General features: G+C 42.1%; 1 protein-coding gene across 1 annotated transcript; it reads left to right on the top strand.

The window, feature by feature from the left end:
• Positions 1 to 14,232: 14,232 nt before the first annotated feature.
• On the top strand, positions 14,233 to 58,722 carry LOC123764669 (cell adhesion molecule 1). The gene is made up of 7 exons (XM_069302612.1): positions 14,233 to 14,352; positions 21,278 to 21,486; positions 39,816 to 39,883; positions 40,032 to 40,099; positions 45,300 to 45,436; positions 51,815 to 52,061; positions 55,633 to 58,722. Exons 1-7 carry the CDS (start codon positions 14,289 to 14,291, stop codon positions 55,707 to 55,709), a joined length of 870 nt encoding a protein of 289 aa, XP_069158713.1. The 5' UTR covers positions 14,233 to 14,288; the 3' UTR covers positions 55,710 to 58,722.
• Positions 58,723 to 70,074: the final 11,352 nt, after the last annotated feature.

Raw genomic sequence — 70,074 nt, 5'->3', positions numbered from 1 at the left:
CCCAGCAAGAAGCAAGGCCGTCAATCAACAGACCAAATGAGGAGAGAGTGAGGAAAAATAAGCAAGCTAAAGAAATTAGAATGAGATAAAAACAAGATGAGAGGCAACAAGCAAGGGAGAAGACAGGGGAATAGGAGAAAATGAAAAAAAAAATCGATGAATATGAGAAGGTGAAGGAAAGGGGCTGTGGGCGAACTGTCGAAAGGATAATAGATAAAGCAGAGAGGAGAGAGAAGAGAGAGAGAAGAGAGAGAGAAGAGAGAGAGAAGGGTGAGAAGGGTCAAACGTCAGGCCTCCATCTGAGGACAGATAGACAGATGACAGACAGACTGACAGACAGACAGACATTAACTTACACCATATATATATATATATATATATATATATATATATATATATATATATATATATATATATATATATATATATATATATATATATATATATATCATAAAATAAACAAACATTTCACCAATCTCATTAAACGCCGACTACTATATTTGACAAAAATGATTGGAAATCTGAGCGCTTTCGGATTATTTCTAATCCTTTGTCAAAGACAAATAATTAACAATTTAACAGTTAGTGAATACTGTTGACAATTCAGCAGCTACTGGATAAATTGTGAGTTAGATTTTTGTTAACTTCTTTAGTAGCACACCGAAATAATAAGCTCACTATATATTGCACTTAATAACCTACGTTGCCAAGACACTGCAAAGTGCTGGAGAGTTTTGTTTGTCAGTAAACATTAAGTCAAGTGTTTCAGTGAGTGAATAATACATATTAATTGTGCTGAGTACTTCTGGATGTCGTGAGGTTTGTGATCATGTACTTCTAAGGTTATCTTGAGAATCGTGACCCCTGTACTCACAAGATTCTCCTTAGAGATATGATCCAACGTACACTGATGGAGCTGAACAGTGGAGAAGTCTTAGAGATTTTCTTAAAAGAGATAAGTCCGAAAAAGGCTTCTGGACGGTTCTGCCCTGAAAATCCCATAAGCTCATCCCTTCCTAGTTACTTGTTAAGGCTTCCTATGAGCACTCAGCGCCGAGCTGTGTGAACTGCGGTGACCAACAGCCTAATCGATCAGACCGTCAACTGCTATACAGCTTCAGAAACCGGGATGCGAAGACACTGACCCCCTGCACCACGCCAAGATGGGGTGATGATTCGCAGGTTTTCTTCCATGGGTTATTACCTTAAAGTCCTTCCCATGAATACCTTGCCTTCCCTATTCTCATCCAACACAGGAATGTCTGAGGCGGCGCCTCCCTGAACAAATCCACAAGGGCCGTGACGAGGATTCGAACCTGCGTCCGGGAGCATCCAAATTTGTTCATTTGATGCATCACGTTAGTGTGATCTCTGTGTGTGTGATGATGTAAGGGCCTCCCTGAACTTTAGTTCCGTCGGGAACGACGTATTCCTTCTGGTGGATCAGTAAGCCATCGTGGTGTCCATCATAGACCCCAGAGCTTGACAGACGAAGGCAAAACTAAAACCATTAATCTGTTTATACACTCACAGAGGTTAAAGTACACTTGCTGGTTGGTCTGTGAGCCTCTTGTGGTACCCTTAGCCTCCACAGAGGTTAACAGCTAACCAAACTCCAGAGACCAAAAACCCAACTCCGTTACAACATTTCTGATGGAGGTTGAGGTGCTTTCAGGGAGAGGAAACCATCAAATACAGAGTCCCTACACACCATTACGCCGTCCTCCCATGAAGTACGGGGGTCCCTCTCTTCCATGATTGCTTCAACGTTCTTTATTTCATAGCAGTTTAGTAAGACAGCAGTTTAATGGAATTATGTGTTCGGAGTTGTTTTTTAAGGGGGGGTAGGGGGGGGGTTAATTGTAGGAAGGGTGGGTTTGAGGGCCCCCGCCCCCCCCCCCCCTCCTCTACTTGGTTTATACCCCGGACATGAATTAGGTTGTCATGTGTGTGTGTGTGTGTGTGTGTGTGTGTGTGTGTGTGTGTGTGTGTGTGTGTGTGTGTGTGTGTGTGTGTGTGTGTGTGTGTGTGTGTGTGTGTGTAGTTTCGTGTTGTTGGTGTCACGGGGAGGCTGTGAGCTCATCACTACTCTCTTACACTAATGCTCTCTACATTTACTCTAACTCTCTTACACTTACACCTTCCCCATGATACACCACAGCTCCTGGCTGGTGTGTGTGTACTGGTCCTCCCACACACCTGGCTGCTGCTGGGGTCTATCAATGATCCCACACACCTGGGACTTGGACTTCAATTGTCAAGAACCGGGACTCCTGAAAACACTTTCTAAATCCCTCACTGCTCTCTCGATATACAAGTGTACCCCCCCCCCCCTAACTGAGCCTGGAGGGTCGGACTTTAGCTTCTAAACCCCGCCTTTCTTACTGCCAACATGCAACAGAAAACTCCTCACCCAAGTAGGATTCGAACCCAGACAGCCCAGGGGTAGGCTCCATGCAACTTGGAGTGTCCAGTACTTTCACCACTAGGCCACACTAATTGTTCAAAAGAATTCGAAGTGGTCAGACCCTTAACCCAATATTCTCAACAGCTCTCGGTGACCTTTTAGGGCGCAGATATTTCATCACATCCCCTCTCTCATGCTGGGGCCACGTGAGTAACACTTGTGTGAAGATACGCGATCCTGAAGGCACTATTTGTGCCTTCAGGATCGAGCTGTTAGCTTTTAAGCCCCGCCTTTCTAACCGTAGGTTGTCTAACGCTCTGGTTTCCGACCTACTGTCTTGTATCCTATTTGGTACATATATTTCTCTCTATCTTACACACACACACACACACACACACACACACACACACACACACACACACACACACACACACACACACACACACACACACACACACACACACACTTAAACCAGGTACCTATTAACTGATAGGTGAACAGGCATTTCAGGTGAATGAAATTGTACATTTCTTTCTACATCGGTTAGGAATCGATGTGTGTGAGTGTGTGAGTGTGTGAGTGTGTGAGTGTGTGTGTGTGTGTGTGTGTGTGTGTGTGTGTGTGTGTGTGTGTGTGTGTGTGTGTGTGTGTGTGTGTGTGTGTGTGTGTGTGTGTGTGTGCGTGTGTGAGGAAGCAAGGTATTTAAAAAGCGGGAGGGTAAGTTTTAATAAAACTTTACAGAATGGCGAGAGTTTAGAAAAATTCTATTAAAATTTAGTAAAAAATAATTACCTGTAAAATTAAAGTCTGCGAGACGAGGGGAGAGATTCATCTCCTGACGATGCTTAGAGCTCGGGAGAGCAACACGTCCCCCTCACCATGACGTGTCTTCTGAGGTAATCAGGCGCCCCAGCATCCCTTGCTCACCACGCATCTGTCATCTGCAATTTGCTATCTTCCGCCCGTCACCAGTCATTAGCCTACAGCCGCCTGTCACAAGTTTACAGTCATCTGGGGTTCGACATTCATCGTGCTATCGTGGGGTGGGGGGAATATGGCTGATGGCCAGAAACTGTGGAATTATGCAGTTATCAGTCGACTCCAGCGTGTATAGCAGGAGTTACAACTAGCATCATGTGTGGGGGTGTTGTGAGTGGGGTGTGTGGGGGTGTGGAGTGGGGGAGGGGGTGTGGGGGTGTTGAGAGTGGGGGTGTCGGGGTGTTCTCTTACGACTTCTGCCTCTGAGTACATAAGGCTTCTTCACCTTTAGCCATTTCGAGAGCTAATATGTACAAACATACAACAGCCCTCACCGATGTATGAAACACATGTATACCACCACAACTCTTTGTATACAAAGTATCACTATTATATGTGTAAGTCACTACCAGCTATATCTTCCAAATACACTGAAGGAATGTGTTTACAGTAATTATCACCTAAACCAATTTGTCTTCGGGTATCGATGATTTACATTAACACACAGTTCTAAAGTTCACTGGTTTGCTGATCAAGATCTCAGGGTTATTTACAGATCACAGTAATTCACAATATTTTACCAACCTATAGGACGATAGGGACGGACGAACGATGTCGGTGGCCAATAAGACGAAGACTCCACTGTCTTCGAACACAAAAGTTGACCGGACTTCTTTAGGGAGTTGATCGTGAGGTGGGTCTATACTGCTTAGTGAACCTCGCTGCTGGTGAAGTTAGATCACCAGGGAGTACAGGAACGTGTGGCACCACGCTAACATTCCCTTGGTGCTCGGGGCAGCATCTCACGGGCCAACCCATTCCACCTCGAGAGGTAGAAACGAGACTCTTGCAGGCGGGACGATACCCTTTGGCAGGTGGGACGATACCCTTTGGCAGGCGGGACGATACTTGCTTCCATCCCATGGGGGATCGGTGTCGCTGACTGGCGGTCGATTTCCCGCCATTTCAATGACTACTTGGAGTACTACACCACTTAGCGACCACCAAACTACCTTCAGATACGTTCGCGGTGATTTTATCCTGTAAGTCTCCCACGACCTTTCGTAAAAAACAGTTGTCTAAGAATACGTTGAACTAACCCTTGTACAGCCCCAGCGACTTCGTAACAGTCAGCCGATATTCCCTCCGGCCTTGTCTCTCTCACCTCTGGTCCCCACGCTGGTAGTGCCATTGTAAAGACCTGAAACCTTTTGTTTTACACAGTTTATTTCACAGACCTCCTTATTGTTTTCTGTGAGAATTCCACTTTTGTCTCTTTAACCAGATCACGTGATCTCTTACTATGCTTTTCCCCCCTCATTCGGCCGTAGAACGCCTTGAAAACGCCGTTTTCAAGAACGCCTTGAAAACGCCGTTTTCAAGAACGCCTTGAAAACGTGGACACTTTTGAACGCCTTGTGCTTGAGTGTCGGGTGTGGTAAAGTGCTTTGATGAAGAAAACAAATTTCATAAAACGCTACAGGTTCATCTAAACAAGGTTAAAGAATGACCCAATGAATTCTAGCACTGAAGCTGATCGCTGGAAACCTGAGGCAGGATAAAAGATATGACATGGGAGAGGAAACCTTCCAGGAGACAGTGAAAAATACTGGATGTTGGTATCACTCTGAACCTGCCTCCCGAAGCCAACATAAACAGGATATCATCAGCGGCGTGTGCAATATTATCAAATAAAAAGAACTGCTTTCATAAATCTGAGTAACGAGATGCTCAGGACCTTGTATACCACATATGTCAGACTACTGACGGAATATGCAGCACCAGGGTCGAATCCATATCGCCGTACGCTTAGAATGAAGTTGAAAAAAGTCGAGAGATATGCCACACGACCAGTCTCAGAGCTGAAAGATACGAGTTACGAGGAAAGATGGAAAGTTTTAAATCTCATGCATCGGAAGAGAAAACGTGTGAAGGACATGATCACCAAATACAAAATACTCAAGTGGATTACACAGGATAGACAAGGAGACACAGATGGATACAAAGTACCCAATGAGCTACCGAGATATATAGAATTTTCAGTATTAGAGTCTTGAACAAATTGAGTATATTGAGAAGTGGTGGAGGCATAAATTACCCAAAGGTTTAAATGTAGATATAACAGAGCCCAAAGTGTTCGGAAACCTAGATACCAGTCAACTGAAGATTGAAAGACGGGGGCTCAAGAACTTAAGCTGAACCCCAGCAAGGGCAACTAGATGAACACAACAACTATGTACCATATTCTCCTCACCAACAAATTGGGGTTTTGTATATTGGCTCCCCATTTTCTGTTGGGCGATATCCAGAAGATAAGTTGGCTTTACGCTCTTCTACAACATACAGTGTTTTAGGGTAGACTCACCTGAATATTGTGACGACCACTTTGTTCTTTTTGATTGAGAACACTCTCCCTGACCCCTAATGGCAATGCCCATCTAGCTGTATATTACCGACACATACATCGCAATGAGGAATTGAAATCGTCAGAAACACCAACAATATATATACGATATGCGATGAGAAATTCATGACACCGGATCTGTGATAATATCCCGCTTGTTGATGCTGACATTCAATCCGCTTACGGCGGATTCACTGCGAACGACGACCACAAAGCCTCGGATCTGCTTAGGTATATGACAGAGAGTTAGTATTCTGGGAAATGTAAGTTGAGTTGATCACAAAATGAGTCCTAACTTCTAAGACATGTTGATCTTGGGAACATATTCACCACAGGATTCCAAAACTACGCAGGCGTGATAAGCGGCATTATTAACAGGTTCATTAACATGAAAGCCGGCAGCTCTTGACCTCAAACTACACAACATAACAGCCTGGTACAGATCACTGAAGTGTGATGTTACGTAGATCATGTCAGCCAAGATTAGTTGAAGGCTGAGCTTCGTCTCTTGGGAGATTATTCATTTTATTTATTTATTTGTATACATACAAGAAGTATGTATACAAATAGAGTTAGCAAGTGAGTTGTAAGAGCGCATACGTTGGTGATTAAGTGGTAAGCTGTTTCCAAGCCACTAACACGCATACTTTCAGAGCCAGGTACTTGACCTCACCAATAAATATAATGATAGATATATTATAAAGAATTTGAATTCACGTAATTACTACCCCAGCGCAAAGTGATAACTTATATTTATATAATATCACTCGATAACAAAGTGATATTATGCCAATGACGTTACATGTCTAAAAGGTAATATAGTGTGTGAGTGGGTTATCTTGAGATGATTTCGGGGCTTAGCGTCCCCGCGGCCCAGTCCTCGACCAGGCCTCCTTTTTACTAACCCCCCCCCCAGGAAGCAGCCCGTAGCAGCTGTCTAACTCACAGGTACCTATTTACTGCTAGGTGAACAGGCTCATCAGGGGTGAAAGAAACTCTGCCCATTTGTTTCCGCCTCCACCGGGGTGGAGTTTTACTGAGCACCACAAGGTGGGATAACATGCAGATGAAATTGGTTTCACTTTAGAATAAACTATAGACTGTGCAATTTTGTAATTCATTAGGGAGTGAGTTCCATATATTTGGTCCTTCTATTTGCGTGGAGTGTTTGGATAGTTTGACTCTGGGAATATGAAAGAGATAATTATTTCAGGTATGATGTTCACACTGGTTTTATTACAGCAATCTAGGAAGAGTTTCAAATCAGGATTAGAATTTATTAATTCGGATTGGAAAGAGAATGTGTGGAGTCAGAGTATGATTAGCATATTCATAGATTTAAACAGTGGCTGTTATTTTGTTGTTGTTGTTGGGTGATGCTGGGCTTGAGCTAGTTAGCAGTGGTTGAACCCCATGCACAGATACCGTATGTTAGATACAGCTGGATAGAGTAGTATACTGGAGGAAGAGTAGAGTGGGGAACATAATATATAATTTTTGAGAGTATACTAACAGTTTTAGAGACCTTTATTTGGTTATGGGAGTACCGAGGTCTCTTGTCTATGTGTTGAACAAATGAACTTTCCCCTCAATGTTATTATTAATGTTTACATTGTCCACCTAAAGGTGTATATGGTTCGAAGATTTGTTTTCCAAATAAAATGAATTCGTAGGTTTGTTCTAACTCAGAAACAGCGGACCATTACCCAGGTAATTTTGCCGATACAGTTAGTTATTTGCAGTTATATTTGTCCATATATATTTTGTAAATACAGTTAGCAGTCATTTAATGATAACGACCCATATACCGCACGTCCAAACAACTCGTACCCTGTAGGTTATCTTGAGGTTATCTTGAGATGATTTAGGGGCTTAGCGTTCCCGCGGCTCGGTCCTCGACCAGGCCTCCTTTTTGTTCCACACCGCCCAGGAAGCAGCCCGTAGCAGCTGTCTAACTCCCAGGTACCTATTTACTGTTAGGTAACAGGTGCATCAGGGTGAATTAAGAAACATTTTGCCCATTTATCTCCGCCTCCACCGGGGATAGAACCCGGAACCTCAGGACTACGAATCCAAAGCGTTGTCCACTCAGCTGTCAAGCGCCTGTAAATGGAATTCACTAAAAGAGGAAGTTATAGAAGCCACCTCCATCCACAAATTGAAGACCAGATTCGAGAAAGATTTCAAACCTTATGATTGTTAAATTATAACGCAATAGTTACAACGAAGCTAGTTGATTTGGCACAAAGCCATCCTAATACTTCGTTATAGCATGTTGTCGTAATTAACGTACCAAATACGTTTTATGAAAAATAGTAGCTCACAAAAATCAACGTTTTCTATGCATTAGTAGGTTAGGGGTTAGGTTAGGTTAAATGGGTTGATCGAGTTATCTTGAGATGATTTCGGGGCTTTACTGTCCCCGCGGCCCGGTCCTCGACCAGGCCTCCACCCCCAGGAAGCAGCCCGTGACAGCTGACTAACACCCAGGTACCTATTTACTGCTAGGTAACAGGGGCATTCAGGGTGAAAGAAACTTTGCCCATTTGTTTTTGCCTCGTGCGGGAATCGAACCCGCGCCACAGAATTACGAGTCCTGGGCGCTATCCACCAGGCTACGAGGCCCCACATCTGGGTTTGTAGATTTCTGGTTCAGTTAGGACGTTGGATTAGGAACGTTGTGACAAACCAAGAAAAGGAGGATAATAGCATTAACCAATTACGAAACCTGTATATCTTTCACTAGACATTGTGGCTTTGTTTTTCACTTACTAATATAAAATATATGTTTATTCAGGTAAGGTATATACATACAAGTGATGTTACATTAATGGATTGATATATAGATAGAGCTAGTACATACAATGCCTAAAGCCACTATTACGCAATGCGTTTCGGGCACGAAACTAAACACTTTTATAACTTTTGAATCACTATAGCAATAACAACCTCGTGTTGTGAAGTTACAACTCTCGTAAACCACTTAACAACGTAAACACAACCACTCTGATTGTTCAAAGATGCAAATGTTTCGTAATGGGTTAATGCTTAATGAGCCTTTAACGAAAGTTAATAAAGTGATAATATTTGTTGAAACAAACAAGTGCAAACAAGCAACAACAACTTACCACAACTACCCTACCTCATTATCAATCAGATATGCCCCCTGACAATAGATTTTTCATCTCGGAACATTACTCGTAAGAGCAAAAAATATCTCGCAGGAATTTTAATGAAAAATAAGTACTTTGAGAGTTTTAAAAATATATGAAATGTTTCAATATGATTCTATTGTGAAGGAAACTTATGTTGGTAATTGAATGGAAATACATATTTTATGAAACATTGTAAAGTGTTGATGAAATTCTAAAATGTGTGTCTATGTCTGTGTCTGTTATTATGTGAGCTGCGACTCTATGTGTCTGTGTGTCTGTTAGTGTGTCTTGTTAGCGTGTGTCTTGTTAGTCTGTGTATTAACATGTCTGTGAGTTAATTAGTGTATTTGTCAGTCTGTGTATTAACATGTCTGTGAGTTAATTAGCATGTCTGTTAGTGTATCAGTTCGTGTGTTTTATCAGTCTGTTAGTCTACGTGTTTATTAGTCTGTGTCCGATTTCTATAGTTACTATAAATAAGGTTTCTATATAGTTATAATGTTTCTACGTCATTACTGTATAGGGTTCCTAAATAGTTTAATCAATGACTTCGTTATTGATACCATATAGTGTATGGCTTCTATATGGACACTATATGGTATCTGTATGAGAAGACGAGGAAATTTACATAAAAAGACTTAAGGGTGCAGATCGTCAGACGTTTATTAACACCGGAAAACAAGTTTTCAAATGAGAAAAGACTGAAAATAACTATGGTGAGGAGCAGGGTGGAGGTACAGGTGTGGAGGTTTCGCAGATGTGGAAGCTTCCCAGGTGTGGAGGCTTCCCAGGTGTGCAGGCTTCCCAGGTGTGGAGGCTTCCCAGGTGTGGAGGCTTCCCAGGTGTGGAGGCTTCCCAGGTGTGGAGGCTTCCCAGGTGTGGAGGCTTCCCAGGTGTGCAGGCTTCCCAGGTGTGGAGGCTTCCCAGGTGTACAGGCTTCCCAGGTGTGCAGACTTCCCAGGTGTGGAGGCTTCCCGTACTCTGGTGTCAGCGTCGTGAAGCCCCAACAGTGAGCTGCGTCTCTAGTGACCAGCACCACCACCAGCACCCCTCACATCCACACCCTCTCTCTCCCCTCTCTTGAGCTTGGGTCCTCTCCCTTCTCCCCTCTCATAAACTTGCGTCCTCTCCCCTTGTGGTCGAGCCCCGTCCCGGCCGCCCTCCCTCCCTCACTATTGAGACACTCACCATCACCTCACAATAACGTCTCTAATATATATGTTGTTGAATATGACCGAAAGGGTAAGATTAATAATTCTAACTCGAATCTTCTCAATATTTCTTATGTTCTTCTTCACTGTCGAGGGTAATTGATAAATTAACTCTCCAAAATTCATTCTTTATTCCCGGTCTGACGCGACGCCTGAACGCGTTTCGTAATGCTTATTACATTTTCAAAGACTTAGTTTACACATAACATACATTGATACGTATACTTGTTTTGGGTGAGGTGATATGGCACAAAAGTTTTGGGTGAGGTGATAAAGCTATGACAGAACACGAAACAATGGATATGAGAACATAAGAATGGAAGTAACTGCAGAAGGCCTATTGGCCCATACTTCCTCTTGCTGCTTCCATGTTGGTTCCATCTTCCCTACCCTTCACCACCTTCCCTACCCTTCACCACCTTCCCTACCCTTCACCACCTTCCCTACCCTTCACCACCTTCCCTACCCTTCACCACTTTCCCTACCTTTCACCACCTTCCCTACCCTTCACCACCTTCCCTACCCTTCACCACATTCCCTACCCTTCACCACTTTCCCTACCCTTCACCACCTTCCCTACCCTTCACCACCTTCCCTACCCTTCACCACCTTCCCTACCCTTCACCACCTTCCCTACCCTTCACCACTTTCCCTACCTTTCACCACCTTCCCTACCCTTCACCACCTTCCCTACCCTTCACCACATTCCCTACCCTTCACCACTTTCCCTACCCTTCACCACCTTCCCTACCCTTCACCACCTTCCCTACCTTTCACCACCTTCCCTACCCTTCACCACCTTCCCCTACCCTTCACTACATTCACCACATTCCTTACCCTTTGCCACTTTTCCTCATCATTTCAATCATCTTCACTAAGCATTAATAAAGGCTAGGCAAATTAGTATCAACTGCCATTTCATGCAATGGGGGGTTAACCCCGACCAACCTTGACAATCCACGAACCAGTCATCCTGCAAAGTTTGCCGTGGCTAGCGGCAAGCGTCTGGTCTCCACCCTCTACCATTCATTATCTTGATCGCAATCGACTTGAGAATGGTCCAGGACGGACCGAAAAGTCGTCGTCCCTTCACTTTCTAGCGTGAGGTCTGGCCAACACATTTCAGCCACGTTATTGTGACTCCTCATCTGCATTCATTATCTTGCATAGATATAAAATACCTATATTAAGGCATTTAATTAACATATATCTATTAGCATGAGATATTTCAGTTCCTTCAAGTCATAACACAGGTTTATGAGTGTGAGTGCTTCGGTGTAGCTCACACACACACTTCAATTAGCTATTTTTGTGTTATTACAATTTGATGTGACTGAGAGTCCATTAGTGATATTCCGGCATAACCTTCCCGCTCGGGTATTGATGGTTATTGCATGGAGCGTTTTTAGTTGGTCCTTACACTGAAAGACGATCGTGTTGTATGAGGGAGGAAAGTATAAGTGTACCGAGAGTTTTATGATGTCTCGCTGTGGTAGTGAGAGAAAGTTACAGTGTTTCACTGTTGGAGCAAGAGAAAGCCTCAATGTTCCACTGTGGGAGCAAGAGAAAGCCTCAGTGTTTCACTGTGGCAGCAAGAGAAAGCCTCAGTGTTTCACTGTGGAAGCAAGAGAAAGCCTCACTGCTCCACTGTGGTAGCAAGAGAAAGGAGAGAAGAGAAGAGCGGGTGCGATGCGGCAGTTCAAAAGACAACTTATCTACATTTAGACTCCGCAAAAGAACCTTCCTTTTACAGAATGGGTTATATTTTAATACATTTGTAAGAAATTGCACCCAAACAAAACAAAAAATACAAGAGTGGTGGACGCCCCTGAGAGTGTGTGAAGTCTGAGAAAGGCTGAGGCCTGGCCCGCCGATGTATATCCTGTTTATCAGTGGATGAGGATCCAGCAGGCAGTTTAGGACACCTCGTTCCGGGAGACCAAACAACATATGTCGCGGGCGACTTTTTTCGGAGAGGCTACTGGAGGTCGTTTTCGTAGAGGCTGAGGAAGGAAGTGGAGAAGGCGGAAGTGTAGAAGGGGGGACAGCACTTCTACACTTCACGTTAAATAAGACGAAGATGTTATGGCTGTCAATACTCCCACTAAACGGAAGTGGTTTCTGCTTTGATGTCTTCATGGACACCACATAGTGGACCTCAGTGTGTGGTTCTGATGTCTCATTGAACCACATAGCGGACCATGTGACCAGACTGTGCGGGGACAGGGAGGAACACTCTCGAAGAATGACAAAGAAGTGTGTGAAGAACTCAACAAGAAGTTCCAGGAAGTCTTCACACCAGAATAAGATTAATGTCTAAATAGGGCTAACAACGGACGACCCGAAACAACAAAAGATAATTAAAGTTAGTGAAAAATAGGTAAAAAAGGTCCCAGGCGGAAGTGAATGGAACACAAGCAGGAAGCCCAGGCCAGATATCCCCCTGGGTACTGAAGGAAGCTGCTGCCATCTGATGTTACCCATAAACTATAATGTTCAACATTACAATAGAGATGGGAGAACTACCAGAAATCTGAAAAAAGGCAAATGCAGGTCCAATATTCAAGAAAGAGGAAAGATATGAAGTACTAATGACCATTAAGCTGCGTCCCATGCAAAATTCTAGAAAAAGTAGTCAGAAAAACTATTTCATAATTTTGGATGATGACTGGTGGTGGTGGTGGTGTGGTGAAGAATCAGCACACTACCACCACCAGCACACCACCACCACCAGCACACTACCACCACCAGCACACCACCACCACCAGCACACTACCACCAGCACACCACCACCAGCACACCCGGCTGTGTATGGGACCAGTATATACAACATATAACAGGTGTAAACACACCCCCTCACCTCTGGGGGAAGTGTTGCCAGCTCAACATCTGTATCCTCTCTCTCTCTCTCTCTCTCTCTCTCTCTCTCTCTCTCTCTCTCTCTCTCTCTCTCTCTCTCTCTCTCTCTCTCTCTCTCTCTCTCTCTCTCTCTCATTTCTCTTCTCTCGCATCTCCCTATATCTCTTCTCAAATATATCTCCTTGCTCTTATCTTTTCTCTAATCTCTTATTATCCTTTTCAATCTCTTCAGTCATCAAACTCTTCTCTCTTTTCCTCTCGTTCGGCTCTCTCCTCCTCTCTTCTATTTCTCCTCTCATCTCTCCTCTCTGTCTGCGTATATTATAGACATTGTGATATGCGCATAGAAGCGCATATCACAGCGCCCTGTCCTCACACCCCCGGCTCCTTGTCCTCATACCCCAGCTCCTTGTCCTCATATCTCTTCCAAGCATTACATAGTCCCACCGGCTTAACGACTCATCCGGGCAATTAACCAAACAACACACACTCGTTGCCAAGAAACAATTAAGGTGTCTTAAGGTACCACCAGAAAACCGTACCTCTTAACATAAAAAAAAACTAGAAACATTTTAAATTCTTCCTAATCATTACAACCTATTGTATTATCTCTGGATTAAACCCCCATTTTTTTTATATATATTTAGATATTTTAAATAAAAAAAAAATTTCGTTCGGGTTATTGATCTTGGCCGATGGAAAATTAAATATAAATTAACATTAGGAGTCTGAATTGTTTTTCGTCAGTTGAAAACTATTTGTTGAAATAAAGGCAGCTACGTGCCTCGGCTGAAGGAATTATAATTGAGGAATATGAGTGATATATCCATTGTGAGGTATACCACTTCCCCCTCTTCTCAGTTTCTATATTCCAGGACAATATTCAGGACAAAAGTATACTTTTTGTCTACAGTAGCACCAAACTTAATGGTTGGTCAGTCAGCTATCATCTTAGACGCTCTAAAACCGAGACGGAAATTAGATTGGAAATAATTTAGCATAATTACATTATTTCAAGATCAAGCTGAACCATATTATACAACATTTATTTATTTAAGCGTGTTTAAGTGTTTTGATCGAGGATTTAAGTGTGTGTCTCTTCATGCAATGCGTTGATCAATCTTCTGTGTATTGATTAATAGATGTGTATTGATCAGCAGTGGTACTGATGTAGAGTGTTGACCAGCAGGTGTGTGACCAGCAGGTGTGTGGGCATGAGGATGGCGGCCGCCCCGTGAGTGACACCTGCCCCGCCCCCGCCCATAGGCGTCAACATGGCTCCACCCGCCCACTCCCACACTCCCAGAGCTCATCTCATTCTCTTGCTGCTCTTGTTTGGTAAGTTACATATGACTATATCTCAACATGAAGCACTCATATATGTGCTCTGTATTTCTTCTACGATCTTTGACTTGTTAGTTTCCACCACTATCAAACCATCTTATTGGTTCCCTTGTTCCTAATTGGCTAAGTGGATCTTCCTTCAGTTTCTCGTTATTTCTACTTACTAATGGAAATCTAAGTCTTGCTAAATCTATTCTTGTTCCATTGGACCTCTCTATGTCTACAGTTTTCCTTCTTATGCGTATCTAATACTTAAAACGCAGTTGTCAGGGTCTCTCATTGGCATTCACTGTTCGATGCTGTTCCATTCGCCTGGGCTGTAGGAGGCTCGAACCGCGGACCCGATGCGTGTCAGGCCGAAGCTCTATCGACCGAGCTATTTTCAATGCTGTCAATGAGGACTGAGTACTGCGAGAAGACCGAGTACGGCAGTGCTGGTTCATCACCTTTTCACTCAGCTTGTTCCCGCCTTGACATGTTGCATCACCAAGTTATTTATTGTCATTTACATCAACTTAATGTCTTTTCATTTTTTTTTTTTACTCTTGGGTTCATTCATTCCCAATCAATTTGGAAATAGTTTAATTCTCCCATTACTAGCACCTTAGCTCATCGATTCCTTAAAAGTTGTTTCCACAGGCTCATGTTTTTAGACTCATTTTTCTTAACCTTTTGTAATTCTTCGGGGAAGGAAGAATTGTGGGTTATGGCCACCACAATCTCTCTCTCTCTCTCTCCATTTAAATGGCTTAAACAATGAAGTCACTACAGGTCTTTGCTTCTTCAATAATAATTTCTTCAAAAGTCTTTTTTGTTTCAATTGTCACATCACCTGACAATCTGGACTGGACGGTAGAGCATCCAGTCCAGATTGGACTGGACGGTAGAGCGTCCAGTCCAGATTTGATTGAACACTCCACTATATGAGGCTTGAACCCAAGCATTATATCATTGAGCATTTCAATTTTTTTGTCTCTTGCCATTGCTATTACATCAGGGATTGTGAACCCCTAGTCCACTCTTTGAACTCATCTGCTGTATTTGATATCCACCACGTTACTGCTACTATATTCCTAACTTTAACAACCTTCCATAATCTATCAGGTCTTCCACTAACATTTAGTGTTCATTTAAAGTTAGTATCTCTGCAATTGGCTTTCACTAAAAACCTAGTTCCAGGTACTACATTTTCCCATAGTAGTCAAATGGAAACAATTCTAAAAATTAATGTATTATGAATAATTGCATTATTCCACAAAAGTTAGCAGAAGTGTTCAAACATTTCAACCTTACATTACATATACAAGGAGCGACCAGTTTTATTTCCACACTTCCTTCCAGTGTGAACATCTGGCAGCCGTGTTGTTTTAGAAGCACAATTTCAAGGGTTCAAATACTCCTCAAGCATCACTTAATGATTTAAGTAAATAATGTAACCGACCAAATCCATGCCAAGCCAAGTGGGACGGAACACCAATGGTTGTGACAATTTATAATCCATTTATAATCAGTGTACATTTATAATTCAGTTCGTGTACGAAAATTGTATTACATTATTTACATAAGAGGAAGTCAGAATACAGCGTGACACACTATCATTATAATTATGCAGTATATAATCTAAATACAGATTTAGAAGTATGATCCCTCTGTATTAATGTCTTCCCCAAGCCTAATAATTTACATCAAATAGTAAATCATTATTGCAACAATACCCAATGTTTTCCTAAGCCTGGACAAGCTGAGAAGTTCACACTCTTGATTTTAGTTGTAAATTACTTGATATTATCCAACAAGTAAAAACAACTGCGTATTTCCAGGAATTAACGGTTATTTTTTTTTTGTTTACAAATTTGATTACTCGTATCTGGTTTGAATCCAAGCTTGAATCCTCAGAATTGAAGCGGAATTGGATTCCAATCCGAGTCATAATCTTCCGAATAGAACGCATTAGCAGAGACTCGCGGCGCGCTCTCTATTTTAGCGAGCGGTATGGGTATCGAACGAGGAATCCTCCGCTCATATGGGTTACAAATGAGGCTCCTGGTATTAAGTCGGCCATTATATTGGACGACTGATTATGGACGGTGATGCTGCGCGTCCCTGCTCCGTCGGGCTGTTGATGTGCTGGATAATTGCTTGTTGGACTACGGGCTCGCCATAGCCCGTGCTACTTGGAACTTTTTGTTCCAGGTAACGAATCTTTAATAACAACAACAACAACATGCGTTTTGGCTTGCGTGACAATTTGTAATTATATTTGGAGTTCAATTTAACGGCATATAATTTGGTATTTATTTTTTTAGCCGGAAATGGAACTAAATTCTGTTCTTCAAGTACTCTGGTACGGATCAAAAGTTATACGTATTTTGATAGAATTTTAATTATATGTGGTTCTTCGTGGCTTCCTGTCCCCATCGAGGCCACTAGAGATGGTGACCCCTCTAGTGGATGGTGACCAGAGATAGTAAAGTGTTCAATATATTTAAGCAAAGCCGCCATAAGGAAATCTGTAAGGGTTTCTTCGTAAGTGGATGGGAAAATGCCTAAAGAATCCTGGCCCTGAAAATCTAAGTACGACGCCGAGTCGCTCTGTACATTCTTAGCAACATACAGCCACACACCTGCTCCATACAGCCACACACCTGCTTCATACAGCCAGACACTGTATGCTCCAGTATGGGGCTTCCAGTAAATATATTTGACTCTAATTTTGTAATGCTTCAATTGTATTCTTTAACAATTTATTTATTATTGAAGCTCTCAATGCCCTTGCCTGATGGAATGGAATAGTGATACCAGAGCTGGAAAGAGAGATAGGATGGCTGGAAAGGGATACAGAAAGGCTGGAAAGAGAGAAGAGAAGGCTGAGTTGTGCTTGCGGGGGTTGAGCTTTGGCTCTTTGGTCCCGCCTCTCAACTGTCAATCAACTGACGTACAGATCCCTGAGCCTACTGGGCTCTATCATATCTACATTTAAAACTGTGTATGGAGTCAGCCTCCACCACATCACTGCCTAATGCATTCCATTTACTAACTACTCTGACACTAAAAAAGTTCTTTCTAATGTCTCTGTAGCTCATTTGGGTACTCAGCTTCCACCTGTGTCCCCTTATTCGCGTACCACCCATGTTAGAGTCCATTCTTGTCTACCCTGTCAATTCCCCTGAGAATTTTGTATGTAGTGAGCATGTTGTTGTTGTTGTTTAATATTCAGCTACTCAGAACAAGAAGTTCTAGTAGCACGGGCTATGGTGAGCCCGTAAGATGATCATATGTCTCTCCGAGCTCTTCTTTCTTCCAGTGTCGTGAGGTGCAGTTCACGTAGTCTGTCCTCGTAACTCATGCCTCTTAGTTCTGGGACTAGTCTAGTGGCATACCTCTGAACTTTTTTCCAGCTTAGTCTTGTGCTTGACAAGGTATGGGCTCCATGCTGGGGCCGCATACCTCAGGATTGGTTTTACATATATGGTATACAAGGTTCTGAAGGATTCTTTAAACAGGTTCCAGAAGGCAGTTCTGATGTTAGCCAGCCTCGCATACGCCGCTGATGTTATTCTTTTGATGTGGGCTTCAGTTGACAGGTTTGGCGTGATATCAACTCCTAGATCCTTCTCTCTGTCCGTTTCGTGAAGGACTTCATCTCCCATTCGGTATATTTGGTGTATATTTGTGTGTATTCACCTAGTTGTTCTTGCGGGGGTTGAGCTCTGCTCTCTCGGCCCGCGTCTCATCTATCAATCAATCAACTGTAAGTAATTACTATTTTTTCCATGCAACCCCCCCCCCCCCCCAGGAAGCCGCTCCGTAACAGCTGTCTAACTCCCAGGTACCTGTTTACTGGTAGGTAACAGGGGCATCAGGGTGAAAGAAACTTTGCCCATTTGTTTCTGCCGGGTTCGGGAATCTAACCACAGGCCACAGAATTACGAGTCCTATGCGCTGTCCACTCAGCTACCAGACACCCCACCAGTATACTCACCTAATTATGCTTGCGGGGGTTGAGCTCTGGCTCTTTGGTCCCGCCTCTCAACCAGTGTGTGTGTGTGTGTGTTGTGGTAATGACCCATAACCACCCAATATAGAGAGACGAACAAAACCAGCGTCTTGCTTGTATATGAAAGAGCAAACATAGGAATATACATGAATATATATTTTTTAATGTGGTCAATACAAATTCATAGAGCTGGAGCCGTTTAGAGGACGGTATATCAGAGAATAATACAATACAATGGGCGAACGTGAGCAAACTACCCCAGTAGATCTGCAACATCAACATTGAGATTACACAGTGCAACTCTCAGGTAAGCTCATCGCTTCCCCGAAATGATCGTTGGTGTTTACTTAGTATTTCGCCGTCTCCCGCGGGATTGGTTGATGCTCTCTTGTCCTTAGCACCCAGAATATCCAGGGCTTCAGTGACGCCTTCTACTTTTGAGAGCAAGAGCATCCGTCCTTATGGTAATATAGATGGCTTGGTTTTGACGAGTTAAAGAAAATACCTGCCATCAAGGGTGAGGTTCTACCATCGAGGGTGAGGTCCTACCATCGATAAGGTCCTACCATCGAGGGTAAGGTCCTACCATCAAGGGTGAGGTCCTACCATAATGGCCTTCAAGATCAATGTAACTATGATGACTTGCATCATGCATCACCACCGACCTCATCCCGTAAGGTCGGTGTTACACTCACACTTGATTATTTATTTGATGTATTAACGAAAGACTAAATTTGGTATTTTAGGCTTTTAAAGGTTTATATTACATTTAGATTACTCTTCAGTCTTCAGTGAAAAATGATAATAACAAATGCCCGAAAACTTGCAGATTAAGTCGTACTGGCAAAAGGAATTTTCCCATAATGAGTTCAACTTTTACAAACAAAAAATATATTTTCTTACATTTGAGTTAAATTGTTTTTAATAATTCATATTTACACGTAGTGATCTGAACTTTTTCACATACATTGGATTTACACACCCCGAGCTGAACTTTTCAAGTAATTCATATTTACACACACTGAGCTACGCTGGAACTACTTTTGCACATACTTCGTATATACACAAGGACAACCGTTTTATTTTGTCCACATGTACGCTATGAAAATGGACCTCATCTAAAACATAATTAAATATCGTTATACGAATCATTAATTACCAAGCTAGCTATTTATATAAATAATTACACAGTCAAAGTAATTGACCGAACAAAGCAGGTTCGGTCACTAGCAAGATTATCTTGAAATCCTGGTGTTTTCTCTCCCTTACAGGACTCACAGGAGTAGGAAAAAAAGGAGCACGCACAAGCCTGTTGATAAGGGCGAGGCTGTTCCTATTAATATCGGAAGGTGTACTTCCCCTGCTTCTCGGTGTATATTGTTTACTTTAGTCCTAGACTATGTTTAGAAACTAAAGTATAGCTTGCTGGTTGGTCTTAATCAGCCTCCAGAGGCTAGTAAGGTTTTAAGCACAATAGCAAACCGAAATTGTTTACGGCCCAATCCCTATTTCTGAACCAGCGTTTACCCGTTTCTTTTCTCAATGCAAACTGATTCTGAATTCATTGTTTCGTGTATTATATCCATTTCATAATCTTTTTCACCATATTTATATTCTGCAGTTTAAACCATTTCTAATATTTGTACACATTAATCTTATCTAAAGTCTTTCCTTAATCTAAATAAGTCTACAGAATAATACTTTAATTTTTAAAAGGTAACGTAAGCTTACTTGAGGAATGGGGTTCAGTAAACTATCTTTTTTGATAGTTTCTTCACTTGACGCATTCAAGTGAGTCCAGTGTGCGTCTGGGTACAAGTTATAGGATGAACAGGAAGGCAGGGAATTTTCAAGGGAAAGCGCTAAGCCCTTACGACTACATAGTACTTGGAAGGGGTCAGGATAAGGATTTGGGATGGAACGGGGGAAAGGAATGGTGCCCAACCACTTGGACGGTCGGGGATTGAACGACGACCTGCATGAAGCGAAATCGTCGCTCTACCGTCCAGCCTTCTAAAGATGGAATAGGTGTTTTTTCCTATTGGGGTATATTGTGTATGATGCTACGGCAGTAAGTTCACTCACAGGATGAGTGACGCTGTTCAATACTGTCACTGGCGGTAATAAGTTCACTCACAGGATGAGTGACGCTGCTCAATGAACTAGCGATTTGCTGTGCAAAGTTTTATACAGGGTCCATTAATTTCAAAACTGTTCCAGCACAAATGTCTTCTGGTCTCTCATGCCAGAAAAGGTTAAGGGTCACAATACTAACAACATTGAAAGCCAGACATGATAGGGCTTGAAAGTCCAGTTCTTGTCATGAAATGAAAAAGTCTCATAGAAACTTTGTAAATACTGAACAAACTAGGGATATTAACCCTGACCACTTCTATATAAGGTCACATGTAGCACATACATGGGGTAATGGCTTCAAGTTCAACGAGCCACAATGTGGGGCATAAAACAGGTGATGGTTTTTCACCCATAGTGTTATAAACCCGTGGAACCGCCTACCCGCTAAAACCGTAAATGCAAAGACATTACTGCAGTTCAAAGTTCAGTTGATTAAAGTTCTCAGGAAAATTGGGTTGATCTTTGACAAACTGCCGGCTTCCTGTCCCCGTCGTGGCCACTAAATAGATGGTGGCCCTCGGGTAAATTCTTAATAACTCAAAGAACGGTCCTGATGGCATAGTGCCTTATAATGCGTAGTTTCTCACCCAATAAATCTGCGTCCTATCTCCGTAAAATATTAATCATGATCTAATTTTAAATATCTTCAAATAACCTTAAAAAAAATACTTATCTCAGTAGTAGTCGGAACTTGTAACATTTACCAACCTACCAACGTCAACTAATATAATTTTAAGTATTCGTTTCATGCAAACAAAATCAACCAGATGACTTTCCCTCTTTCAGGGTGCGGGTCAGCCCTGGAGCTGCAGGCGGTGGAGGTGCCGGAGTTCAAGGTACGAGGTTCCCGAGCCGAGCTCTCTTGCTACTATAGCCTAGACAACGCCACCCTCTACAGCCTCAAGTGGTACAGAGGAGACAAGCTCTTCTACCAGTATATCCCTGCTAACAACGTCACTAAGAACAGCTTCGTTGTCGCAGGTTTCAACGTTGATGTGAGTTCAATACGCTAATACGCTCTTCTTCAGATTCTTGAATTATGTTTTGAATTATGAATGAGAATTCCTATATACTACGATATTTCAAGCCCCTGTGAAGCACATTGTTCTTTAATGATGATCCCCCCCCCCTACTGTGCACACACACACACAAGTTGACGTAAGTTTAGATTGGTGAATGTTAGTCTTCCTGTTTGATTTACTGTTCACTAGAGACAGCTGAATTGGTCCCAGTTGTGTCTGGAGGTGTTATTCATGCGGCTATGGCGATATGTTCACTCACAGGATGAGTGATGCTGCTCTGGCGTTATGTTCACTCACAGGATGAGTGATGCTGCTCTGGCGATATGTTCACTCACAGGATGAGCGATGCCGCTATGGCAGTATGTTGACTCAGGATGAGTGACGCGGCTATGGTATTATGTTCACTCACAGGATGAGTGACGCGGCTATGGCGATATGTTCACTCACAGGATGAGTGACACGGCTATGGCGGCATGTTCACTCACAGAGTGATGCTGGTCAATAAACTCGGCCTTCGAAGCAAAAGATATATACAAAAATACAGGAAGAAAACTATTTGGGGAAAATCGTTTTTTTCATCATTACTTGTCACGCTCCTCTACTAGGCTTCCTGGCCGTCCACTCATTTTGGCCACGTCTCCTTTCTTCTTTCACAGTTCTTTTCTTTTCTGTCACTTTCCCTTTCCTTTCTGCCGCTTCTCCTTCCATTTTGGCCACTTCTTCCTTTGCCACTGTTTCCTTATGACATAATTTCTCGCGGTCGCTTAAAGGAAGGGATGAAGTATGGACTGCAGAAGCCTATTGACCTTAAAAAGGCAGGATGAAGTATGGGCTGCAGGCAGCCTATTGTATGTATATACGAGATAATTAGCGTTATGGGCTAATGCGACTTCTGAGATTGCTTATATTCTTCTGTTCCTGTGTTCGCAGACGGTTTGTGCCAGTGCGAAATTCGACGTGAATTTATAACGTTTCGGTCCGACATGGAAGGAAGAGAAATGGACCGAAACGTCGACACTTTCATGTGTGAGTTGGGTTGTGTTTGAGGAACGTGATGGTGACATTCTCTGCTTCCAGTTGGGTGTTGGGTCTCGGCCGGCACAGAGCGTTGATTAATACGGAAACTATTGGGGGGGGGGGGGGGTTTGCTAACGTTTATTGATTTATCGGCAATGTCTCGCCTTGCTTGTTGCCTCACAGCTTACATTTTGACGTTACAACATCTCGAGCAATTGTCCCAAAACTTGGAAACCTATCGTCAGGCTTTGCTCGTCCAATCTAAGTCCCAGCTCAAACTATCCTCAGGCAATGCTGGTACAAGCTGACGCCGACCCATGCCCATCCAAAGTAATTTTCTCAAATATAAATTCCTATTTTTAATATATCAGCATAATGTGGATATTTTGGCGTAGATTTAGGTTAGGTTAAGTGTTTAGGTTCTGTTGGCAATTATTTGTAGTTTTGTATGTAGGTTGATAAACACATTTACAGAGTTTTGATTCGAACAGAGATCGTCAACGAAGCACTCTCAGAAATATTCGAACTTCATCAGTTATAAATCGTGTGTAATGCGTTTTTCAATCATAAACAGGAGGTTTGGCGATTGCAGAGAATGAACATTTGAGCTCTGTTGATGAGGGCGAGTAGCGGGGTTGACAACTGTCAGTAAGTAAGTAGTTAAAGTCTCGCCTGGAGATCTTTGAACTTTGGCTAAATTTGCCGGTCATTGCAAGTCATTGCAGACCCCTGGCATCACTGATACCCCTTTATTCATAGAAACCAATAATATTTACCATTTTATGTCGCTTATGCCCAATATCTGCAATTTAAACCAATTATTTTGTCTCCATTATACCTGTAGTTATAATATTTGACAAAGTGACGCGGGACCTCCGTCGTTCCTCATTTGAATAATGAGAGACCGCCGCGCCTCGGTGAAAATGGGATGTTGGCCTTTACAAGGGATTTTTAGGGGGATACATACCTAATCTGCATACATTATTGAGAAGAGGTGACATTATTATCTAGATCGTTGAGATTTATATCAATATGGTGAATTTTAAGCATGTATAAGGTAATTTCAGTATGGGAAGTAATTTTCTAAACCTCGATGTACTAAAGTGGCAGCTTCGATGTACTAAGTTCAACGAATTTGGAAAGGTATTATTATGTATTTCTTCCACTTTAACTAAGGTAATTGTTGAACGTTCCCTGCAGCAGGCTTCGTTAGACTGGCGTTCGTGTTTATAATTAAGAAAGCGAATAAGCAATATAATATAGAAACCAAAGCCGTTTGCCAGTTAATACGAACATGTCGGGCGCACTCCCATTTCAATTACGTTCTAGCCGAGGTGAGGCATATATATGGAAGAGTTTTGGTGGATATAAATGATATAAATACTAGTTGCATCGTACGGGCCAATAGGCTTTCGGAAGTTTCCTTTATTCTTATATAAATAATTAATGAAATCCCAACAGAAGTTGTATATGGCGAACTAAAAGTTTTTTGTCAAAACTGATAAGCCTAAAATAAAATAACTGATAATGCATTGTACCTTCTTAAATAAATAAATACGAGAATAATATCATATACATATATATATATATATATATATATATATATATATATATATATATATATATATATATATATATATATATATATATATATATTATATATATATATTATATATATATATATTTATATATATATATATTTATATATATATATATATATATATATATATATATATTTATATATATATATATATATATATATATATATATATATATATATATATATATATATATATTATATTTTTTCTGAACAGCAGCTAGATCAACAGTGATTATTTTTATATTCTTTCTGGTCTCCAGAATGATCGAATTTGAGTCTACTTTGAAGTCTGAGATTGTCTTTAGAAACGTCATATACGTAACTGGGGAAAAAAAAGATTGTTGATTGGTCTAAAATGTTGAAAGAACATTTTAATTCGTTGCCTCCAAAGCCTAGCGCAACAATGCCAATGTTCACCGCCTCTAATTCGTCTCTTCCTCGCTGCATTGTGTGGATGAAGGAGGAGCTTTTCTCTGTTGTCCTTGTCCTTCCCTATTGTCCTTGTCCTTCCATATTATCCTTGTCGCTGCTCATTGTCCTTGTCCTTTCCTTATTGTCCTTGTCCTTCCATATTATCCTTGTCGTTCTTAATTGTTCTTGTCCTTCTCTGTTGTCCTTGTCCTTCCCTGTTGTCCTTGTCGTTCCATATTATCCTTGTCGCTCCTTATTGTCCTTACCGTTCCTTATTGTCCTTGTCGCTCCTTATTGTCCTTGTCGTTCCTTATTGTCCTTGTCACTCCTTATTGTTCTTGTTCTTCCCCATTGTCCTTGTCGCTCCTTATTGTCCTTGTCGCTCCTTATTGTTCTTGTTCTTCCCTATTGTCCTTGTCGCTCCTTATTGTCCTTGTCGTTCCATATTATCCTTGCCGCTGCTCACTGTCCTTGCCGTTCCTTATTGTCCTAGTATATCATGCTTCATAGAGTATAGAGAATCCATGTATGTAATACTAAGAGTATTCAATTATTAGTTTTCGTCTACACGAGGTGGTATCAGTGACCTCTTCTCCCTCATAGTAAATGTGTTCACCGCAGATTAAATTGTTTATGTAATAATAATCTAAGTTGAGGTCTGATAAAGACCTTTTGTGCCCTCTCTAATGCTTTTTGCGCTACCGCTCACAGGATGGGTATGGGGTGCACAATAAACTAGCCGCCTCCGGCGCCAACAATCAATCAAATCAATCCCATTAAAAAGCGCCGTATTCATACTAACCATACATCATCTATTTGATGGAACCGATACTTTAATTCCCTGTCTAATAGGTTGATTTAGACACGACCTAAAATTTAGCAGAATTCATTTTGATCTTTAAGGCTTGTAATGCTGTTGATACCCCCCCCCCCCTGTGTGTAGTTGTTGTTGTTAAAGATTCGCTACCTGGAACAAAGTTCCAAGTAGCACGGGCTATAGTGAGCCCGTAGGGGAGCTAATTGTGTGTAGTGATTTTGCAATCACAGGTGGTTCTAGGAAAAGTAATTTTGGATATGCATATTGTCAACTTCTCCTTCATCTGGACTTGTGGTCAGACATGTGAACGTGTCCTTCACGTTCTTAATGATATTAATATAATAATTTGATTTGCCTTAGAAACCGCTCGGTAAATCCCCCGTCTGATAGCTTTTATATAGACATTATTCACTTTTATATTGATATTATGTATTACATCAAAACGAAAAGAACTGTTTTACGTATATTAAAATGTATCATAGTTTCAATGTTTTAATATATTGTGACAATAATTACAAGGTAATAATTATAGAGAACATCCTTTTGGTTTTAATTTCAGTTCTTGCATCGTTGGAACTGTTTGAGGAATAATATTAAAATTAACGTCATTAAATTGCTATATTCTCGAACCTTAGATATATTTAATCCATAAGACTACTCATAGCCCAGTCAATAGTGCTTCAGCCTCACAGGCTTAGGGGACCAGAGTTCGAGACTCCTACAGCCCGGGTAAATGACATATTTAATCACTACAAAATAAACTAAATGTTCATGTAGTTATATATATATATATATATATATATATATATATATATATATATATATATATATATATATATATATATATATATATATATATATATATATATATATATCTTCAGCACAAGGGCAATCTTGCCCTAGGCTCTGAACACACTCTGATCTCCCAGCCTATTATTGTTCATACCAATCACCAAAGCTACCTTTGAACAGAATGTTTGTTCAAATTCTTTTGATTATAAGCGCAGTTTAAATTGGCATACAGAAATTATTTTTTCAGTCTATTATTAAGCAGGATATAAAGTAATTAATTTTGAGAACTAAACAAAAAAAATATGTATTTCGTTTGAGGTTTGTTCGTTCAAACAATATGCATTTATGATTATTTGATCGCCTGGTAGTGTTCATTGATGTTATTGAACTGGTGAAGTGTTCATTGATGTTATTGAACTGGTGAAGTGATCATTGATGTTATTGAACTGGTGAAGTGTTCACTGATGTTATTGATCTGGTGAAGTGTTCATTGATGTTATTGATCTGGTGAAGTGATCATTGATGTTATTGAACTGGTGAAGTGTTCATTGATGTTATTGAACTGGTGAAGTGTTCATTGATGTTATTGAACTGGTGAAGTGTTCATTGATGTTATTGATCTGGTGAAGTGATCATTGATTTTATTGAACTGGTGAAGTGTTCATTGATGTTATTGAACTGGTGAAGTGATCATTGATGTTATTGAACTGGTGAAGTGATCATTGATGTTATTGAACTGGTGAAGTGTTCATTGATGTTATTGAACTGGTGAAGTGTTCATTGATGTTATTGAACTGGTGAAGTGTTCACTGATGTTATTGAACTGGTGAAGTGATCATTGATGTTAAGTGATCACTGATGTTATTGAACTGGTGAAGTGATCATTGATGTTATTGAACTGATGAAACACTGGTGACCAATCATCCCACCTTCAAGCTATACCAGCCCTAGCAGCGGCTGACCACAAGGACGACGGCCGGTGTAACTAAAATTGGAGCTTCCTCGAAAACAAATTAATATTATCGTGTATTATAATTTTGTGTACCGTTAGATCGAGGGTCGGATGAGTGGATTGGTTGACAATTGCGTCTGCACCACGCGGGTGAAGGATTCAGTGCCGTGGTGTTCAAACACAGGAACGGATTGGGGCTCTGTTTAGGATGCTTTCTACCGCATCATCCAGTCCACGGGATGGGTATGGGGTCCACTACCGTCCACGGGATGGGTATGGGGGTCCACTACCGCCCACGGGATGGGTATGGGGTCCACTACCGCCCACGGGATGGGTATGGGGGTCCACTACCGCCCACGGGATGGGTATGGGGTCCACTACCGCCCACGGGATGGATATGGGGTCCACTACCGCCCACGGGATAGGTATGGGGTCCACTACCGCCCACGAGGCTTACCTGAGGACATTGCCTGATGAGAGCGACAACGCTGCGCCTCTCGGTAACATGTCGCGCAGCCGTTTCTTCGTAACAAGAAGTTGTATTGTTGCTGCTGTGGTAGATGAGGGTAGATGGTAGAGCAGCTGTGGTAGACGACGATGGTAGATGGCAGGACAGAAGGGAGAGTGGAATCCAGCAAGATCTCGCTGGTCTGAACCTTCATTAACCAAACGGAAGGACTCGCCTCGCCAGGCGCCCTCAGCCTCCCCTGAAGGATGTGTAGCGACACGGAGGCGGCGCCTTGGTCGTCAAGATGGCCCTTCCGTCTCGCCAGAAATACCTGAGAATAAGACGGTACCCACCTGCACATGTTTACCACCACAACAACCTGGTTCACCAGCTCTGAGGTTCAGTTGGCATTCACTCTTTGCAACATCATCTCCAGTGAGAAAACCCCACACAAGCCGGTATGAGGAGTCGAACCTGTGTGTTGTGTGTATTTCTGTGTACTGAAAGAGGAGCTTCGGGAATCGTCGAGAGTTCAGGGATGTATGATACTCATCATACATACAATATACAATATAGCAAGAACGTGATACATCTAGGAGAAAATACTCTTGGCTCATTGTGGGTCAGTCGGTAGTGTACATGTGTCTTGGAAGTCCAGGGATGAAAGTTCGATCCCATTGCATTGCCTCAATATTTTCACTTACGACATTTTTTAGGGGCAACGTCAGCGGGATTGAACCAGCGTCCTGGGTCGCCTCAGACGCACGCCCTAGACAGTGTTTCAAATGACCAGTAACCGACCTAACGCGGTCCTAATGTAGGTTTTCATTACCAGGGATGAGGTTAGCCAGACCGTCTTCACTACAGACTCGTAACCACTGGTGGATATCGCCCATTTTACTGGAGACTGAAGAATGTTACTTATTCTGCGGCAGCTTGTAACTAGGAATTCCTGTCGTCATTCTTTCTATGATTTGTGACTGAGATTGGAGGAGATATTGATTAGGGGGGGGGAGGATAGAAGGGTTTGCTGGGGATGGGGATTGTGGGGGGAGGAGATGGGGAGAGTGTGGGGGATGGGGGTAAGGGCTGAAGGCCAGGAATAAGACAAGAGAACTATGAAACACCGACTGACTTTCTGTTGTAGATAACTTTCTCTCCAGTCGCGCCACGTAATTGTCTTGGCCAATTTCGCTGCTCCAATTGCGAGGTGAGTATATTTTTCGCTTCACCTTGATTAAGGTGAGGACCAGGCACCATTACACTCTGATTAAGGGACCCCAGGACTACCCAACCTCGGTGGCGAGCCGTCTTGAAGCACTTCATTTCTAGTGATTACAACTCACTCTCTCCAGACTTTGAGAAAGTGGCGCCATGGCTTCAAGCATCACCAAGACAGACTTAAGCTTCCCCAAAGGATTTTGAGTAAGAACGACAACACTCCCCAACAGTTTTTCTTATGACGATGGACTTTGACATTGTCAAAGACACGTGCCTACTTTCTTGCGACAAGTCACCAACGTCTTCGTTACGTATGCCAGAGCGACAGCGAAGGATTAGCGTGCCGGTAAGAGGAAACCGGAGTCCGGCTCTCTACTTGTGTTCATCAATTTAGACTGGTCGGTAGAGCCTACGAACTCACTTCTTGAGGGGGGTCTGTGTTTGGTCACCGTTCCTTCACTGTCCTTATATCCCAGGTCACAAGTCTGCCCCCATATCTCAGGTCATAGTCTGTCCCCATATCCCAGGTCACAAGTCTGCCCCCATATCTCAGGTCATAGTCTGTCCCCATATCCCAGGTCACAAGTCTGCCCCCATATCTCAGGTCATAGTCTGTCCCCATATCCCAGGTCACAAGTCTGCCCCCATATCTCAGGTCATAGTCTGTCCCCATATCCCAGGTCACAAGTCTGCCCCCATATCTGAGGTCATAGTCTGTCCCCATATCCCAGGTCACAAGTCTGCCCCCATATCTCAGGTCATAGTCTGTCCCCATATCCCAGGTCATAGTCTGCCCCCATATCCCAGGTCACAAGTCTGCCCCCATATCTCAGGTCATAGTCTGTCCCCATATCCCAGGTCACAAGTCTGCCCCCATATCTCAGGTCATAGTCTGTCCCCATATCCCAGGTCATAGTCTGCCCCCATATCTCAGGTCATAGTCTAACCCCATATCCCAGGTCACAAGTCATGTATAGCTCAGTAATCAGCACAGACGAATAACAACGAGAAAGGTCCCTGAACGGAGACGTTCGGGCACCAATTTTCTTCGACCTGATGTCTCTTTTTACCAGGCAGTAAAGTAGGTACTCAGGGGTCAGGCAACTGTTGTGGGTTGCATCCTGGGGAAGGTCCGTAGTTGACAATATGGGGACTAATAAAGATACACAGTAATAAACATGTTTCTGTCATACATGTTATCGAGAAGATAACAGGAAGCATGTGCTGCTTGGGTTTAAAGCTGCCAGGTGATTTATATTATCAAAAGTGTTCCTTGACTTATAAAGCGATTTTATTCTTAGTTTCAAAGAGTTGTTATGAAGTTGTCAATAAAACAAATTCCGATTTAAATACCCCATTAAAGAGATAGCATGGTGTGGTAGCTCCATTAGAGAGAGAGAATTTGGCGATAAGCCTCATTTGAGAGAGAGAGAATGGGGTGGTAGCCTCATTCTAGACAGAGCATGAGGGGTTGTAGCCCCATTAGAGAGAGGATGGTGTGGTCTCCTGAGACTGATGGATACCTACTACTGGTGTGGTCCCCTCATTAGAAAGCATGGTGTGACGACCCCCATTAGAGAACATTGTGTGAGTGCCCATTAAAAAACATTAAGTAGTCACCCCATTACAGAAAGAGCACGGTCTCCCCATTACAACGAGGGTGAAGGGAGTGGAGGAAGCTCACAGAGTTACAGTAATCGACTTTGAAACTTCTCTCCGGCATCATTCATGGTTCTCTAACTTTTATCGTGAGAAGTTTTCAAGCTGCGCTTTGATCTTCTCAACATACATACAAAAACCGTAGTTTGTGTTGCTGGAGATAAAGTCAGAGAGTGACTTTATCAAAGCCAAGGACTCCCGTGTTCGACATTCCTTTGCAGAGAATTCCTTAAGTACTAAGACAGGCTAAACCAGACTGGCCAAAGATCGCCAGGAATTTATCCTACTTGAAGACGGGTAAAAGTCTAAGCCTACACAAGGAAGTTCGCAAACAGATTTTTTGACCAAAAAATCAAACAAGGCAAACAAACAAGGCATTAAGGCAAACAGACCTTAACCTAAGGTAACTCAACCTAACCTAATTAAAAAAGCCCCGAAATCATCTCAAGATAACCTCAAGATAACCCAAGCGAGCCTGATACAGCCTAGCAGTAATGTTCGTTCTGGATTCACTTGGGAATCCAGGGTTCGAATCCCTGGTGGGACAGAAGTGGCTGGGCACATTTTCCTTCACCTCATGCCTCTGTTCACCTAGCAGTAGATATGGTTTTGACAATCAGGGCACAAGCTTGTGGACCAGTATACACGGAGCGAGAGTTGTATTCTGCTTCTAGGTGTAACTACACATGGGTCAGTGTGCAAGTGTAGTGGCTTTTAGAACCCCTCCAGTGTGATATCGTCCTCATGACCACGGGGCTCACCATACCCCGTGCTACTTGGAACTTTTTGTTCCAGGTCGCGAATCTACAACAACAACAAAAACAGTCCACATGCCCAACACCAGACCAAAGCAGCCACCATCAGAGAGAAAATATCACATTTTTAGCGTATTTCCATGAATGAAGATATCAACATTCCTTACCGTTAGCTGGTTCCAACAACCATTCCAAAATGTTCCCCCTTGTCCCGGGAGCCCATTCCAACACGTTCCCCTAGTACTGTATTTGCATATTGTGGGGGGAGTGGCTTTCACAATGGTTTTGGCTGTGGCTGTTCCCGCCACGGTGTCCCCTCCCCGCTCATTACATTGACTGCTGGTCAGTTGTTAGTGCCCAATTCTAACGACTCCAGTTAATTCTCGTTCTTCACACACGAAGGAAGGAAGGAATTATCAAGGGAAAGCGCCAAGCCATTACGACTATATAGCACTTGGAAGGGGGTCAGGATAAGGATTTGGGATGGGACGGGGGGAAGGAATGGTGCCCCAACCACTTGGACGGTCGGGGATTGAACGCTAACCTGCATGAAGTGAGACCGTCGCTCTACCATCCAGCCCAAGTGGTTACACACGAGATCACATTAACTTCACACGTCCTTCACAAGATCACAAATAAAAGCCTCGTAATAAATGTGAACCTCAGAAGCAACATCCCCTGTCAGGAGGGCATGACGGTTGAGTGGACAGCGCTCGGGATTCGTAGTCCTAAGGTTCCGGGTTCGATCCCCGCCGGAGGCGGAAACAAGTGGGCAGCGTTTCTTTCACCCTGATGCACCTGTTCACCTAGCAGTACTGACCTAACACAACCCGTCCTCAGGCTAAGCTCGTCTTTTTGTTTTCTTCTACCACAGACGTGGCCACACATTTACAATGCTAACCACCACATGTATCCGTTTTCTTCTGTCCTCCATGGACGGTGTTAGAGATGTGTTAGAGAGTGAATTGTTGAGCCCAATTAGTGAATTAGTGAATACTTATAACCACAGAATGTGATTAATATGCGCTTACACATGTGGAATGTAATAATAACCAACTTACACTAATACATTATATATATATATATATATATATATATATATATATATATATATATATATATATATATATATATATATATATATATATATATATATACATATTCATGCACTTACAATATTTACGTGTCTCCTACCTTGACAGACTAATTAGCTGCTGAAGAAACTAGAGTTATTAAGCACTGAACCATAGAAGGTAATTAAGGTGCCTTTACAAGGGCAAGTTATAATTACATCACATAATTACGTAATGTAGTATCGGTACATCAACCCGGTATTACAGTAGGGTTCCTTCTCGACGCACAATCGAGAATTTCCGGGTTCGAATCCCGGGCGGGACAGAAATGGTTGGGCACATTTCCTTTCACCTAATGTTTCTGTTCACCTAGTAGTGAGTAGGTACCCAGGAGTTAGTCAGCTTGTTGTGGAGTTGCATCCTGGGCGGGGTCAGTAACGTCATTCCATCCAGCGTCCGACCCCAAACACACACACATACATCAACTTTAACATGCTGTTCATTGAAAATAGGAATTTTCTAAAATAGTATTATATATTAGCCTAGTGTGCATGTTTAGGTTATGTGTTTAGATTTTGTTCGCAATTATGTGTATTTGTAGTACGTGCGTGAAGCATTTACAGTGTTGCAGTTCGAACATAGGCCGTCAGTGAGGAAGTGTTCGAAAGTCATCAGTTTTGAACTGTGTGTTAAAGCGTTTTTCATTCATAAACAGGAGGGGAAGGTTTGGCGACCGGATTGACGCAGTTCAACAAACCAACTAATCCAGGAGCTGCTACGAACGCCTCCCGCCAATAAATAATCTTCAGCCACACTTATCTTATCCAACGCCTATTATCCATTCCGTAATTAAGTGTTTCCCAACAGCGAGCCTCGACTCCAGCGCGAGGCGGCGGCGACGACGAGCTACATGTCCCCATCATTTAGTCAAGTTTCGCCAGCACAAAATATCAAAACTGTTCGAAATGCTTCATTACTTGAGCGTTCGGACGCCCATTCTCTCAGCTGGCTCCCGAACGCGGGAACACACCTCCAAGAAGCCTATTTGTAATGCCTCACAAATGACCCCAGCACTCACAAAGCGTTAACAATCATCTTGCGCGAGATTGTTTCAAGAGTGTTTAAAGTGTTGCATTGTCGTTCAGGTGACCGAAACGAGCGTTGAAATAGTCGTTATTGGCTGCGAGGACTCGTAGCGTTTCCCTCATAACTTTGGAGACTCAAATGATAGCGTTCTCCGCCAGCACCAGCGAATATAGCATTCTAACAATTGTCGCCTTGTTGACGTCTGCAGTAGCCTAGCCTCTGTCAGTGGTACACTGTCCTCACAGTATGAGCATACATTATGTGTATATATATATGTATACGTATATAAATGTACATGTATGTATGAGAATGTGTACATGTATATATATAACATTAATAATTTTGTAACTAGCGTCAAAAATTGTTATTTGCTTAGCTAAACGAACTAGAGGGTTCAGTTCCTGAACCGATTATGTGCCTCTGTAATCCTTTACACCACCGCTCACGGGATGGGTATGGGGTGCATAATAAAGAAAGAAATTGAATTATATGAGTCAGTTAAGTTCAAATGAGTCAGTTCAACACTGTCATCACAGTATGAGTCAGTGTTACACTCCATATAGGTCAGCAGAGTCTCCACGGAGCCTACGCTTTTGACTGGATAAAACCACTTCAAATTTTAACGCTTGTCAAAGTCTTAGAACTCAGCTGCTACAATAGCAGCTGAGAGGGGCAGAAAGACTGACTCAGCCTTTGGAGGGAAATGGCAACACTCCCTCTGGGCAGTGATGCCATTCTGGCCTCAGACATAAAAACAAAACAAAAACAGATAGCCTCGTGTGATCGGTCGTCTGAGATAGCGATAGATAGCACAGAGACTTTCACCTCTTTATACACGATCCGATGGTAAACTTTTTCTCCCTGTTGCTGCCTCAGAAAATACTGGAAATACATATATATATTTTTTTAAATTTTATATCTATACAAGTATATTTTGTATCGTATCCTCATAATCCTACCAGTTGGAACAAATTCTCAATAAAAGTGAGGAGACCTTTGACAAGGGTCGTCTTCCTGTCCCCGTGGCGGTATACTTAAGTATATAATAAGTCCCATGTATAGCCACACTGGCTTAGCGCTTTCTGCTGATAACAATAGCTTGACCTCCGCCTTGGAAGCCATACTGCCTACACCTTCCCAGAGAGGAACAACATGCTACCCCCTTGACTTACTCTCAAGGCTCTTGTTCAGAGTTATATGGCAGGATAACATACATGAGGCGCCCCAAGACCCGGTGACACTGTGGGATGGTGCCCGCGGCCCGCCATGGTGACAGAGGGCCCGCCATGCTGGCAGAGGGCCCGCCATGGTGGCAGAGGGTCCGCCATGGTGGCAGAGGGCCCGCCATGGAGGCAGAGGGGCCCGCCATGGTGGCAGAGGGCCCGCCATGGTGGCAGAGGGGCCCCCCACGCTGACAGAGGGGGGCCCCCCCCACGCTGACAGAGGGGGGCCCCCCACGCTGACAGCGGCTCGGCACACATTTCCAGCAAGTCATTAAAGTCTGAGAAATGCTCTTGTGCAGAAACCTTTTTAAGATGATTAACACGTGATCCTTGAAGCCAGCTCGGCAAGCCGTGTAGCGGGCCAAGGCTACAACATGTTTAAGGAACTTCAAGGATTTGGAATATATTACTAATAGATGAGATATCTGACGATGCCCGGGTCGATTTTCTGTTAAAGACAATGTCTATCTGTGCTCGATGATGGAGCACAGATACTTTGCAGGTTGAATAGTCTGAGGTATGTGACGGACATAGGTTAGTCGGGGTCGGTCCTATTGAGCCTTTCTTTAAGATATACTAGATACTAGGTACTAGATAATAAGATACACTAGATACTAAGAGATACTAGGCGTCAATAGTGACCCCTATCCACATAATCAGTTAAAATGTCAACCCTACTATTTTGTTTCTGTCATTTAATACCTAAGATTCATTAAGCAAATTATTTTCAACATGATTAAATATTAATTTATTATGTAGTTTATTTATTGATGAGGACAGTGAGTACTGAGGGTATTTATAGTGATGAAGGGAAGGTGGTGAAGGGTAGGGAAGGTGGTGAAGGGTAGGGAAGGTGGTGAAGGGTAGGGAAGGTGGTGAAGGGTAGGGAAGGTGGTGAAGGGTAGGGAAGGTGGTGAAGGGTAGGGAAGGTGGCGAAGGGTAGGGAAGGTGGTGAAGGGTAGGGAAGGTGGTGAAGGGTAGGGAAGGTGGTGAAGGGTAGGGAAGGTGGCGAAGGGTAGGGAAGGTGGTGAAGGGTAAGGAAGGTGGTGAAGGGTAGGGAAGGTGGCGAAGGGTAGGGAAGGTGGTGAAGGGTAGGGAAGGTGGTGAAGGGTAGGGAAGGTGGCGAAGGGTAGGGAAGGTGGCGAAGGGTAGGGAAGGTGGTGAAGGGTAGGGAAGGTGGTGAAGGGTAGGGAAGGTGGTGAAGGGTAGGGAAGGTGGCGAAGGGTAGGGAAGGTGGTGAAGGGTAGGGAAGGTGGTGAAGGGTAGGGAAGGTGGTGAAGGGTAGGGAAGGTGGCGAAGGGTAGGGAAGGTGGTGAAGGGTAGGGAAGGTGGCGAAGGGTAGGGAAGGTGGTGAAGGGTAGGGAAGGTGGTGAAGGGTAGGGAAGGTGTTGAAGGGTAGGGAAGGTGGCGAAGGGTAGGGAAGGTGGTGAAGGGTAGGGAAGGTGGCGAAGGGTAGGGAAGGTGGTGAAGGGTAGGGAAGGTGGCGCGGACATGAATAGCCCGTAAGTGGTGGCCCTTTTGAGCCATTACCAGTATCAATAGATGATACTGGAGATCTGTGGAGATGCGACTGCACCCTGCGTGACGGGAAATATCTCCCGTGGTTTCACAGGATTGATTGATTGAGAAAGATTAAGCCACCCAAGAGGTGGCACGGGCATGAATAGCCCGTAAGTGGTACAATTTTTTTTGTTCAGTAATTCTTTTCAGTATTTTGAGGTTGCATTTAATCGTCAAGCTGTTATCGCGGGGGAGGATACTGCTTGTTTCACAGGAAAACATTTCTCTACTATATAGCAGCGCTGATTTTTATTTTTGAGGTGAGGTGAAGGTGATGATAAGGAGAATGCGTTAAGCCAGCATAACAGCACCGCTCCTGTTCCAGTAAGTCCACTACGGGCTCACCATAGCCCGTGCTACTTGCTCCGCTCCTGTGCCAGGTAAGTTACGGGCTCACCAAAGCCCGTGCTACTTGAAACGTGTTCCGAGCAGCTGAATCTATAACAACAACAGCCAGCATAACTACAGTACTTGGAAGGGACATGAGGACAAGGAGCTGGGATATAAGAGAACGGAGTGAGGGAACGACGCTCAAACCCTTGTAGCAATGGGATTCGAACGCCGACCCTGCAGGATGCAAGGCTGCCGGTGTACCAACCGGACCAAGAGGACGGTACGCCTCACTCTAGTGACTTACCTGGCCAGACAGTAGACACAGCAAGATATAACCACTAAATACATCAAAATGAGCCACACGGCCACGATCCAATCCCACGACTCTTTCATGTAATGTTTCTCAAAGAGTAAGTTCTTTTATCTTCCATAACAAATAAGATCTGAAAACAAGGACAAGAAACAATCCATTTCATAAATGGTTTTCTGACAGAGACAAACGCAGTGTTCGAATCTTTCAGCGAAACATAACGGAACCTTCGAGGACAGTGGAGTCTGGACTCCAGGATAAATATTCCAGGTCTCCACGATTGCCAGGATAGAGAGCGCTCACTGGAGAGTCGGTTTGCAAGTTCCAGACTAATTTATCGTCACAAGTGCCAAAGCAGATTAAAACTATTCAAATAACATCCTGGAAGATAAAAAAAAAATCCGTGTTCCTAACATTATCCATGCAGGAAATTTCCTGGTAAATCTATTGAACTTTGTATGTGTAACATTATCCTTCCAGGATACCGTCTAGAAGATCCGTCTTGCCCTATACTTAATAATATCCTTTCAGGACACCTCCTGGAATATCTTCGTAACTTTCAACATAAGGTGACCTCTCCAGGATACTTCTTGGAAAATCTGTGTAACTTTCTACTTAATAATACCCTTCCAGGATACCTCCTGCAAAGCTCTATGTAAACCATCTTAGTAATACACAATGGAGTCACCCTGACGTCTTGAATCCATGAGAACATCTCTTTTAAGAGGACGAGGGATGCAACAGTCAGGTGTAAGACTGACGGCGACATCAACCCACGAACTGAATCACCTTGTTAAAAAATATATATCTTACCGTACATTAATCAAAGACAAGGTATCATATGACCACAATGTATCCTCACGGAGGATAAAATTGATACGAGTGTGTACACCCAGTGATACCTGACTCTGATACCTCACTCTGGTGATACCTCATTCTGGTGATACCTCATTCTAGTGATACCTCACAATGATAACTCACTCCTCCCACACCTTTCATAACTCTGGAGTCTTTCTCAACCAATATTCTTTACCCTTGAACCCCCCCCTCCTCCCCCCCACCCATCTACTCCCTACTCATCTACCTCTACTTCTACTCCCACATTCTCGCCTCTCTGGCCCCCACCCAACAATTTTAACATAAATCACGAGAATCCCTGATTTCCCTCGAGCATAATAAAACGAATTACAATTTCTCAACAATTTTCCAGTATAATTCCACACTAGCAAAGTCGTCAGAAGTGTTCCTTCGGTAATGTATGTACATAATTAGGTTATTGTCTCTCGTATTGATATTGAGTCCCGCCCCCCTTACTTGTCTCGTTTGACTCATTAATCATAGTTTTTGTGTCTTGTGAGTGTTTAGAGGTGATTATGAGGAGATAGTGCTATACTCTATAGGACTTCCGGGGGGCATTTGAGGTATGCTAAGAGCTGAGGATATGAGAACAGACAAGCAACTGGGATATGAGAATATGCTAAGAGCTGGGATATGAGGACAGACAAGCAACTGGGATATGAGAATATGCTAAGAGCTGGGATATGAAAATAGACAACTAACTGGGATATGAGAATATGCTAAGAGCTGGGATATGAGGACAGACAACTAACTGGGATATGAGAATATGCTAAGAGCTGGGATATGAGGACAGACAACTAACTGGGATATGAGGACAGATTAAAGGCTGGGACTGGAGGGTAAACTAAGAATAAAGGCTAAAAGCTGGAACATGATACAAAGAGTAAGAGTAATGGTACCAACCACATGTACCATTGGGGGATTGAGCGCAGACCCTGCAAGAAGTGATGGCATCGCTGTGCCGAACAGTCCAAGTGGACCTACGAAAACTCTGCCTTCCCATCATTGTACAGACCCTTCACCTCAATTCTCACCATCCTTAAATTAACACTCAAATGCATATCGTTTCAAAGAAAATCCTTCGTTAAGTTCTGTAAGGTCGAGGCTTGGAACTTTACACCTACTCTAAGCTGGTAAAGAACTTATATATAAGACAATTCCTCAAACGCTCTCAACCTTTCACACCCTCCATCAATCCTCCTCACCATTTTATGTCTTGGTATAAATTCTGAGCCATTCAACTATGGCTCAACGCTCCATCCTCAACTTTCCCCCTTGTATAACAACTGTAATATATATATATATCCAAACTCATTCAGAGGAAAGACAATTAATCACAAATTTCATTGGTCTGAACTTTTAATTCCAGTTGACTATTGATGAGTCGGTGTGAGGCAATTCATCAATGTGTGCCTATTGTCCCTCATTACCTCTCGGGGCAATTAGTGATTATTATATTTGATGAGTAATGTGCAGCTCGCTAAGGGGAGGAGGGGGGGGGGATTTCAATGCCAGGCCGGGATTACTTATTAGATGTACGGCACTTTGATGACGGCACTCCGCTTGACGCTTCCACCACGTGTGTGGTGGAGGTGTCAAGGAAGCCAGGAAACACACAGCAGGAAGCAGCTCCGTAGCAGCTGTCTAACTCCCTGGTACCTATTTACTGCTAGGTAACAGGGGGAGGGGCATTAAGGGTGAAAGAAACTTTGCCCCATTTGTTTCTGCCTGGTCCGGGAATCGAACCCAGGCCACAGAATTATGAGTCCTGCGTGCTGTCTACTCAGCTACCAGACCACACACACACACGCGCGCGCGCGCGTGTGTGTGTGTGTACTCACCTAGTTGTACTCACCTAGTTGTGCTTGCGGGGGTTAAACTCTAGCTCTTTGGTCCCGCCTCTCAACCGTCAATCAACAGGTGTACAGGTTTCCGAGCCTATTGGGCTTTAGGTGTGTGTGTGTGTGTGTGTGTGTGTGTGTGTGTGTGTGTGTGTGTGTGTGTGTGTGTGTGCGTGTGTGTGTGTGTGTGTGTGTGTGTGTGTGTGTGTGTGTGTGTGTACGCGTGTGTGTGTAATTACCAAAGTGTAATTACAGGATGAGAGCCACGCTCGTGGCGTCCCGTCTTCCCATCACTCTTTGTCACATAACGCTTTGAAACGTCACGTGTGTGTGTTGTGTTCTTCAGGTGGAGGAGAGCAACGAGGTGCGGGTAGTGCTGCGGGACCTGGAGCTGGGGGCGACGGGCACCTACAGGTGAATATGTTTATTGTTTGTGATGTGTATGTATATGTATGTATTAACACGATGTACTGAACGGGGTGAGAATAGCTTGAGCTACCTCATCCCTTTGTGTGTATTTTACCTCAATAAACTTATTTCAATTCAATTTCAATTCCTACAGGTGTGAAGTCATCACCGAGGCGCCGCTCTTCCACACCAAGTTCGGCGAGGGGAACATGACCGTCATCGGTGAGTATACCGAGAGGAAACTTAGTTTACAATCTCTAGAAAGACGACGATTAAGGACTTGTCACGACTGGAGTGGATGGGAGAGTATATTAGAGGAAGTATTAATAATGTGTTAAGGATATCACCACCAAGTAGAACATTAAACAATGAATACAGATGTGGTAAGTTTGCAGTCAGGAAAGACCTGGGTAAATACTGGTTTGGAAACAGGAGGTGTTTGTTTGGGGTGGATATAAATTAGAGCAGCCTTCTTGTGTTTATTCGCCTTTCTTCCTGTTTCTCAAGTCTCCTTCGTCCCTTCTTTCCCCCCCTATTTCCTCCTCCTCTTGTTCTGTCACCTCCTTCCTTGACTCCTCCTTCGACTTCTTCCCTTACTTCGGTGTCCTTATTCAACGCCATCTCCTCATCACCCTTCTCCTCTTGCCCCCCCACCCCCCTCCTCCTCCTACCCACCTTCCAACTCTCCTCACACCACTCAAGGAAGACATCCCGATGCCATATTGTATAAAAATCTCACATAATGACCATGATTAGAACTCCGTCAAACTCTTGAGTGAGAGTTCTTGAACCAAAGAGATTTCCTAGACCGAATTTATGGCCGGAATACATCGTGGTCCGTGAATTTAAGGGTCGGAAAGGCAGACTTGGTAGGTTATTTGGTACACTTAATTACCCCCTTATATCAGCTACGGTCAATTTTAAAAAGAGTTCTACCTTGCCTATTATAAGGGCTGCCAGCCAAGCACGTATGACTATTGCTTAGCTGTTAAGTACACAGCTTCCTTTGATCTCTATATACCACATCTTTGAGTGGTTAAAATGTCCCTTCGGGAGAGAAGAGTAGCTGTGTGTGTGTGTACAACTGCTGGAGTTGTGATTTACCATTTTTCCACTTGAGTGCAAACTTATTGTATTTACTTGACTTTACTCGAGGGCCAATATCTCTAGTGACCTTGACAGGGGACAGGAAGCCGTGTCCCCGTCAAATGGAAGGTCGTGGAATCCGTGTGAAGCATGTGGACTGCAGGACCGTCCATTACCTATAGTCATTCGATGGAGGAGTGGTGTGTGTGTGTGTGTGTGTGTGTGTGTGTGTGTGTGTGTGTGTGTGTGTGTGTGTGTGTGTGTGTGTGTGTAATTACCTAAGTGTAGTTACAGGATGAGAGCTACGCTCGTGGTGTCCCGTCTTCCCAGCACTCTTTAACTTTAACACACACACACACTTGTGTGTGTGTGTGTGTGTGTGTGTGTGTGTGTGTGTGTGTGTGTGTGTACTTACCTAGTTGTGCTTGCGGGGATTGAGCTTTATTTCTTTGGTCCCGCCTCTCGACTGTCAGTCAACTGGCTTATATATATATGTCAGCTGACACTCACAGTGTCAGTTGATGCAGTTAATTGACACACTGTGCACAAGTGCATCAATTTCGTGTTGATGAAACGAATCACGTTTCCAGAACATCGTTAGTTACACTACAATATGGAATCTTGTAATATGGAAGACAGACCTAAGGTGTACAATTACTTTAGCGGGGGAAGGAATTCTAAGAATTAGCGCTTCGACTCATCTCTAATGCTTTTAATTACGAAGATTATTAGATTTTCTTGTCGGCCGAGAAGGGACCTGTGGAGTCTAAGGTCATCGCTGGATCTTAAGTAACTTTCCTGCCTCTTGGGTGATAATGTCCACACACCTCTCTCGCCTTGGTCAGTGACTTGGTTACTGTCATGGTCAGTGACTCATCTTGGTCACTGTCTTGGTCACTTCCCAGTCCGTCTTGTCACCCTGTTCATCACAAAAAACAATCCCCTTTAACCCTAATTTCTCGTCAGAAAGCTAATCCGTGATCTAAATCTTCTGCCAGAAACCCAATCTTCCTTGATTCTAATTTCTTGATAGATTTCTTTCTCCCTCGTCTAATCCTAGCCAGAAACATAATCCTTTCTCATCCTAATCGACTGTGTTGACCACAATCCCCTCCTCATCCTCTGTTCTTTGCAACTATTATCCTCAAATCCTTCCTATCCTGACCTTTGACCTTCATGACTGCTAACCACACCCCCCCCCCCATCCATCCTCCCCACCACTGTCATCCTGATCAACAACAACAACAACATGCGCCATCCTTCGTCCTGTAACTATAACCTAACCATAACCTAACCACAACCTAACCATAACCTAACCACAACCTAACCATAACCTAACCATAACCTAACCACAACCTAACAGTAACCTAACCCTAACCTAACCATAAATCTCCATATATCGTGAAATTAACAAAATTCATACACTGCCATACAATCCAAACACAACAATTGAAACAATTGCATATCAAATCAACTTTAGGACATATTCCAATACACGTAAAATTGTTGATTATCATCCTCGATGAGAAACTTCAAACAAGACAGATTGTGGAGTTGATATTATACAACTTTATCAATTGTTCGCATCTCAGGAGGAAATAGATTTGGGAGAACTGGCAAAAGTCTGCTTCTGAGATTGAGAATCGAGTTCGAGGAAAAAAATATATTTATACAAGAATAAGATTTTTCCTTGTCGAGAAATGAGGACAACGAGACTTCGAGTTGATCACACCTATAGTAAGATATTGGGCAAAATAAAAAAAATGGGAATTCTATTGAGAAATGATTACCTATTTTAGCCCAGAATTTGGACTTCTTCAATTTCTTTCTGTCTCTTCATTCCTGTCCCTTCATTCTCTCCTTTCACTTCATTCCTTTGTAAATTAATCAAAGATCAATTTGATGTACTGGATAAAGCCCATCTATTGATCCCATTACATGCCAACAACCACATTTGAAAGATGAGTGTAGATGGTATAATTATTTAAAAGGTGTACCACCTCTGATACACTTGTGGGGAGCCTCGTCCTCTGAAAAGCACTCAGAGAAACTTTGTTTTTATCTCAAAATTTGTTATGAAGATTTGCTTCATCTTGGATCACCGGAGAATTGGATTCGGGCCTCAAAAGTACGAGACTATTCTCCTAATAACCAGGTCATGGATGCTCACAGTAAGGATCCCAGAAATACCTAATCATCTTTATCATACAAGATGCAAACCACAATAGCCTGAGAAATAACGAGTGAATCATTACTCATGAATCCGAAAGAAAAATATATCCTTTCGTTAAAGCAAAAGTATTAAGCGCCTTTAGAGCAGCAGTTGTCACCAGGTTAGTGAGATGTGACCTTCTGTTGACCAGACCACACACTAGAAAGTGAAGGGACGACGACGTTTCGGTTCGTCCTGGACCATTCTCAAGTAGATGGTCCAGGACGGACCGAAACGTCGTCGTCTCTTCACTTTCTAGTGTGTGTGGTCTGGTCAACATATTTCAGCCACGTTATTGTGACTCCTCGTCTGCATGTGACCTCCTGTTTGGCGGCCCGTGAAGTGAGGTGAGGCCTTATATTTTATCGCCGCGGTTCCTCGAACTCTAAGACCTCAAATATTACGGCCCGATGTCTGGAGCAGATGTTTGGCGGCCAGGATCAACACCAGGCTAACAGGGGCTCAGACATATGACATTACACCGGACGCACTTTCCTCCGCTAAAGATGTTTTTCTTGGCTTTAGTCATCTTGTGGTGTGGCTGACCTGGCCGACCTGGTCGACCTGGCCGACCTGGTCGACCTGGCCGACCTGGCCGTGTGGCTGACCTGGCCGACCTGGCAGAGGTCAGCAGGGACTGTCCACCCAGATACACTCATGTCACTTCGTAAATTAAACTTCGCGAAGTAATTTGATAAGTGACTGTACCTCTAATTTACTGTATCTGGTTCTCTCTTTCATTCAATTTCTGAAGAAATTAATAACCAATTTCAAGACGTTTTGAGGAGGCCCATGGAAGACCAGGTCCCGGATACGAGAGGACAACGCCTCAGACACGAGACTCAGCAATGCATCTCTCATAACAAGAGACAGAGCAATACTTGACAGATACACGATTAAACAAGTATCACCTGACGAATCACCAGACACAATGGTTAGTTACACCAGCTGCAGTGATCCTACCAGAGCTAGTAATGGTAGTTAGGAGTGGTGGTGAGGTGGTGGTAGTAGTGTTTAGGATGGAGGTACTTTAGGGTGGTGGTAGGAGTACTTAGGGTAGTGGTGGTAGTTAGGGGGAGACACTGAGAATGACGTTGATACCGCAGGAAGCCGAACGGAAGATATTTGACTCAGTGAATTGTGAAGAGATAAGAGAATACGTCTCGCTCCCGTGACACGACCGTGACAGATGGAAAAATGTGCGATATATCGAGCGACAAGATAGGCTACCCGGCGGTGTCCGGGGTCTCTGTCTCTCTCTCTCTCTCTCACACCCCTTCCGTCTGCCTCCGTCCCGTTCTCTCTGCCTCTCTTTCCTCCTAGTCTCTCCACCTTTCGTCCCTCTCCTTCCATCCCATTTCCCTAACTTCCCTCCCTTTTCCCATGCTCCCTCCCTCTTCCCATTTTCTCTCTCCCATTAGGTAAGGATTCTTCAGAATCATGAACACAAATTTACCCAGTTCAATAATGACTTAATTAACACATGTGGTCAGTATGAAATCTTGGATTCCGGCGCTAATGGCCGCTAGCAGTAACAGTTAAGTTTGCTCATCGCTGAATTAGTTCTCGTCTAGAAGGTAAAAGTGAGAGCTAATTACCCAATTTGACGCAGTATAAGACGCAACTAATTTATAAGCATTTGCCTACTGTCCGCCGGCAAGTGCAATCATGCCACACTGTGCAGTGCTTCATATTGAGTCATACCACAGTGCATGTCCGTATTTCCCGCCGGACATCATATAATATACACTAGGTTACCCACTGTCAGTCGTAGGGTGCAGTCGCACCTCCACAGATCTCCTGTATCAGCTCTTGATACTGGTAATGGCTCAAAAGGGCCACCACTTACGGGCTATTCATGCCCGTGCCACCTTTTGGATGGCTTAATCTTCACTGTCAGTAAAACATCAAGCTAGACAACAACTGAAAATCTGGTGAGTGTTCAGGCTATAAGAACATATGAGAATAAAGGGAGCTTCAGTAGTCTTTATTGGTCCATAAGAGGCACCTCTTATTTATATCCAACCAAATATACACCTCTCACACCTGTCTGTTGTTACACCTGTGCCTCTGGCACCTCTCACACCTGTCTGACGCTACAGCTGTGCCTCTGGTGTTCCACAGACCTGCCTGAGAGTGCGCCCGTTCTGGACGGAGCCAAGACCAGCTACCAGCTAGGAGAACGTGTCGCTGTAAACTGCACTTCGCTGTACTCCAAGCCCGCCGCGACGCTTGAGTGGTACATTAATGACCGCAATGTGGTGAGTACCTGTCACAGCTCCGCTCCTCTGCCAGGTAAGTCCACAACGGGCTCACCCTAGCCCGTGCTACTTGGAACTTTTAGTTCCGAGTAGCAGTATGATGGGGGTACAGGGATATAAGACTAGTATACTGTTTCATTCACAAGAAATACAAGTTTGTGAATTATTTGCTGCCTATCCTCTAAGGCAGACTCGTTAGATGTAAGTCACATATTGACTTATTAGAGACAATGATATTCTAATCGATGCGGGGTCACTAATTTCCCGCTCCCAATCTAGCCAATCTAACCACACTACCCAACCCAGACCCAAACAAACTTAGTACTAATCTACCCTAGTCCTAACCTAATCTAATCCTACCCTAACCTAACCCAACCTTCTACCCTAACCTTGTTCTAACATAATCAAGTTATAATTACATTCACAGTATTAAGTATTAGAACCCAGGCCTCACTACACAAAAGTAACTTTGAATATTAATAAGAAATGTAACGTATAGACATTATGTTATATATTTAATTATTACAGAAGTGGAGAGTAATTGCTTTAGGTCATTCCCATCAGTCCACGAAACAATGTTCAGAGGCATCTAAAGGTTCAAAATACATCAATGTCACAATGTTCAAAATACATCAATGTCACAATGTTCAAAATACATCAATGTCACAATGTTCAAAATACATCAATGACCTAATGCTCAAAATACATTAATGCCACAATGTTCAAAATACATCAATGACACAATGTTCAAAATACATCAATGCCACAATGTTCAAAAGACATCAATGTCACAATGCTCAAAATACATCAATGACCTAATGCTCAAAATACACCAATGCCCCAATGCCCAAAAGACATCAATGCCTCAATGTTCAAAATACATCAATGTCACAATGCTCAAAATACATCAATGACCTAATGCTCAAAATACACCAATGCCCCAATGCCCAAAAGACATCAATGCCACAATGTTCAAAATACATCAATGCCCAAATGTCCAAAATACATCAATGTCACAATGCTCAAAATACATCAATGCCACAATGCCCAAAAGACATCAATGACAAAAATCTACAAAATACATCAAATGAAACAATGTTCAAACGAGTCAATACAAAACTTGGACACTGATTACAAACATCAGAACCTTCCCCCCCCCCATACCATCTCCAAAAAAAAAAAAAAAAAAAAAAATCAGGAGCAATAAATCAATAAATCACTACACAAATGAGAGATGTAAAATCTTGCACTGTCATCTCTCTGCAATCTGTGTTTACGAAGACATAAAAACTTGGAAAAAACTAACATTGGACGATCGCGTCTTCAAAGTCGCTCTCATTTACTAGCAAAACCAAAACTTTCCAGGAAAGAGCGAACTCTTTGCCCGAGACAGACTCTCTTAAGGTTTCAACAATAAGAAAAGTAATTCTGTGTCTCAAGAAACTATTTACAGCTGTCTGTTAGTCCCTGTAACTTACAGCTGTGTGCTAGTCCCTGTAACTTACATCTGTGTGCTAGTCCCTGTAACTTACATCTGTGTGCTAGCCACTGTAACTTACAGCTGTGTGCTAGTCCCTGTAACTTACATCTGTGTGCTAGTCCCTGTAACTTACATCTGTGTGCTAGTCCCTGTAACTTACAGCTGTGTGCTAGCCCCTGTAACTTACAGCTGTGTGCTAGTCCCTGTAACTTACATCTGTGTGCTAGTCCCTGTAACTTACAGCTGTGTGCTAGTCCCTGTAACTTACATCTGTGTGCTAGTCCCTGTAACTTACAGCTGTGTGCTAGTCCCTGTAACTTACAGCTGTGTGCTAGCCCCTGTAACTTACAGCTATGTGCTAGTCCCTGTAACATGTAAGATGTATGATTGTGTACGCACCTATTTGTGCCTGCAGCATCGGGCATTAGCTCTTGGACTCCTCTTTTCCAACCGGAAGTTATCTAATGTAATGGCTTCTGACCTCCTTCCGTATCATATCCACTTTCAGCATTAAGAATGGAGTTTGTTCCTTGTAACTCATTCCATCCTCCCACTACTCTTATACTACACGAAAACCTCAAGGATGTTCTGACTTTCGTTAGCGTAGAGTACGCTGCTGTAAGGACCTCCTGGCATTACAATTTCACTTGGTCCGTCATTTTATGAACTGTCCTCTTAAGTGCCTCCGCCCACTGCATACCTTCTAGATTCTCTCTTACTTTCACGTAGTCCTCTTTTTCTATCGTCTATCCCACCTGTTCCTTCACCCTATTTATTATGGTAGCGGTTTTAAGTGCGATAAAGTCAAATGCCATGATACACAATGTGTGTGTGTGTGTGTGTGTGTGTGTGTGTGTGTGTGTGTGTGTGTGTGTGTGTGTGTGTGTGTGTGTGTGTGTGTGTGTATTCACCTAGTTGTGCCTGCGAGGGTTGAGCTTCGACTCTTTGGTCTCGCCTCAGCACTAAGCCATCATGACTATGATGACCAAACCACACATCAGAAACCGAAGAGACGACGAGTACGTTTCTTGTCACGCGACTTGATGATGGTCCAAGACGGATCGAAACGTCGTCGCTTCTCCATCTTCTGACGTCTGGTTTGGTCATCATGTCTTGAGGCACGTTAGTGTGACTCGTCGTCTACGTTATGAGACGAATATGAGGCGTTAGGACACTATGAGGCGTTGGGACAATATGAGGAGTAGGGATATGCGGGACAAGGAGCTGAGATAAGAGGGAAAAATAGCCAGGATATGAAAACAAGGAACTGGGATATAAAGACAAAACTGAAATATGAGGACAAGGAGGTGGAATAGAACAGAGGGAAGGAACGGTGCGCCACCCCTTCAACCATCGGGAATCGAACGCCAACCTGCAAGAAAAAGCGAGGCGGCCGCTATACCAAACAACACAAAAATGCACCCTTTGCAACACAAGAAACTGCCTCCCCAAAATGCTCGGTGAAGTGAGTAATATCAGCTTTTGTGCTTCCTAAGTTGCAAAAATATAATGGCATGTTTCGAGTGGAGGCTCGACCAGTGACTGGAGTCAGAGCCAGGCGAAGGACAAACAGCGCCGTTAAACTAAGATTGTCCAGCGATAAGGCGGAGAACGGCACGCGACCCCACACTATTACTGGAGTCTTTTGTGAAAAGTTTACCCCCGGGCTCTTGCACAAGACGTGGGGTGATAGGGGGAGGGGGAGGGGGGGAGGGAGGGGGCTGGTCTGTTACTTCGATGTCCTCTGTGTCCTGGTGTCTGTTACTTCGATGTCCTCTGTGTCTTGGTGTCTGTTACTTTGATGTCCTCTGTGTCTTGACGTCTGTTACTTCGATGTCCTCTGGTGTCCTGATGCCTGTTACTTCGATGTTCTCTGTGTACTGACGTCTGTTACTTCGATGTCCTCTGTGTCGTGATGTCAGTTACTTTGATGTCCTCTGCGTCATGACGTTCACTGCATCTATGTCCTCGTAGCTCTAAGGGAGGAACCCTAGACTGTGGCTATTGGCAGATTATATGTGTTCTCTGGATCGTGGTTCAGTGCAACACTCAACGATTATTCGTAGTGATAGCTGGCCCGTGTTTACACACCTTGGCTCTCTGCTCAACAGTGCCAGGTGTGTCTCGGGGGATAGTGTCAGGTGTATGAGGGGATAGTGGCAGGTGTATGAGGGGATAGTGGCAGGTATATGACGGGAGGTAGGTGAGGCAGTGAGGTGCAGGGGTCGTTTGACCAGCCTAGGGGTGAGAGGTGTGAAAGGGTCACCACGGGGTTATATATAGGATCATATATACACCTGCCTCTACCCCTCTGTGGTCACTATGTCCCACGACACTATTTCTGTTTTCTTTAACCTTTTTGATTTCTGTCAGTTTTGCCAGGTATTTATTCACTATTATACACTTTAACATTTGGATATTGCCAGTTAAGAACGGAGCTCCCCCCAGCCCTTAAACTCCCTCCCTACAGTGTGTGTGTGTGTGTGTGTGTGTGTGTGTGTGTGTGTGTGTGTGTGTGTGTGTGTGTGTGTGTGTGTGTGTGTGTGTGTGTGTGTGTGTGACCAGCAACAACTACATATACTGTTTGACCAGAAGCATTCTGTGGAGAAAAAAGTCACGATTTCAATTCATATTGAAGTGCAAGATTACATTCACTCACATCGATAAAATGTCCCAAAAATGTGATGCTTCTTCGGTATAATATTGTGGCAGTACTGGGATCGAACTGGCGACCCGGAACTTCCCAGGCACACGCTTCTTGGTTCAGTCGGAAATGCTTGTGCTTGGGGCGCCCATGGACGAGGGTTCGAGTCCAGTGTATGACCTCCATATTTGTTCGTATAAATGTTATTTAAGTCAAGCGACTACTAACCGAAAGATTGCTTCCAAGTCAGCTCCAGAAATAGCTTTGTAAGATTTATCGTAAGACAAAAGCGATTTCTTCATGCAGTCATGGCGACCAGTGTATGACACCGATTCCAAATTGAAGTTTACTAGAATAAAATAGCCCCAGCAGCTAAGAAAAGATCAGAAACAAATCTTGCCGAGGCATGATATCATGCAAGATGACAGGTGCATGGCTTAAAGAGATTTTGATAGCCAAGAATCTTCCTCCGCGTTTGACGACAGGGAAAAACTACTCTCCAACACACACACACTCTAGACGTTCAGCCCAAATAGCAACACAATCTGATTACTGCACATCTGCATGGAGGCGCTCACCTCACGATCAACACTGGACTGAGAGACCTCTAGAGGTCAAGAGGGAGTCATGCCAACTATGGCTGACGTCTTACCGCTCATGCAATGGGTTCACGGACTCCTCTGCATGGTGCACCAACTCCCAGCTCCTATTAGAGATGGCCTCAGCTACAAAGGGACTGAGTAAATGGCTTAGCTTTCCGCTTACTCAACCTTAATCAAAGGGAGGAGAGGAGGAGGAAAGCGACCGACGTACAGGAGCCAGGTCGGGGGCGACGCACTGGTGTTTGGTTGGCCTCCGACGGCGACGCCAGGGAGGCAGATGGCTTCCAACAGCGACGAAAGGGAGGCAGATGGCTTCCGACGGCGACGCCTAGGTAGCAGTTGGCTTCCGACGGCGACGCCGAGGTAGCAGTTGGCCTCCGACGGCGACGCCAGGGAGGCAGATGGCTTCCGACGGCGACGCCAAGGTAGCAGTTGGCCTCCGACGGCGACGCCAGGGAGGCAGTTGGCCTCCGACGGCGACGCCAGGGTAGCAGTTGACCTCCGACGGCGACGCCAGGGAGGCAGTTGGCCTCCGACGGCGACGCCAAGGTGGCAGTTCGTCTTGCGGTCAAGTGGACTGACTTCGAACTTATTTGCACTCTTTCAGCTTGGTGCTCGGTACGGTAACAGCCTTTCGTCTTCCAGGTTCGGCGTTCGATTCCCAATGGCGTTCACCATTCCATGACTCCGTTCTCATATCTGAATCACAACACACTCGCAGTTACTCACAGGGTGAATTCTGACTCATGACTAACCGACATTCAATAGCCACAGTTGCATCGTGCCCTAGGAGACATGTACTCAGTCCTAGATCTCATCTTTACTCTGACTCATAAATCATAAAAAAAAATCTCATTCAAAACTTACAATGACCCAGGACTCTCATGCACTCTGACACACACAGGACTCACACACTCTAATATGCAGGACTCAACGTGAACTTTGTCTCTAGTGACTAATTGTTCTTTCCCCCTAATTATATTTTCACGGAGCTTAATAAGACAAACTCCTCAATTCATCCTGTTCTTTCCTCCTTCGTGATTGGTTAGAAAGACGCTGTTCTTAGCTCACATGAGCACACACATCGCTAACTGTTCTAGCTTGGAGCGTACGGTAATATATACCTCCATAATGTGTAATTAATCACCTGGTTGTCCATTGTTAGTGTGTAAGAGGGTGGATGTCATGGTTACTGTGTCAAACGCTTACTGTTTTTAGTTCACTGTTAGGAAAAAAAAGAGACATCACATTGACTGGTATTGATCAACGAGGCTGTTGTTAACCTACACTTCGCCTCATCATTAACTACGTGTTCGAAATAGTCCCTATCCCTTACTGTTAGAGAATTAGAGCAGAAATCATCAAGCATTTACACGTCTATTTACGAAACCTGTACATCTATCCTTGACCATGACGGCTTGGTCAACACTAAGCACTTTATGAACTTGGAACTTAGCAACCCCAAGGTCATTATTGCTATAGACAACCCAATAGTGCTTCGGTGCTCATAAACTGTTTCATAAACGCAATCTAAGCCGCCAACGATTACGGAAAGATGTACAGGTTTCGCAAATGGACTCATAGAGGCTTGAAGAATCCTGATCCGAGGCTCCAAATTCTGTGTATCAAAAACCTCCGGTTAATCTCCCCAGACGCAGACGCGGTTCTTAAGACGATACCAGCCGCAGAAGGAGCCGGACGGGCTGGAGACGGCCGTGCTGGGCCTGACCTTCGTCACCTCCCGCAGCCACTTCCCGCAAGGGGAGATGAGGCTCAAGTGTGTGGCCAAGATCGCCACCATCTACTTCCAGTCCCAGGAGACCTCTGTCATCGAGACCGGCTTCCTGCCTCACACACAGGCCAAGGAAAGCCATCACAATGGGCAGTTTTTCTTCTTCGGTAAGTATATTATATATATATATATATATATATATATATATATATATATATATATATATATATATATATATATATATATATATATATATATATATATATATATATATATATATATATATATGTCGTGCCTAATAGCCAGAATCGCACTCCTTGGCCTAGTTTCAATGGTCCGATTATTTTCAAATATTTCTTTCAAGATTGGTGCTTTCCCAACAATAATTATTATAATCTGTTCCTAATGTAATAATCTGTTACATTAGGAACATGAATTATAGCCTTAATTAGGTTAGGATAGGGTAGGTTAGGTTAGATTCAATTTCTATGTTAATTCAACAAAATTAAATTCCTATATAATATAATGGAAAGCTAACCTAATCAAACTCCCCGGATACCTGTTACTGTCAGGTAAACAGTTGGATTAGGTGAAAGAAAACTTGTTCACCATTTCTGTCCCGCCCCGAGGTCCAACCCGGGGAACCTTCTGTTGTGAGTCGAGGACGTAGCCCACTAAACTACAGCTGTATCCTTAAGCCGACAGTTTAAGAGTGATATATTACGGTTACAGTGTTGCATGACGCATATACATGTTGTATAATATACACCTTGTATAACTACAACTGTCTCTTGTGATTATTTGTATTTCTTAGTCAGACGTAATGAATGATGAATGCAGACGTTCCCAGACGAAACGTAACTATAGCTGAAGACGATGAGTTACAATAATGAGGCTGAAGATATGATGACCACACCACACATCAGAAGATGAGGAGATGACGACGTTTCGGTCCATCTTGGACCATTATCGACGTTTCGGTCCATCTTGGACAATTATCGACGTTTCGGTCCATCTTGGACCATTATTGACGTTTCATTCCATCTTGGCCCATTATCGACGTTTCGGTCCATCTTGGACCATTATCGACGTTTCGGTCCATCTTGGACCATTATCGACGTTTCGGTCGGTTCGGTTCGGTTCGCTTGGCTCTCTGCTCAACAGTGCCAGTACTGCTTCTCCATCTTCTGAGTTGTGGTTTGGTCATGATAAATACAGATGAATTTATAATTTAAAATTCAAGAATCAGACATTTTAAAGAGAAGAAATCCTGCGGTCAAAGAAACTGCAATATATGTAATTAAATAAAAGTAATTAAATAAAGCTTTCCAGCATTCGGAGAAGTAAATCAAGTGAGTCTGTGAGTCTGTTGGTCTGTGAGTCTGCGAGCTTGCATTCACCTAGTTGTACATATCTAGTTGTATTTGTGGGGAATGGACCACAGCTCTTGGGTCCCGCTTGTCAATTCATAATCGACTAGTGTCATAACTATTATTAAAGCATTGTATAGAGTCTGCCTCCACTACATTAACTTCTTTGTTAATTTAATCTGACACTGCAAAATATTCTTTCTAATGTTACTGTGACTCATTTGAGTCCCGTACTTAGGTTCCATTTGTGTAACCTTGTCTACCCCTGATAGTCTGCCCTGTCTATTCTCCTGGGTATTTTGTATGTGGTAATCATGTATCCCTCATTACTTCTCTCTACCATTGGCGTGAGGAATAACCCCTGTAGTCTTTCCTCGGAGTTCATACCTCTCAGCTATGGAACTAGTCTGGTGGCATACCTCTGAACTTTCTCCAGCTTCGTTTTATGTGTTTAACGAGATATGGACTCCAGGCTGGTGCCGCATACTCCAGAATTGATCTGGCATAAACAATACACCAGACTCTAACGTCCTCTTTGTTCAAATTCCTAAAAGATGTTCATATGTTTGTTAATCTTCCGTATGCAGCTGTTGATATTAATTTGGCGAGAGCTTCTGATGATACCTTGAAGTTACCTTGAAGTATTTCCGGGGCTTAGCGTCCCCGCGGCCCGGTCGTCGACCAGGTCTCTCAAATCACACAAATGAAAACAACAAACGGCATTTCAAGGCAATTGCTGGCTGCCATATTGCTATGTTGCTCTCCATGTTGAAGACGTGGCTGCCGTATCGCTATATTGATCTCCTTTCATGTTGCAGAGTTGCCGGAGTCTTACAGGAGCCCTACAAAGAATCCTTATATATCTCTCCCTCCTAATGGAACACTGCCTGTCAGCCGCAGGACGCTAGACTTTGACTCAGCCTCTGAAGGAATTTTATCCTTTACTTGCCAGTCTTACACTATCCCTTCTCGCTAATCTGGCGTCACTTTATTGCATTTAACGTGACTTCCATGTTGACTTCTACAGAGTATTCCTGCTGGACGAATTATTCCTTCCACCCTCGTCCCAACCTCGTCCCTTCCGACTCCCTGATTACTTTCCTCCCTTCTCTCAGTAATATGATTCAGTAGGCGTCAAGTTTGAAGTGGTTTTCCCTCTTACGCAGAGGCGTACGAACCTAGGAAGGTCACCTGACCTATGGAGGCGTCTTTATTCCGAGGAACCTTCGGTACTTTGATGCTAAAGCGTAGGAATTTTGTCGCTCAGCGTCAAAATCGCATTGCATTAACTGTCAGGACTGTGAGGGCGGAGTAAGGCGAGGCATCTTGGACTGTGTGGGAGGAGCAAGGCGAGGCATCTTATTCTCAACGTCTAGACAAATCAATCTCCCAAGCCAGTATCTTGACGACACAGCTGACAACATCTCGACGAACCATTCCCCCCTCTCACGCCAGCATCTTGACGACACAATAAACTCTCCATCCTGACCTAGTCTTGAGAGTAACGAGTGTCAGTAAACGTCTCCCAGGACATACCAAGCCTCCCAGCCATCCGTCTCCTCGCAATCAACCACCAAAATGCTTCGTGGTGGCCCACACAGGCAACAGTGAGCCCCCGTCCACGGCGATAACGTCCGCTCGTGCCCCGTGTTGGTTATGGACTGACGCTCGCTTCCCTTGACGGCCCTGCATCACCCCTCCACCCCCTTCCCCCTCCGGGTGTTCTGCTGGTACTCTCTGATTGGCTGATTGCTTAGATTCCTATCTTTTGTTTTCGAAGAAAGGTGTAGAAGAATATATATATGTTGCGATATCTTGCAATTCGTATTGGTGTAATTGTATTATTGTCATTATTTGTTAATTATCGTTATATTTGCTAAATACCGCAGTATAGGATTTACATATTTTATAGATGGTAAAAGAAGGTACATTTGATCAAGTTGATTAGTTTACATTTAGTAACACTGAAGAAAATATGACAAATTGCAAGCTTTTATCAGCTACGAATCAACTACCCTGATTGTATCCAGCGCTGGTACTGTGTATCCACCCCTGGTACTGTGTATCCACCCCTGGTACTGTGTATCCACCCCTGGTACTGCAAAATTTCATAGGAATGATCAACGTTTTAATTTTGAAACCTTCACCAACAGGCGGCATAACTCGGACAGTTTCCTCCTTATAGTTTCCCGAAATGAACTAATGTTCTTCCTGACTTCCTCTACAATGTTATAATGCACATCATTAATGTCCCTTACAGAGTTGGAAAGCCCCCGGGCTTTCTGCTTCCTTATTCATCATCTAGTATTATAATGTTCCTTCTCCCTACTCCGATATGTTGTTGATCAATATTGGTGTCTAATTGCAGGCAGCGGCGGGGTCAAAGGAGGCGGTGTGGAGTGGGTGACGTTGGTGCTAACAGCCGTAACTGCTCTCAGCATCTAGACTGCCCACCGCAGAAGTCTTCGGCTCATCCCGACCATTCTCTTCAACACTTCGCTGCAATATTCAGATCGCCTCAGCATCTGGTCGACGTCACATTCGTCCTCAGCGTCTCTGGACCTGATACCCTTCCTCGTCGCTTAAGACAGCTGGTCCTGATTACTTTCCTTAGCCCACAAAACATCTGTTTAAGACAATTTCCTTCAGCACCTTGAAAGGTGGTGTTTCCCGACCACCAACAAAGGAATCCAGAGTAACACACGCGTCAAGGTGCACAAGGCCGAAATTCGAGTACATGGCCATGCATTTTGTACTTTACCTCTCCCTCAGGCCATGGCTTAGTCCCTGGACGATAGTTCTAGTTGAAGCACATGGGGCCTCGTACCACTACGAACTCCAGGTTGAAGAATGGGAAGCCACACGTGGCCACCAGCTCTCAAGACTAACGCCGACGTCCGACGATAATTATTGGCGGGAACACGAGGCTAGTGATATTATTACCTAGGTAACCCAGAGTCCCATCGTAGCATTTGTCTACATATAAACTTTACCATTTAAGGAGTGACAATGCATCAATCGGAAGTAATTTCAATTCTACTTCACGTTTTGAAAAAAATAAACGGCTGTTGATAGGCACCACTTGAAGGTCAATTAGACACCAAAACCAATGGAGAGTTAGAGCTTATTATCCAAAACAAAGAATCATTTGAATGTTGCTTTTAGTGTTAGAAAGATAACTGTTTACTGTATGCTTTTTGACGCTCATTAGTCGACAGTTCATTCTAACGAATTGACGCTCCGTAAAAATTGCAATGTCTCGCCTATCTAGGAACGTTGGAATGTTATCGAGGCAGATCATTTTGACAGGATGGTCTTCTACGTAAAAAATATGACGTATCAGACGAGAGGACAGGGATGCACACCCATAAACATGGAATGAATTACACAGTGATCCATTTGACAACATTCGATAACATACCTCAAAGTTGAACGTGCATATTAAACCAGTACTCATGAATGTGTATATAAAACCCAGTGTTCATGAATGTGTAAATTAAACTAGTGCTCATAAATGTGTATATAAAACCCAGTGCTCATGAATGCTAACATTAAACCAGTATTTATAAACATTTACATAAACCATAGCATAAAATATGTACATTGAACAAGTATTCACAAATGTGTGTGAATTAAACCAGTGCTCATAAATTTGTACATTACTCAAGTGCTCATAAATTTGTACATTACTCAAGTGCTCATAAATTTGTACATTACTCAAGTGCTCATAATTGTGTAGACATTACAACAGTGCTCACAAAGGTGTAAATCACACCAGTGCTCACAAATTAGCCAAATAATGACAACAGTGACAAACTAAGCAACAAACATTGTGATGATTTATATTTTTCAAATTTGTAAACAGTTTGCTTTATGATGAGTCTAAAGAAGGAAATACGAAAAGATAAGTGATGGACGGAAAAAAACAACAAAAAAGGTGAAAAGTTAAAACATGACAAAGAAAATAGACTTAACCACTATTATTTCTCCTTGAAAATATCAAACAATTTGTCAACATAAAATGTTTTTTACAGAATGTTTTTCTTCTCTCTGCATCTGACACTGTTTGTACATCTGTTCTACATCTGGCATTATATTTCCCTAATGTTATTATTCCTGGTGGCCACGGGAAGGTGTAATGAATTCATTGTAATCCAATTTGAGTTCGGATACTCTATGGGACACGTCGGTCTAAATTATTACAGAGCTTCAGTTACACTTGCATGTTGAGAGCGAGCAATTGATATTACGTTTATACTACGTTGTTCTATTTTAGTGGAAGAAGTGTAACAAAGATGGACACGAACAAGAATTATTGACTAATTTGGACGCGGAGAAGAATTGTTGACTAATTAGGGCGTGAAAAAAGAATTATTGACGTATCTGAAAATAAAGAAGAATTATTGACTAATTTAGACTTGAAAAATAATTATTGACTAAATTTGACGTGAAATAATTATGGACTAATTTGGACGTAAAGAAGAATTATTGACTAATTTGGATGTAAAGAAGAATTATTAACTAATTTGGACGTAAAGAAGAATTATTAACTAATTTGGACGTAAAGAAGCACTATTGACTAATTTGGATGTGAAGAATTATTAGCTAATTTGGATGTTAAGAAGAATTATTGACTAATTTGCTTATTAATTTAGGCGAGTTTTTACGTATTTATATAATCTGTTTCTTTGTTTACTTATTTTCGTTCTTATTCTTGTACTTAATTACGTGTAGAATTAACATTAAATTTCCTGTTATCTCTTTATCCCTTTCTCTTTCTGTTTTACCTCTTTATCCCCCTCACCTATCTCGATATCTCTTTCGCTATCTCTTTAACCCTTTATCTATCCCTTTCATAATTGTTATAATATTTGTCTTCATCTCAATATCCGTTCCTTATTCTCTCTTTCTCATTCTTAATTTTCTCCTTCGTTCTGTCCTCTCTAGTGAGTTCATTTGTAAGAATTTGCATATATTAATGTATGCCCCATACAAGTGGATATTATGTATAACTGTATACTATGTATAATAATGCATATCACATTCGACGGTGTATATATATATATACATATATATACCACGTACGGTTGTATAAAGCATACAGTAGTGTTTACTAGATACAAGTGCATATCGCATACAATAGTGTATGTGTACAACATACAGGTGTACATCGCACTCAGTAATGTATACTACATGAGGCATTGGATACCAACAGTGTATAGAGCATACACCAGAGCATGCTACATACACTGGCGTGTGTGTATCTCTAAGAGTGTGTATAACATACAGGAGTGAGCAGCCTGGGCGCTAACCCGATCATAAGGCTCTGCTCGTCGTGTGTGTGTGTGTGTGTGTGTGTGTGTGTGTGTGTGTGTGTGTGTGTGTGTGTGTGTGTGTGTGTGTGTGTGTGTGTGTGTGTGTGTGTGTGTTTGGAAAAACCACAGTGAATTGGAATAAAAACAGCTGAAACGTTTTCGACTTGTTTTATATATATATATATATATATATATATATATATATATATATATATATATATATATATATATATATATATATATATATATATATATATATATAATATACTATAGTTTTATGTATAGTTAGGCGTAGGCTACGTTAGGTTAGATGTTTAGGTTCTGTTTCATTCAAAATGATCTGCTACCAGAAATTTTAGCCAAATATCCCCAGTTTGCTAACTGTAGGTAGTAACTAAGTGATTGTAACCTATCCACCGCTGCCCACTGGATGGGGGGCGGTGTGCAGGACAAACATATAAATTTTGACACTAGCTCTCCACATATGTCAGTTGCTTAATTTAGAACCTGTACTTGAGGTCGATCTCGAACCCATTGTTGATGTGATGACTTATATTGAATTTTGTAACTAGCTCATCAAGATTGTAACTTGCTTAGCTAAATGAATTGTGGGGTTCAGTCCCTGAGCCCATTATGTGCCTCTGTAACCCTTTCCACTACCGCCCACAAGATGGGTATGGGGTGCATAATAAATGAACTAAACTAACTGTTGACAAGTATCTGAATTTGTAGTAGGTGGGTGAAGCTATTTACAAAGTTGCAATTCGAACAGAGGTCGTCAGCAAAGCACTGTTCGAGAAAAGTTCGAACCCCATAATTTGCGAGCAAAGCGTGTGTCATTTATAAACAAAAAGGGGGGGGGGGGTTGGAAGCTTGACTTTAACGAGCATTTGTCCATTGTTTATGCAACCCATCCCCTCGAATAGGACTTCACATTGAGAAAATCCCGAAAAATCTTTCGGGATTTGACAGAAATCCCGAAAGGTCAAAATACGACGCCTAGCAAAACTGACGAGTGATGTCCCGTTTTCTAATCGTGGGTCCTTGGTTAGGTTAGGTTCGAGCAATTTAGTACATCATTCTTGTGACGTTGTGACAATTCGATAGAACGGGCTGGTTAATGAGGACAAGCTGGTGGGTACAGTGATCAGTGCGGTTGGCTCGCAACCGACTCATCCTGGGTTCGAATCCTGCGAAGGAGGAGACGCTGGGCAAGGCTTCCTCCACCCGCTAGAACGAAATAGGAGTTTAGTCGACTGTTGTAGGTCGCATCCTGACCAATGGTCAAACACGGCGCTATTTGAGCAAGGCTCGAATTTCCCAACTAATCAAATTAACAAATCATAACACATACATCAATGTATACCAGATACAACACCGTATACCACGTACAGGTGCGTATATAGCATACAGCAGTGCATACCAGCTTTAACGCAGTATATTGTATTCAACAGTACATACCACATACATGTTAAAGTGTATTCTACATGGAATACGTGTTACCACCTACATCAGTGTATACTACAATACCACATACAACACTACACAGAGAACTGCATAGATCACATGCGACAATATATACTAACAATATAATATAAACAAGTTTCGCATATACCGCATACAACAATGTATACACTATACAGCAGTGTATACCAGATAAAACAATGTATACCACATACAACACTTTACAATCAGCAGTATACACCGCATACACTTTACACAGAGAACTACATATATCACACGCGACAATGTATACCATAAACCACTGTGTATACCGCATACAACAATGTATACCACATACAACACTTTACATTCAGCAGTATACACGAAATACAAACCTGACCAGCGTAATAATCCCTCCTTTACGAGCCATCACTCCCAACGCGTCCACACCTGTTCCAAACCTGTTTGCTAATCCCTTACTGTTTGCTAATCCCTTATAGCTAATTTTAGTGATACCCAATTTGTGCATCGTTGTCATTAATTTTAATTGTTCACATTACGAGTTAAGCGCTTGTAAAATGAAATGATTAATGTTAATTTATACCGTGACGAATAGTTATGAGTTAAACAGTTTGTGCCAGTGGCGGTACTGTAAATTATATTGATCAGTTAAGTAACATGTACTTTTGTTCGTGGTGCAACCTTTCTTTCTTTCTTTCTCAGCTATTGCAAGCAGAATGCAATGAACATCTCCGGTCTCGGGTAACTATGTTGCAAGCTGGTGGCAATATCATGGCAACTAGATAAAGTCGAATTGGAGAGAGAGAGAGAAAGAGAGAGAGAAAGAGAGAGAAAGAGAGAGAGAGAGAGAGAGAGAGAGAGAGAGAGAGAGAGAGAGAGAGAGAGAGAGACAGAGAGAGAGAGAGAGAGAGACAGACAGACAGACAGAGACAGAGATCCAGAAACATAACCATAGACAGAGAGAGAGAGAGAGAGAGGGAAAGAGAAAGATAGAGACAGAGACAGACATTCAGAAAGACAGGCATACAAATATTGAACAAAAATGATCATACAATTATATAAAGAACAAAACTAAAAGGTACTACACATTTTACTTAGGCTACCCACCGTTTGTTAAAAATGAAATTATAATCAAATGTACATTAAGCATGAAAGACAACGTGTCCAACCAACAAGTCTTTTTAGCAAGCGGCCAAAATAGTTTTTTAATACCTATAATATGTGACGGACAGGACAACCCAACAAAAGCTATGGCGAGTGTGAAACAGCATCGAGTGCATTGTGATACGTTTTAGGTCACAATTTGACACACTAGGATCACTAGCCAATTTTAATTGGTAGAAGTGTGCTACCATTCCTAGCATCTCTACGGCAGGTCTTAAGAGCGCTCTAAGACGTCGCACATACGAAAGCCTCGTGAAACTAGCCGTTAGATAAAGTGTAATTTACCCCAGTAATGTCAATATTAGCTAAGTAAGTATTACTGTTATTTAGTGCAAATTGTGGTAACTGTACTTGTATTACGCTGTTGAAGATATAAATACTCATTACATTGTTTATTTTATTGTCCTATGTTGATGGTATTAATGATACCACTCATGGTCACGCACCTCATATTCACACACCTCATATTCACACACCTCATCATGATGATAAAATCACTACACAGATTGATTCACACAAATAAGTTGCTGACAATTTTAGCATCAAAGTCAAAACATATAGATATACTGAAATCATTTCGAAACAAATATATATCATTAAGGACCATAATGATAATCAAGATTGTATTACTTCTACTGAAAACACTATATAAATCGTCTAAATAATAATAATGATAATACTAATAATAATAAAACGTATAATTGTAATCAGGATAATAATATTGTTATATCATTATTATTAGTGTTCAATATTTTAACACTATTGAACTGCAATTTGAATATCAGTAATAACAACACTAACAATAGTAATGATAATTATATTAATAATGATAATTATAATTAATGATTATACTAAAAATGATAAAAACTCAGCAAGTATAAATTTGAATCAATCGATTAACACATTAGATGCAGAGATCGATCAAAAGCTGTCACTTACTAGGCTTTGGAAAAAGTTGTATCTATATGAATAAGGAAATTTACCTGAATTTACCTCACGGCAACTATCTCTCTAGTTACATCGACGAGGACAGGAAGTCGGCGCCTTGTCAAAGATACTTCCCCTCCCCCCCACATATTTGTCCTGATAATTTTATCTATTTGGATCTTAAATTACATAGGTGAAATATGCATATCTTAAGAGACATGCACCGCCTGGAATAACTTGAGTTTCCCAACTTTTTTACCATGACAGAAGTCATAAAATATTTAAAAACAAAATTTCATATACCGAGGAATCCTAAACCTCTACAACACACATATATTTGAAATAAAAAAAATATTTGCTATATATTTATTTATTTATTTCGAAGTAAATATTTGTTATTTTTTGTATCAAATTTACATTTCTCGCGGAACCCCAGCTGGAAAGCCCTCACCAAATTGTTGGATGGTATGACGGGGATAATACCTTGCAACACAGTTTTTTTGTGTCTTAGACTTCTTGCTAATAATATATAAGAGGCAGAAACAACCAATGAGAAGAAAACTTTATGTATCCATGTCGTATATCCACTCTCTCCAATACTCCAAGTCGTATGTCCAGACTCTCCAATACTCCTTGTCGTATATCCAGACTCTCCAATACTCCATGTTGTATATCCAGACTCTTCAATACTCCATGTCGTATATCCAGACTCTTCAATACAGATGAGGCTGGTAAGTTTCAATTTAATTAACTTCAAAAAATACATGCAGAATCTTAGTCTCATTGCAGCCTCCTTCACCAGGAATAATAAATCACAGGAAGAGAGCCATATATGACCACCATAGAGGCAAGAGATCCCGCGGGAGAAAGGGTTATGTAAACCTTAAAGAGCGCAATTATTTTTTCGCCTGCGCGAAATTATTTCTTGTCCGTCACACCGTTATGCATAATTATTTCCCGGCAGTCACACCGTTATGCATAATTATTTCCCGCCCGTCACACCGCAATGCACTATTATTTCCCGCCCGTCACACCACTATGTACTATTATTTCCCGCCCGTCACACCACTATGTACTATTATTTCCCGCCCGTCACACCACTATGTACTATTATTTCCCGCCCGTCACACCACTATGCACTATTATTTCCCGCCCGTCACACCGCTATGCACTATCATTTCCCGCCCGTCACACCGCTATGCACTATTATTTTCAACCCGTCACACCGCTATACACAATAATTTCCAACCCGTCACACCGCTATACACAATAATTTCCAACCCGTCACACCGCTATACACAATAATTTCCAACCCGTCACACCGCTATACACAATAATTTCCAACCCGTCACACCGCTATACACAATAATTTCCAACCCGTCACACCGCTATACACAATAATTTCCAACCCGTCACACCGCTATACACAATAATTTCCAACCCGTCACACCGCTATACACAATAATTTCCAACCCGTCACACCGCTATACACAATAATTTCCCGACCATCACACTTTTTTCTCTAATTCTCTGGGAAAATAAAAATTCGAGAAAAAAAATAAAAACAATTGTATGGGGTCACACATGGCCGTGGTGAGCCGAGAAACACAATTGTACCCCTTCTGGGGCTGAAATAAAAATAAAAAATATACATACACGAAATTATACTATTGTTATCTATAGTAATCCTTGTTGATATATCTGAACAATTACATACAAAATTATATTACAAATACTTTCTAAGTAGAAGGAGAACAATTAGGATTTGGCCCGTAACTCCATAACTCCTAAAATTCAAAATAATAACAATTCTTACAAAATTTGAAAACAAAACCAATAGGATAAATTCGGAAAAGTACTTAAATATTTTAGTTGACATTCAGTCAGTATCACGAGTTATCAAACGGGAATATTTCTCCCCTTGACACCCCAAAACAAACATTAGAATATAAAATTCGAGAAATCAATATTTTCTTGCAAAGTTATCGTAGATCATTAGAAAATTACGAGCGTTGCCGTAAAAATATTATTGCTATATACCTGGTGCGGGAGGTTGATAAGGAAGGGATTGGCCTTCAAAACCAAGCCTAAACAATATTTTATTTTTTCTTTCTAAAATATAAAACAAGATATGGCGATTACAGGAAAGTAACATGCTAATTGCTAATTGCCATTCGTTGTGTATGGCGACATGGCAATGACGAATATACCCATTTTTCCCCGGCAGACACAAATAATAATACAGAACTAGATACTCAAGACTGTTTACAAGTACAACATATGGGAGTCATGACACAAATACGTTTCAAATTATAACTACCAAAGTCTGCATGTGGCGACGAGGCAATGGCGAATTTATCCATTTATTCTTGTAGATACAATAACTATTCTAGCTAAAATTTTATTGTGCAAATTTATGTAAAATCATATGAGGGGTGGCGCGATAAAAAGTAGTTTGGGTGTAAGTTGATGACAAAAGTGGACAGTTCATACGTGGTAACTTGTAAACAAAATAGTATGCAAGATGGTTAAAAGATATAATAAATACTTTACCATAGGTGGAGTGAATATTCTTCTTCTTGGTTGGTTGGTGAAGTGTCCATTATTCCTCAATTTCCCATCCATCCGGAAGGGACGCATGTGTCTCACCTTCACTAATGTCAGAGTATTCACTATCACTGCCCAACAGAGGTAATTCCTCATTACATCAGTTAACTAAGAGCGTTCACTTGCTTCGAAGAACTGGAATGTTCCCGTGGCGAGCGGGTCACCAGAGCCATCTGTTGACCGTATGGGATACCTTAGTTCAGCCTTGTCCTTAATATTTTACCCAGATGCTTGTCTTCATATGACACAACCCGTCCTGAACTTGTGACGAGGTCCACGTGTCGCATCAGGCTCAGGGGCCAGATTCACGAAGCAGTTACGCAAGTACTTACGAATGTGTACATCTTTCCTCAATCTTTCATGGCTTTGGTTACATTTATTAAGCAGTTTCCAAGCATGAAACTAATCAATCAACTGTTGTTATTGTTATAAATAGCCTCCTGATGCTTCGGAGCTCATCAACTGCTTAATAATTGTAAACAAAGCCGCCAAAGATTGATAAAGGATGTACAGGTTCGTAAGTGCTTGCGCAACTGCTTCGTGAATCTGGACCCAGACCTACATTGATGAAGCGTCATGTATTTATTCTTTCGTTGCTGTGTTACGAAGGTTCTTAAGTACTCTGTGAGAAGACACGTATTATTAACGAATATGTAATCAACATCGATATTTGTTACATCTCTCATCAATCGGGCGTCACCTGCGAAATATTACTTCTTATTCTCTTATAAAATGAGTTTATTTTGAAATAAAATTTATATCTTTTTCAAGTTCTACAGTCAGCACCAATATTGTAAACAAATATATTTTCTTCTTTACCTGCATAATTCTAAGAAGTATTGCGTGGCTTCGTTGCCTGTAATTGAATGGACACAAAGAAACCCTAATTAAAAGATGAGTAACTTTGCTCTCTGGTAAGTTATATTCCCAAAGACGGATTCATAATACCTGTTGCAACTCTGTCGTCCTGGTGGCATATACAACTTTAAGCATTATTAGGAGATATCTGTTCATTACAGAATTTATCGGAGTATGCGGAGGGCTCGTCCCCTTCGGAGTTCTGAGAGACGGGTCGCGCTCACAAATACTTGATATATATTTTCGCTTAAACTTGATATATCTTAGTAATAAAGGTTTTAAATTGTAGCTTGAATTTCTACCTATCGTGAGCCATAACACTTTTATATTTTTAACGTGTCTAGGACATAACATTAAATGACGAATACTGTATTGAATGATTATGGGTAAAGCCAAGCTTTACAGCTTTTTATTTATATATTTATTTATTCATATAAAATAAGGTACACTGAGTTGTAAAAGTACATTATATTTGTGCTTGAACATTAATTAAATTCTTGCAAAACCACTAACATACATAGCGTTTCAGGCAAGTCCTTAAGCTCGTAGCCTGGTGGATAGCGCGCAGGACTCGTAATTCTGTGGCGCGGGTTCGATTCCCGCACGAGGCAGAAACAAAAGGGCAAAGTTTCTTTCACCCTAAATGCCCCTGTTACTTAGCAGTAAATAGGTACCTGGGAGTTAGTCAGCTGTCACGGGCTGCTTCCTGGGGGTGGAGGCCTGGTCGAGGACCAGGCCGCGGGGACACTAAAGCCCCGAAATCATCTCAAGATAACCTCAAGAAAGCTAACTCATAAAAGTAAAAGTAATAACAGGCACATTTGTAGCAGAATTTGAGTTGAACATAATACCTTCAATATAAATTGATAGCATTGATTACACTGGTGAAATTGTATATCTTTAGTTTTTAATTGGGTGAGTAGGTAGTACAAGATACAGTGTGAGTTTGAAGCATAAGGTAGAGAACTGAGGAGAAAATTGGGAATTTTGATTCATTAATTCAAATTTAATTCATTAGGGAATGAGTTTCACAGACTGGGTCTTTTTATTTGCATGGAGTGTTTGGACACATTTAGTCTGGACTCTAGGAATATCAGAGATATTTATTTCAGCATATTTCTTTAGTTATCATTACAAAGTACAGGGATGACACCTACAGCGCCCTAAGGGTACGTAGACGGAAACAAAATTAAAAACTACAGTATTGGACAACTCTGTTGAGTAAAACACCCACGGTTAACAGAGGACTTTCGTTTTAAGGAGATGCGTAAAAGGAGCCCCAAGCTGGCCGAAGATGGGATCAAGAAAGTGTGTGAAGTCAGCAAAATGTCAAGTCTCGCTAATTGCGAGCGGGAAGGAGCCGAAAGGGTCAAGAGATAACATGGTACATCTCTGCAAGTTGTCTCGTGAATTATTGATGTAATACTTGAATAAAAATATTAAATATAATTTGTATACGATGTGTGTTGTCCGTACCTTTACCTTTTGCTGATCTGTATAACTTCGAATTTTGACAGATTAATGAAGTTTAGAATAATGAAATAAAATGCACATGAAAATAGATTACGATGTTGATTATTTGTCAATTAAATGAAATCAGATATTGTTTAATTTGTTTAAGTTAACAAATATTTATGTTAAGATATTGTTTAATTTGTTTAAAAAATATTTATGTTAAGATATTGTTTAATTTGTTTAAATTAACAAATATTTATGTTAAGATATTGTTTAATTTGCTTATGAAAATGTTATACATCAGTTTCAGCTCTTAATTATGGTAATTTGAATGCATAAGAACTCAGAAATTAATGAGCAATGGTATGCAAATCACGATTTATGTTAGTGCAGATTTATTTAGAGAGGATAAGGGCGTGAAAAGACTATAATGCGGTTGATAGTTAGTTTCCTTACTTTGCGTACGAGCCCCAAATGAGTTCTGAATGGTTATTAACATGTAAATGGGATTCAAGACAGAGTACACAGTACAATATTTAAAAAAAGAGTTGAAGGATAGGGTCATGCAGATTAAGTATGATTCAGTGGTTACACAGATTAAGTGATTTTCTCAGATTAAGTATGATTCAGTAGTTACACCGATTAAGTGATTATTCTCAACTGTTTAACATTGTTATTGGTGTGAAAAGTGATTTACGTAGGTGTAGAGTACCTTAGGTTTAGCAACAATTTTTCCATCTATTTAACCTAGGCTGAAGAATGGTGTTACGCAGTGATTTATAATATTATTACATGTAATGCTCCCTTTTTCCTACTGACCGTAGAGGGAATTCCTAGCAATGGTTGATTATCCCAGTTTGTTGTTGTAATTAGTGTAGCAACAGTTTTCTTGTTCTTGGTGTGCCATATCCTCATCTTTTTTCAATAATTTCTTTAGGTACAGATTTAATAAGATTTCATTTACATAGGCTATAGGCTGGCTTGAGGGCCAGGCCTGAAAGAGATATTGGGCCCATAGAACTAGTGCAGTTATAAAAGCAATGCGTAATGAATACAAAATATTGATTTATATCAATAATTATTTATAGCCAAAAAGATATAGACAATACTTTTTTCTGTTACTAAGTATAGATGATGGAATTTTAGTTTGGATAATTATTGTTATTGAAGATTATGAGGCTCTTCATAACTCATTTTTTCTTTATTTTTAATTACCCCATTCACAAACTATGAGTAATAATTGAAAATGTTTCTATTGCATAAACTATCTACTAACCCATCTCAAACGAACCTGCAGTAATGTAACCCGGATACCCATTCCCGTTGAAGATTAATGAAATCAGCGAAAATAAATAAGAACGACCCCATGGAGCATAATTGGTGTTGTCCCGACAACCGCCGAGAGACGAACTTAAATGAGTTTCTCCCAGGACGAGGCTCCGGCGACCTCCACCTCCTGCTGCCACCTCTCAGCGACGCCTGGTGACAAAAGAATGGTCTTCGTGTTGATTACATATGAATTGTAAATACGCGTCCTGTGCTTGAGGACCGTTTGGAGTACATAATGTCAAGTCCGACTTGTTTTCATTGGCTATGTGTTTCTCTCTTAAAACTTTACGAATGAATCCCACAAAAACAAAGCAAAATATAACGCACTTTATCCACCAATAATTGAACACATTGTTGTGGTTTGTAATTCGAAACACACACACACACACATACATATATATATATATATATATATATATATATATATATATATATATATATATATATATATATATATATATATATATATATATATATACATTCGAGGGTGTAAAGAAAGCGCTCTGTAAGTGAACAGAAATGGCCTGTGGGAGGTTATAAATCTCGATTGTGTGCAAGGACCACTATTGTCAGCCCTAAAACGTTTCTCTGCTGGGCGCAGCATTTTTCTATTTCTTCCCGCAGGATCGAACTGTTAGCTCTTGGATTCTGCCTGTCTAACCGTCGGTCGGTTACGGTACTGACTTTCGAACTATTCTCCCTCCATCATATCTACTGCATATATTTCTCTCTAACACACACATATCCCCTGGATACAGTCCGTATACCAACTATCTAACTCCCAGGTGTATTTTTATAGCTAGGGAAACTGAGGCATCAGGTGAAAGAAACTGTGGCCATTTGTTTCTGCCTCGGCCGGGGATCGAACCTGTTGTGTTGAGACGTGTGGAGTTATTGTTGTGTTGTAAAATCCAAAATGTGGAAGTATTTCAGTGTTAAAAGACCATCCTTCAGAGGAAAGAGAAGGACAGATCACAGGAAGGGAATATACAACTCACAGGAAGGGAACAGACAGAATATTGGTTACACAGGAAGCTAAAGCAGTCAAGACTGAAACACATAACAGCAATGAGACTTCCATAGGAGGACAAACTTGGAGATTTTGAGTAAAAATTTGAAAAATTATAGTGGAAATTTTTTAAAATAAGACGAAGACAGATGTAGACAGACGTAGACGAAGACAGACTTCATCCTCCTCTCCTCACAAAGGAGAGGAAGGTGAAGCTCGTTCCTGTGCTACAGTCAGCCAAGTATGAAGTAAACAACTGAACAAATCCACAAAGGCCGTGACGAGGATTCGAATCTACGTCCGAGAGCATCCCAGACGCAGGTTCGAATCCTCGTCACGGCCCTTGTGGATTTGCTGCATCAGGCTACTGTGATTTCTGTGTGTAATGAAGGAAACAACTTTTACATAAAATAAATATACAATGCACATCCTTTATAATTTCTTACTGTATTATTAATCAGTTGTCACTGTTATAACGACTGCGGCACCTTTTGAATCACACGATAATTAAGATCACATGACTTGGCCTTAGAGAAAGTATTGAGAAAAAATCACAAATAGCAGTTTCTTAGAGATTGCGTTACAAATGAGTAATTCGTTACTTTTGCCAAATGATAGAGTGTCACAAATGATGTTTTCATACGAAATTGTTAAGCTCTCTCCTGGTGTAAGTAAAATTACT

Source organism: Procambarus clarkii, chromosome 48 (assembly GCF_040958095.1).
Source record: "Procambarus clarkii isolate CNS0578487 chromosome 48, FALCON_Pclarkii_2.0, whole genome shotgun sequence".
Classification (NCBI taxonomy): Eukaryota; Metazoa; Arthropoda; class Malacostraca; order Decapoda; family Cambaridae; genus Procambarus; species Procambarus clarkii.
The sequence above is the reverse complement of the archived record's forward strand: the minus strand, read 5'-3'. Positions and strand labels throughout refer to the sequence as shown.

Coding starts and splice junctions, on each gene's coding strand:
- LOC123764669 (XM_069302612.1), top strand. CDS start 14,289: ATGGCTCCACCCGCCCACTCCCACACTCCCAGAGCTCATCTCATTCTC. Junction 45,437..51,814: donor ACATTAATGACCGCAATGTG/GTGAGTACCTGT, acceptor TAATCTCCCCAG/ACGCAGACGCGGTTCTTAAG. Junction 52,062..55,632: donor TGGGCAGTTTTTCTTCTTCG/GTAAGTATATTA, acceptor GTCTAATTGCAG/GCAGCGGCGGGGTCAAAGGA.